Source organism: Ostrea edulis, chromosome 2, assembly GCF_947568905.1.
Source record: "Ostrea edulis chromosome 2, xbOstEdul1.1, whole genome shotgun sequence".
NCBI lineage: Eukaryota > Metazoa > Mollusca > Bivalvia > Ostreida > Ostreidae > Ostrea > Ostrea edulis.
Window position 1 is genome coordinate 74,397,674 of NC_079165.1, and position 72,089 is coordinate 74,469,762.

The window sequence follows — 72,089 nt, forward strand, 5'->3', positions numbered from 1 at the left end:
AAATAAATGGCGGAGCCCATATGGATCACGAAAATTTCAGTGAACGTATATAGAGATTGTCTCTTTTTCTTTTGCTGATTTTGACTTTTTTCTTTTACATACGTGTTACCTTTAGAGCCTTGCTTCGCGGACGGGCCTTTGGCCCGTCCGAGCTTCGCTCGGTATTACCCATAATGCTTCTGAAAAAATGTCGCCGTCACTGCGGTATACTTCATGGACAAACCCGTAATTAAAATAATTAGACTGTTTAGAAAGTACCATAAACGTTTTTAAATTCCAGACAAGCTTTCTTATAGCTTCAAACGTTTTGTTTTTGCTTGGTTTGAGAGAAGAAGAAAAAACATTGCAGCTTATATGACGTCACACTATAACTGTTTACATCCACCGCGTTATATTTCCCGCGTTAAAGGGACTGGTTCACGATTTTTGATAAAAATATTTTTCATTTCTGATGTTAAACATTAAAAAAAATAACTCATTTAATATGGAGAGCCAAAATTTTGACTTTCTGAATGCAGGAATAAAAGCAATATTTTAGCCTTAAATCTGTGTTATGTAAACAAAGACTCGAGTCTTTTTATGTATACAAACAAACATAAATTCAGATCGATATCCATTTCTTTTAAAAATTTCGTAAACAATAACATACCACAATATCTGTTTACAAAACAAATAATAAACTCTTTAAAATGAGCTTCTGTGATAATGTATAACCTTAATTTTTATGTGAACTCTTTTAAACACATTAAACAATATATTTTGATCATTAAAAGTGAAAAAAAAAATTTGGGGGAAAATCGTGAATCAGTCCCTTTAAATGAAGAGGCGGATAAAATGTCTATAAGTCGTGTTGCAAGATGTTAATGGGCTTCGCTCGTCTCAACGGTCACATCGTACAACATATTATACGGTACTAAATACCAGAAATAATCTTGTTTGTTATAGGGAAACATAATTTCAATTTAGTCTGTCATACTGGATGATTATGTGAATATGGTGTGTAGTCACAAGACTGGGGTTTATAACATGACCTCAAATGCAATCTCCAGTGTAACTGTTAAAGGTGATCTCATTTTAATTAGATTGAGATTGGTATTCAAGTTTATAAAACTATACTGACGGCACATTAAGCACATATGTGAAACTCAAACAAAACTGATTATGAGAATTATTTATCAGTAGTCAGAAATTTGAAGGAAATCCCTGAAAGATGTTAGAGTTTATCGCGGAGCAGACATCAACTCAGATTCTTACCTTGTAGTGCCTAGCAGCCATGAAAATCAAAGCTGAGAAAGAACCTTACAAGCCAACACACTAAGAAACTGGAGATCTATAAACTAAGATCCGCTTTAGCAATTCCAGCTGGAACTAAGGAACAGGCTTAAAGCCCCCCCCCCCCCCCCCGCTCCCCCCCCCCCCCGTTGGATAATGCAAATGCTTTAAAATGCTGAATGGGAAAACACCAAGACGGTGTATGTTAAAACAGCAGAAAAAGTACTTGGCTTCAAAAAGAATAGATGCAAAAAGTACTTGGCTTCAAAAAGAATAGATGCAAAGAAGGATAACTCCTGGAACTCTGAAAAATATCTATCAAGGAAAAATTGATGGATAGTGAAGTGGATACCAAACAGGGGTGGATCCAGGAATAGCTGTTAGAGTGGGGGGGGGGCAAAATTCCGCCATAGGTCGTTTGCACACAAGACGCAGAGGACTATGGGTAGTATGTGGGGGGGGGGGGCAACTTTATGAGGCAGTGTGTCCTGAGGAGGGGGGGGCGAAGATTTTATAGGGCTTGAAATATATTTCGGAGACATATTTCATTAAGCCCTATAGAAGGCTCCTATGTAGTCATTTTTAAACGGGGTCACGTTAGTTTACTGTCAGTCGAGGCCTCAAAACGGAAGCCGTGCCGAGAACATATGAATTGAATCTACGTGTGTACACAGCAATCGGCAATACTCGGCTGATTCCGCTACGCTCCATACAAACGTGTGCGCGAGACATCCGAGCTTTAAGATCAATATTTTGAAGAAAAAAACAATCTTTTTATTTTGCATTGATTTATTAGATGAATTTGAATTATCTTTCAAACACAAACGATTGTTGTTTCCATGAGCAAATATTCTTGCTTTGTTTACATCCGGCCTTTTTTACGGAAGAAACCGAAAATATGCGAATGTATCCGGAGTTTGTCGTGTTTCCAACAAGGCGAGTTTTTGTGTGTGGACGTTTTTCTTATTCATTTTCAGGTTAAATGCAAGGTGAAGATAACGAACAGTGATCAATCTCATAACTCCTATAAGCAATACAAAATAGATAGTTGGGCAAACACGGACCCCTGGACACACCAGAGGTGGGATCAGGTGCCTAGGAGTAGTAAGCATCCCCTGTCGACCGGTCACACCCGCCGTGAGCCCTATATCCTGATCAGGTAAACGGAGTTATCCGCAGTCAACATTAGTGTGCCAAGAACGGCTTAACAATCGATATGAAACACGTCAGACAGCATTTGAATCAATGATAGGTTGTATTGATGAACTAGATCGTTATAACAACCATAGAATTTGCGAAATGCTGACTTCAATCGAGACTGTTGAAATCCCTGTACCATCAACTTGTTTGTCAGTAGCTTACTATTCGTAGAACAAGCTCTTGCATATCGAATCAGTTGAGATATATAAACACCATATGCAGGTGATAATGAAATATTGCTACATAAATGTGGGAAGTTGACGATGGAGAAGCTGAAATCATCCCGTTTGTCATACAGTTGAGTTGTCATTTTGCCGTTAATGTCTACTTTCAATAAAATATCTAAGTCTGAAGCAGAAGTGGACGACTCTGTGGTGTCCTTTATTTCGAGCTCACAGGGATATGATAGGTTGACGTACGACAGTTTATGTTTAATAGCTTATTTTTTATGGACCAACATAATGAAACCAAATGTTAAAGATAAAATTGATAATGGCATACTTTCGAATTGCACAATACAACCTGTCAATAATGCATGAAAGGTTAAAATCAAGTGGATATGTAAACACTCAAATTCTTTCTTTAGTAAAGAAAATTTTCTAAACTACTAAAACTGTAAACAAGAATATGTAAATTGTAAACATTGTAACAAAATTGGTAACACAGTAATTTCAAATTTGTTGACACACATTTGGGCTAGAAGTTTCCTATGCAATGAAAAATATTTACATGTTACAGTCCAACATAAATAAACAAGTCCACAAGCCAGACAACTGTCTTCTCAAGTGAAACAATATGATACGAAGTGCTGTAAATTCAGCCATTTTAGAATATTATACCGTACCTATACTGGATTCCTAAACTACATAAAACGCCTGACAAATAAAGATACATTGCTGGATCCAGTAAGTGCTGTACCAAGCCCCTATCTTTGCTCCTCACGAAAATATTAACAGCTGTGAAGGAGAAACTTCAAACTTATTGTGCGACTATATATGCCAGAAGTGGTGTTAATCAAACGTGGATTCTAAAAAACTTTTAGTAAACTTGAAATCGCAGAATTTTTCCCAAATCAATAACATTAAAACCTATGACTTTTCAACACTATACATGACCATTACTCACGATAAATTAAAGACTAGACTTTTTCATATCATAGACAGTTGCTTCTTCAACAAAAATGGAAAACGGAAATATTCATAGACATTAATGGCAAACTGACAACTCAACTGTATGACAAACGGGATGCTTTCAGCTTCTCCATCGTCAACTTCCCACATTTATGTAGCAATATTCCATTATCACCTGCATATGGTGTTTATATATCTCAACTGATTCGATATGCAAGAGCTTGTTCTGGGTATAGTCAGTTTTTAAATCGAGGTAAGCTACTGACAAACAAGTTGATGGTACAGGGATTTCAACAGTCTCGATTGAAGTCAGCATTTCGCAAATTCTATGGTTGTTATAACGATCTAGTTCATCAATACAACCTAGCATTGGGTCAAATGCTGACTGACGTGTTTCATACCGATTGTTAAGCCGTTCTTGGCACACTGATTTTGACTGCGGATAACTCCGTTTACCTGATTGGGATATGGGGCTCACGACGGGTGTGACCGGTAGACAGGGGATGCTTACTCCTCCTAGGCACCTGATCCCACCTCTGGTGTGTCCCGGGGTCCGTGTTTGCCCAACTATCTATTTTGTATTGCTTGTAGGAGTAATAAGATTGATCACTGTTCGTTGTCTTCACCTTGCATCTAGTGATCAGTCAGTACTTTCAGGACTTTTATTACTATTTTCTGTCATATTTGATAAAATGACGCAAATCTTAAGGGTTTTTGGAGAAAAAAAGAAAGTTTTCCCAAAAAATGTGATTAAATAGATATCAAGATTTTGTCATTTATTTCTCTGAGAGTTGAAGAAATTATGGCTTCTTTTATCGTTTACATTTTTCTAAACAAGAGATCACAATTTACCTTATATTCGAAAACTTTAGGGGCGGGGGGGGGTGGGGGGGGCGGTTGCATCCCCCTTAAATCCGCCACTGCCAAATCCAACAGAGTCAACAAGAAACTGCAATATGAATACTAAGGGGCCGATGAGGAGGTGCAAAAGAGTGCACAAGTGACAACTGGACAAAAAACTTCCTTGATGAACAATCAATCGAGGCCGAAACAGCTGCTACCAAAGGGCAAATGAGAGACATCTTTATAAGATCATTATAAAACCCTATACAGAAACAACAACACGACCATTTCCAATATTAAATACAAGCAGGGAAGTATCCTCACAAGTGAAAATAAGCAAGCTAACAGATGGGTTCAGCATTTCAAAGTACTTAGTTTTAAACCACCCATATCCTGGGCTGCGTTAGGGGCTAGGTATGACGGCTGCTTTGTGCTATATTGATAAAATTTCTGATTGCCCCCTACCTCCAGATTATTCACCTGATTCTACGTTACCACGCAATAACACTGATAAGCATACCAATCTACATGGTGAACGCTTAACTACTCTTTGTAAAACCTTAAACCTTAGAATTCTTAATGGAAGATTTCTGGGTGATTCTCTTGGTTATTGTACATTTTATAATTTTAATGGTTCTAGTTGTATAGACTATATGTTGGCCACCAGTCATGTTTTATATAATGTGATGTATTTTAGTGTTTTACCCCCTACAGAATTGTCAGATCATAGTATTATATGTACTAGACTCAAATGTTGTCTCCTTTGATTATCCACTCATATTTGAACCAAAGATTATATGCAAATCTAGTCCTTTGAGAGGACAATATATTTGGTCTGATCAATTTAAACTTGCTTATCAAACAGCTTTAGTTGATGTAGAGAGCACTAACTGCCTAGTTGGATTTGAAAACAGCCTTAGTAATGAAAACATCAGTATTAATGACATTAACAATATATTAACTCATATATATGTAACAGCTGCATCTAAAACTCTTCTTTTTAAACCACCAATAAATAAGCATAAGAAAAACAAACCTAAACCAAAACCATGGATGTCTAATGATATAACTCAATTAAGGAGGGAGGTCCAAAGACTTGGAAGAAGAGTGCAGAGCAAACCAAAAGACTGTAATCTTCTACATGCTTTCAAAAATGCCAAACGACAATTTAACATTATGAGAAGGAAATCAAAACATGAATTTTATAAAACAATCACTGACAAAATTGATAACTTGAATCGGAATAACTCAAAAGATTTCTGGAAAATTTTAAAGAAAAATAAAATGCACTTAAACTCCAATTCTTCTTCCCCAAGTCTTCACATGTTTGTGGATCACTATAAAAACTTATTATGCTCTAAGGGAAATAATACCTATGAAGATGTAGTTGACTCTGAAATACAAAACCTTAATCCCCTTGATTATCCTTTTACATACAAGTTAAACTTGGTATTAAAAAATCTAGAATGTGGCAAATCGCCAGGACAAGACTTGATACTCAATGAATTTATTAAAAGTAGTTCAAGTATACCTTTATCTGTAATAACAAAACATTTTAATAAAATTCTTCTTTCTGGGGAAATACTCGAAGACTGGAATTGAGTACAAATATCTTCCATTTATAAATCTGGGGACCCATGTAACCCAACCAACTATAGAGGATTAAGTGTTACTAGCTCTATGGGTAAACTTTTTAATGGGCGTCTACAGTACCGCCTAAACTCATACTTAGAAACAAATAAACTACTTAGTAACTACCAATTTGGTTTCAGGAGGAATCATCGCACTACAGATAACATATTTATCTTAAAAACTCTTATTTAAAACACAAGAAACAAAACACATATGCATGTTTTGTTGATTTCACCAAAGCTTTTGATACAATTGATAGAACTTCTTTGTTAACCAAACTATACAAAAAAAGGTGTAGGTGGGAAATTTTACAATCTCATAAAACACATGTATTCAAACACTAAATATTGCTGCAAAGACGAATCTAGATATAGTGAACCATTTGTGGAAACGCGTGGGGTTAAGCAAGGCGATAACCTTTCCACTACTCTCTTTAATATATTTATTGATGATTTCTACTCACAACTTATGAATTTTAACACAAACCCACCTAGACTTCAAAATGTTGAAGTTGGTCATTTATTCTTTGCAGGTGACTTAATTCTCCTCTCAACTACAAAAGAAGGCCTTCAAACTTCGATAGACTGTCTTTCAGAATATTGCATGAAGGAAAAATTAACTGTTAACCTTAAGAAAACTAATGCAATGATTTTCTCAAATAAGAAAATTGACACAGCCCAACACTATTTTTATTATAATCACTCAATAATTCATCTTACACATGAATATAAATATTTGGGAATTATTTTCAGCTGTAATGGTAAACTTAAATACGCAGCTGAACAGCTAGCTGACCGTGCACGGAAAGCTTTTTATGCAATTAAACATTACTTGCCCTTTTATGATAAATTATCTGTAAAAACTCTTTTAAAAACTTTATTCTGCTCTTATTGAACCTATACTTTTTTATGATTCTGAAATTTGCATTTCATACTTAAATATTAACATTAACAATTGTGACCAACTACCCTTTGAAAAAATACAGCACTTAATATTTAAAGACAATTTGGGTGTACAGAAAAAAGCCTCAAATTTAGCCATCGAATATGAACTTGGAACATTCCCCATCTGCTTTAAAGCTCTCCTCTCTATGTTCAAATTTTACAAAAGACTAAAAAGCTATGATGATAAAAATGGTATTAAAAATCCAATACTTATGGCTGCTAAACTGGAGGATGATAACCTTTATAATATTGGCATACAGGAAAATTGGCAAGGACAAATAATAAAGTTAAGAAATAAGCTAAATCTTCCATCATTGGATATTGATAATAGTACATTTTACAATTACTTGAAGAATTACTATATTGATAATATTAACACGCAACTGCAAAATACTGAATTATCTAAACGTGGAAAGTTGCTATTTTACAGTAATGAATTACAAGACTATTTGAAATTTCCAGTTGCGAAAGTAGTACGCTCTAGATTAACAAAACTAAGAATATCTGCCCACCCTTTAGAAATTGAAACTGGTAGATATTCAAAACCATGTATTCCAAAAGAATGTCGTTTTTGTCAGTTTTGTAAAACTACTGTTGAAGATGAGTTACATTTTTTATATGACTGCTTCATGTATAAAGATATAAGAAAGAAATATTACCCTTTGAACATCTACAATTCAGATGATGATATATCAAAGGAAAACCATTGTAAAGTACTATGCAACCTTGCCAATGTAGTTCATACTAAAAGGTTTTGTGAATTTTTACATGAATGTTTTGAATTGCGCACCAAAAGTAGAGTGCTATAACTACATTTAATTTATGTAATATGCAATACTAAATTGCATATATAGTCTAATATCACAGGTACACATCAATTATATACTTGTACTTACATATATTTAAATGAACTGTTAGCAATTAGTTTATTGTCATTATATATCTCATATTGTGTAACATGATTATATGCCAACATGCTTGGTGAATCAATAAATAATAATTGAAATTGAATATTATACTTTATTGTCTTTCTGTTATTTCGAGGCAAAAAGACAACAAAACTATATTTAGCGACTTTTCGTCACGAACTAACGAAAAACCGACAAAATGATAATATTCGCTACTTTTCTCCTCAAAATAATGAAAAGACATCAAAGTGTAAAATGGCACAAATCAGCCACCATGCTTAGCCCCTAGGCTTGCCGCTACGATCTTGAACGCAGCCTGGACGAAAAAGCTGACATTGAACCAGTAGAAATGCATTTAGATTTAAATGTACACCCTCCAACATAATTTGAAGTGAGGAAAGCCATTGTATTGCTAAAAAATGGAAAAATCCCAGGAATATACCCGATCCATTCAGAAATGTTAAAAACAGACATAGCAACATCAACATCAGTGCTAACAAGTCTACTCAAGAATTAACGAATGGAACAATGACACCATCCCAAATGACTGGACAAAATGACTAATTGTCAAATTTGCCAATTGCCCCCAAAAGGAGACACCAAGTTTGTGATAATTGGCGGGGTATTACCCTACTGTCAAAACCTAGTAAAATATTTTTGCAAAATACCTCTATCCGGAGTAGAAGCAAATATCGATATGAAATTCGGAAAAGAGAGAACAAGGGTTTGGAAAAGGAAGAGGCTGTGCTGACCAAATCTTTACTTTAGGAACGTCATCGAACAGTGTATAGAGTGGAACTGTCCTCTTTATATCAATTTCATTTATTTCAAAAAGGCATTTGATAGTGTCAACAGAGAAATGCTATGGAAGATACCTTTATGGACTACCAGTAAAGTATGTCACAACCATCATGAAATTTTATAAAAATTAGGAATGCAATGTAATACTAAATACATGTAACATCAGATTGGTTCCAGGTAGAATCTGGAGTGAGACAGGGATGTGCCATCTCACCTATCATCTTCCTCGTAACAATTGACGGGATAATGAGGAAAGCAATATCAGACAAACCAATGTTCTTGATGAGGGATACAATGGGATCTGTTGTCACGCCTACAAGATCTGGACTTTATGACAGATTACCTAGTCATACTATCCACTAGCTACTCTCCACCAACTTTAACAACATACAAGACAAATCAGATAGTCTAAAAAAAAAAAATCAAATCAGACAGATCTCCACATCTGCACAACAAAAACAAAAGCCACGAGAGTTAGTTTACATTAGTTCTACAACACAAGCTAACATATATATAGGAGCCGCAACAATTGAGTATATCGAGAAATTTACTTACCTCGGAAGCCTTATCAGTAGTGTACAGACAACGCAACCCATAAAAAGACATCAAAGCTAGACTAGGGAAGGTGAGGACCTCTTTTACAACCTCACATCCATTCTGGAAATCCAACCTTTATTCTTTTAAAACAAAGTGCAAGTTATCTAACAGTTATAGATATGAGTATTGAAGAATTATACAATATGACATGAAGAATATTGAAAGTTTCTATCACGGATGCCCAAGGAAAATCTGTGAAATATTTAGGCTTAACAAATTTTCAGATAATGGTCTACCAAAGAAAACAAACTGCAGGAACATCAGCATTGAAATAAAGGAAAGACTGTCGAAGCCATCTTTTCGAATGGACCAGCAGCGACTGCAAAACGTTGCTCTAAGATAGATCCCACCTGGAAATAGAAAACATGGCAGGCCAAAAACAACGAGACGAAGAATGGTAGAGACTGAACTAAAAGATGGTAGGCTCACATGAGGAGAAGCACAGAAAGATGGTGGGATCACATGAGGAGAAGCACAGAAGCTGGCAAAAGGAGGACCCAAATGGCGAGAAAAGATTACCAGCCTTATGTCTCACTACAGACGAAGACCTAGATCAGTGTGTGAATTAAGAATTTCTTCTCACAGGTTAAACATTGAAGTGGATAGGTTTACCAACACCCCTCTAAAGGGCCGACTGTGCGCCCAATGCAAATCTAATTCTATAGAAGATGAAATCCATTTTGATATTGTGAAAAATATGATAACCCGGCAAAGAAAAGAAATATTTCAATTTATTAAAAACGAATAATAATAATAATAATTAAAATCCAAATATTTCTCTACGTTAGTCAATGAACAAAACATATTTATATACTCAACTCGGAAGAGAAAGAGATTCTTAATCATCCTGTGCAGAGATAAGATATTATGATGTAGTAAGATATTATCATATGTGTAAAATATCCTCATAAAACTCTATGCTTTAAATTGTTATTAGATATCGACTGGCATTTCTTCGCTTGATTATTGTAATAATCTTCTATTTGTTTATTTTTTACTCTAAATTAGAAAAATAAATTCTGTTCTTTCATTGCATCAAAATCAAGGGAGAATCATAATTCACCAACATCATTACTATGAGGAGGTACTCAGAGTGGAAAACACCAGTTATCCCCCTTTACATGCTCTTCTGTTTTGAAAATCTAAAATGTCAACTCAATTCACGTCATTTTGGTCGCTGTAGTAAATTGACATTCACAGTCGGTGGTTATATATGTAGTTTGTTTGTTTTTTCATTGCATAGTTGAAGAAAAGATGAATTTGCTAAGATAATTTGTGTCGAACAGAGCAAGAAAAGAAAATCAAAAGGGAAAGGATCGGTGTTACTTTGTTTGGTCTCGAGCTTACTGTGAGTGTGACTCTCACAACACCAGTATAGTCAGGTATATAAATTATATGCATTTGATTTATTGGTCACTATTCAAGTAGTATTTTGTGTTAATACAGGTGTCAGACAATAGACGTACTATTAATTGTTACTGAAATGGATATGTTTCCTAAAATCGCTGTAATTAAAAACACGAATCCTATGCCTTCCCATATGCATATATGGCAAGGAATAAGGACTCTGTTTTAAGGTGATACTTTTGTACCCTAGGTTACATGCTATAAATGTCTATACTAGAAAGTTACAGAAAGGGTACAGTACAACTCATATGGAAAATGAAAGTACACATTATGATAGGTGACTGTATTATGTAACCTGGGGTACAGTGGTTACATTCAGTAGGATGCAGCCGATTGGTCAGTGGTCCCATGCCCACACCTCCATAGCTCTATATATACCCAGGGGTACAGTGGATACATTGAGTGTCAATTGGATCCGATTACCAGTAGTTATTTATCTCCTGCTACCTGTGATTATTACCTTAATTGCTACCTGAACAATCAAGTACATGTAACAGCTGTGTTCTTCATCTGCATCCATCTATCTGCATTGTGAATCAACTGTGGAGTTAATTCCAACATGGGTCAGTTCTTACACTCTATTTGCAGTAATTAAATATGTATGTAAAAAAAAAATAATATATAATATTTAGTTTGAGTTAATTCACTTAATTAATTATATATATCCATACAGCCATCGCTGTAAAAAAAAATCCCAAATCAAGCATAATCACCTAGATTTAAATATGTTATTGATATTTTTTGTACCCTATATAACATTTTTCATGAGTCTTGAGTGAATTCTGCATATATTTTGAAAAATTCATAATGATGAAAATTACTTGTCAAAAGTTTGTGAAGTTTTTAAAATATGAAAGTTTTACATGTAATGTATATATAGTGATATATAAAAGTGAGGAAATGTGATGATCCTTGAGTGTAGATGTATATTTTATTACAACTTCCAGTCAAGAAATAGCATTGTATATAGGCTATCTAAGCAAATAACAAATTATTGGAGTGCAATTAATGATTAATAATTAATAATTTTCATTCATTTCTCTGTAAATGACACAGACAATTATAAAGCCAGCATATTTTAGATATACAGTAGTAGGATTTCTTCTTTCACATCTGTTGTACTTCAAAGGGTACACCTGTCTTTGAAGGGAGCAAGATATTAAAGCAGAAAATCCTTGCAATATGCAATACAATATACAGAGTCCTAACTGAAGCCAGGTGTGTGTATATATGTAAAAAGATCAAAGGAATGGTGAATGACAGTAACCAAAAAAAAGAAAATGGGGGGGTGTTCTTGGTGAAAAAATGTGAATATCAGTTTATCGTTTTTTAGACAGAGAACTACATTTTGACTTTTAGCAAAGTAATAATGGTAAAAGTGTTGACAGAAAAAAAGTAACAATGTGTGTGCACTTTGTACCATTATATATTTTTTTATGTCCATGTAATTTTAAAGGAATAGTGCTCTCCATCCTTGAAAAGGTTATCAGTTCTAACTTTCTGAAAAGAGAACTTTTTAATCTAATTCTATTCCTTGCTAAAGTTTAGAAAGGAATTGTGATGGGGCAAAAAGTTTTGGGGCTTGTTTACAAAAATTCAAAGTTACCAAGTTATTTATACTACATGTTTTAGACTCCTTAATGTTTACTTTGTATCTGCATGTGATTTAAAAAGAATATAGTTACATGGACTTAGCATATTTAAAATATGATGCTGAATGTTCATCACAATAGATTGTGGGACAAGAGAAATGAATTATGACACAGAAATATCTTCTCTTTTTTTTTTCTTTTTTTTTAAATATATTCATAGTTAGCTAAGTTCACTAGAATCTACCACAGATGAAAAAATGCAGAAATATTTTAATAGGATATGACAGAATCCAATGGACAACAATTCTGACAATTTTTTAAAAGTATATTAATATAATATTTTGCTGGTAACAATGATTAATAGTTATAATCAAAATATATTTCTCTGTAAATGACACAGACAATTATAAAGCCAGCATATTTTAGATATACAGTAGTAGGATTTCTTCTTCACACCTGTTGTATTTCAAAGGGTACACCTGTCTTTGAAGAGAGCAAGGTATTAAGGCAGAAAATCCTTGCAATATGCAATACAACATACAGAGTCCTAACTGAAGCCAGGTGTGTGTATATATGTAAAAAGATGAAAGGAAAGGTGAGGGTTTAACATGATTATAGGGTTTGGGAGAACTTTATAGACAAAAAAATGAAGTTTGAAATTTGCATCTTGGTTTGATCATGATCCAATATAACATTACGAAATGACTTCATCACTAAAGTCTTGCAATGAAAAGGTTTGAAATGGGGAAAACCATTATTGACTGAACAATTACAAATGATTTCTGTGACTGCATCTTATAGTCGTATTCCCTTTTCTCAGGCAAGGTCTATCAGTCTGCATTCTCTCTGTGATATGTGTTATATATAACAAAGAGAGCTTAGAGCAAGATTACAATGACAGAACAAAATACAATGTGTAGTTCAGTTTCAGTTGGATAAGGTGCATTGACTGATCATGATCAAATTTTCTTTAGGGAGGAAATACCCAATTGCTGATAGAAATTGTATCATTACACTAAAAATGTGGAATTTTTTCTACCAATTTGTGTCCGCCCCCCTCACGACAGATAGAAAGATACGAATTTAAATCCAAGGTGAATGCTAAACAAAAAAGACTAGTGGAATGTCCTTCTTGCATACTTTCATTGAATGGGCTGATCTCTCTCTCTCCCTCTTGCTCTTACCAATTATTGATATAAGTAGTAAATAACTTAATTTCTTTTACTTTCTTTCCTTTTCATTATTTATTGACTCATGAATGTAATATGCCAATATATCATATCATAAAATATTATTTGATATATGATATATATGTAGCATTACCTTGATATTGTAAGGAGAAGGTAATTATAAGATACATGTATGATACCTGTTACCTAACCCTATGCAACATTATTTAATGAATCTGAAAATTTTGTTTAAACTAAATGACACAGAAGATTATAAAACCAACATATTGTAGATATACAGTAATAAGATTTCTTCGTTCACACCTGTTGTACTTCAAAAGGTACACCTGTCTTTGAAGGGAGCAAGGTATTAAAGCAGAAAATCCTTGCAATATGCAATACAATATACAGAGTCCTAAGTGAAGCCAGGTGTGTGTATATATGTAAAAAGATCAAAGGAAAGGTTATAAGGATAATACAAAAAGAACCCCCCCCCCCCAGAAAAAAAACAACAATGAAACAAACTAACTAAATGTTTACAATATACTAAAATTGATTTGTAGAAAACAATGTAGCAATCAAAAGACAACGGTGCCTGGTGAAATGTCACATTTGAACTTACGTCTTCAATAAATCTGTATGAAAATGTGGTTTTCAAATAGACTTTTGAGTGACAATGTTAGTGGTTACCCTGTGTGGTTTCTTTTACCGACTTTTGTTAACAGTCTTTTACACTGATCATACATGTATGCCTTCTTTTTATAAATGACACAAAATATTCTTTCACAGAATATTCTTTTCAGGGTTGTATCTATAAAAAGCCTAACATCGATATGAGTATTCAATGCAGGGCATCATTAACATTAACATTTCAGTCCTATGCTAGTACAATTATCTGCGAGTACAATATTACAATGACTGTATGAATTCCTCATTTTAACCCGATTTACTGTGTAGACTAGCTAATAGTATGAATATACTCATTATAGGTACTGCGCATGTATATTCATATTCCTATTCATCACTTATTTTCAATGAATTTTCAGAAACTCCACAGAAGAGACGGACACTGAGGGATGTGAAGAAAAGAGACCGGACACCAAAAGCAAAAAGGTCACTGTCCAAAGCATGTGAAGGGACACCATCCAAGAAGATAGAGTCACTGGTTAGCACAATGTGGAAAAAAGAAGTCATTACCTCTGAAATTTCAGAACTCAGACGAAAAATTTGTGAGCAGATTCACCTACTACCACTGAATTCCAATGAAGACACAATAAGAGTGCTTTCCCTATACTTCACCCCACCCCAATTGGCCATCCTTTCAAGTGCCATAAACCATGTGCCTGTTAACTTCTTAAACAGCACAATGTTGATTTTAAATATATGCATGGCATCTCCCTTTTTTAAGGATATTCCTCCTGCGACCTTAAATCATGTAATACCAGTTCTGAAGAATTGCGAGAACTACATCCAGTTTTGGAGGGAGAACCCACAAGACATTTCCGGAATTTTATGGCAGGCTTCTAAAGACTGGAAGGAACCTTATTTAAAATTTGTAAACCCACCTGTTCAACAGTGTGTTGAATGTGGTGAAACTTTATATCCATATTCCCGAATTTGTGTGACATTTTACAGTCTTGGTGGACCTATTCCCGGCCAGCGAGGCATTTCAAAATGTAAAAAATGCAGAATTTATTACCATTTAACTGGTTATGTAGTTCCTAATCGAGGGAAAATGTTTTATGCTGAGCCCATAACATGTGACTGGAAATGTGCCAGTAATAAAGTCTTCTTCCATAAAGATCTGCATGAATTTATGTGCGAGTCCAGGTATATAGCATCATGCATGAGTCCATTACTTAAATACCATATTTATGTTTCCCAAACTTGTTTTACTCTGTTCCTTAGTATTAGGGACAATTGGAAAATTTTAAAATCACAGTCATTTTCTTATAAATGATGCAAACATTATGGAATTCAAGCTGTAGGTATGTCTTGCAAATGAGGTTTCAGTGGCATAATCATATGCCCAGTAATAGTCATGTGTGGATTTTCTTTCTGTTCCCAACTGCGTAGTAAATCAATATTTGTTGAAATTATATATACCGTGTATATATATATATATATATATATATATATATATATATATATATATATATATATATATCATGGATAATTGATTGCGCCAATCATATCAATTTGTCTTGGAACAAAATCTTTTGAAGCCAACAGAGTATCATTTGATAAGTGGGTGCAGAGTTGATAAAAAGTTCCTATTTTTTCATTCACAACAATCATGCCTTTGTATCACACCAAGCTTTTGCAGAAATATACAATTGTGTATACTCAGACAGTCACCCGGACACAGCACAATTCTATGCGTGGAAGGACCAAATGATGTCAGCAGGAGTTGGGTCAGAATACAAGGGTATGTATGAAAATCATTCCCAGTGCAACTTTATTAGTTAAGAAGCAGGTTACCTTATTCTGTGGGGATCTGGGTTACATTATTGATCATTACCCCTTGCTTGCTTACCGGGGCAGTCCTTTGTATAAGGCAGCAGGTGTGACACAATAAAGATCCCTTCCTGCTCAAAGACTAGCTGTTAGCATTGATCATAATAAGGCCTGAATTAATTTGCAGCCCTTTATGATTTACGAATTCTCGAGTGGGACGTTCAACAAGATACAATCAATCGATCAACAATTTGAAATGCAGAAAAAGAATTTATTATAGTTATTTTATTCTTAAAAATAAAGGTAGATCAATAAATAAAAATACCCTCAATGGTGGCATTATTAAATATACCTGTTTATTGTATTGATAAATATCAATTTATTTTTACTGTTACGTTACGTAGAGATTGCAGAACTCATTCCTTGCACACAGGAAGACAATGTCAATGATACCCTGAACAGCGATGAGGGTGATATTACAATTGAAGAAACACAGTCACTTCAAGGTAACATACTGTACAAATAATAAAAAATCAATATATGCACCCAGGGGTGCATGAGCCGAGTTGCATGGGATACATTGTAAAGTCAGGAATGATGTGGCATATTTATATAATTGTGAAGAACTAATTGTTGGATATAATGTAATAAATTCTTGTGAATACATCTTTAAAAGGAGTTTGGAAATGGGCATCCTTCATTGTTGTATATTACCTCTTCTAATACTCCTATATGAATGCCAATTAAGTCATCATTGGATCTTAAATACAAGTAAATGAATTGGTGTTGTATCTCCAGGAGTTTAAAATCCTCTTGATTAGAAAACAATAGGAACTGTTGCAGAAGAAAATTTTATAACCGCTAATCAAAGCTGAAAACTCGTACACCCTGATTATATTACAATAGGAATTGTTTGAAGTTCTAGTTATGAATACAAGTTTTAATATCTTTCGAGTTATCCTCCTGAAACCAATTTTTTTTTTAATTCTAAACCTATTTTCTAAAAACAAAAAAATAAATAGGGGTCTTCCTTACCTGATACATAACAATATCTTTAAGTATCATTTGATTCGGATTTAAACTTTCTTAGTTATCACCCGGAAACCAAATTTTTCTGAAATTTTCATTCTATTTTCGGTCACTGTGACCTTGACCTATGACCATTTTTCTCCTAAATTAATAGGGGTCTTCCTTACCTGGTACCCAACAATATATCAAAGTTTCATTTGATTGCATTGTAAACTTTTCGAGTTATCATCCGGAAACCAATTGTTGACGCCCAGCCCCCCCCCCCCCCCCTCCTTCTACTCACCAAACCAATAGCCGAGTTCTACTTCGTTGCAACTCGGCTAAAAATGTGCTTCATACTTCAATCATGTAGTATTAATGCAGATATGGAGTGACCCTTACTACAAATTCATTACATGTTTTGCATTAGTAGCTTCTGTGGCTGAGGACCACTCAACTGGACTAAGTCTCCAGGTAACCATGACAAGGAAAAATGCTGCTGCTGCATATTTTAATGGAGAGATAGCAAATGAAGTCAGAGAAAGAGGGCTGTTTGATATCTATATCACAAAGAATAAGACAAGAGAAGGTACCTATTGGTAGTGGTGTTTCAATCATCGATTATAATCGAAAATCAATCGATTGTTGGCAATTTGTAATTTAAGCGCTTGATTATGAAATTTTTTATTCCAATTAATCAGCTTTTAGATTTTGTTTTCTCAACGACTGTAGTTTTTGAAGAATATTCCTACCGTGACCTATCTAGTACACCAAAAGTTTTGTTTATCGTAATAGGGCGGCGCACTCGAAAACGAAAGTATCCATACCTGTACGGGGAGTAACTTGGTCCGATACTGAAATAGACGTACTTTGATTCAGGCATGTAAACGAAGCACAATTATCAAAGAGAATCTTGATACTAGCAAAGCCAAGTGTGAATTACACAGATAAAAACCGCTTTCAAAGGCCACTGTTACTCCGCACGTGTGTATCGTGTTTTCAGTTGGTGACAATAAAAATTAATCTCTTATAATTTATCTGTTTTAATTTTTGTTTTTAAGAAAATGAATTTCTTTCCTCATTTTGCTTTGCTGAACGTTAGGCCCTAATTATATTTTAATTAAGCCGGGTCATCGTCAGTTAATGACATTTAACTTTGATATACGGCCGTAACTGAAGCAAACGATTTCTGTTTTTTGGCGACTTTTATATATGTAATTAAAAGAATAAAAAAAATACACACAAAATATTCACTTACACTCTCTCAGCTATAGAAACAACAAATTTAAACGTAGAAAATATTTCTTTACACTTTTTCAGTACATATGTACAATTAATATATAATTTTTCTATGTCCAATTATAATCGATAATTAGTTAAAGTAAACCAATCATCGATTATGAAATTCTCAACGATTCCCATCACTACCTATTGGTGAAATCAATGTCATTCATTGCCTTTATCTTTAATGTGAATGATCTTAAAATACTTTTCAAATATTTGAAATTTTAATAGACTTGGGATTTCTTGTGTAATTCCCAAATTCTAACTTACAAAGAAATATAAATCATACTTGCAGTACATCTAAGAATTACAACATCAACGAAACATTGAATGAAATGTAACCTTTTAGGTTTAATGCAAAAGTTCAAACTCTACATTTCTGTACGGTACGGTTGCATTACAACTAAACATATCTGAATATAATATGTATTGTTGTAGATATTAGTACACATGTGAATTATTTGTTCTAGCCTTGCACCAGTGTTAGAAAATTAGAATTTGCAAAAACAATACAGGCATATGCTGTTGGATTATTTTGGGCATTTTCATTGCATTTTGACCTTAAACTTACAATCACCTGTACCGTAAATCCTTTTGCGTAAAGATTGTTCTTCCAAAAAAGGTATGCCAAGTGCAATGCAAGTTCAGTTTGCTTGGTAATTATAATTTAACAAGGTTGAGAGTGAAAAATTGTCAAGGAAATGCTAAATAATTGCTATTAAAATTAAAACAGCAGCCTCACATGTTATTTTCATTGCAGATTTGATGAAGCAGATAGACAGCATTCGAAAAGAGGAATTATATGAACACAGGGAGGAAGATTGTTCACCTCTATGCAAAAGCAAGGGATGCAGCAATCTCCGTGTGATTGACAGTTGCTGGAAGGTACATTTATCTGAATAGCCTAATGTCAACAAGTTTACAATTAAAAATCAGGCATCTTAATAAAAATTGAAAGATGAACATTGATCACCTGTGCTGGCTTTTCATTCAAATTTTAATAAAATTATATAGTTTTCTATCATAAAAACTAGCTGCAATAATTATTCTGACGTTTTTGGCCTCTCCCTAAAAAAAAAATCAAAGGGCTACATTATTGCAGCTAATAACTTATTTTAACGTAAATCATATCGATGTTCTGACTAATAGCGTGTGCGACGTCAACGGAAAACAGTGTCGCTACTAACACAATGGTATGTTATAGAAGTAATTACTAAAAAAAAAACTGCTGTTGAATGAAAAACAATTTTCACAGAGTAGACTAGTATATACATTGTCAAGATACATCGGTCAAATTTTCAGATGGGTTTTTCTAGTGAGAAAAAGTGTTTGTAAACCCGCGACCCACGTAAAAACCACAGGGTAATGGTCTGAACATATTTGATTTCACTGAGGATGCTTACATGTGCATTGGAAAACTTGTGACTGTATCTATTTGAATTTTAAAATTGCAGAGAGTAACTTGATTGAAAAAGGATAGAAATTTTCTAGAAGCCATTGCCAATACATTGCTATATTTGTTGTCCAGGTATGCATGTGCCACTGCATGTTTGCTGTTCCCATGGAAGTTGGGGGCTATCCATTGCTAACCTTTCCCAATGTGTGCACATTGGAACCGAAACACGGGTCTGTGTTTTGCAAAGAACATTTCAACCTGCTAGAAAGACACAACATTCCAACAAAAAAAGAAGATTTCCTCAAGTTCTTAGGATGTACAGGTATTATAGTATTTTCATATCGCTAATTAAGAGGGTGTCCATTATGATATCAGGCAGAGCTCGGCACATGCTATCTCTCAGATTTTCATTAAACTTTGTGCACAGGTTCCTACTGACCCCAATATGAAATTTGCCAAATAAAAAGTTTCTATCATGTTTAGTTTGGGTTCAACATGGAAAAACAACTTTGAGATAATTTTCGGTGCAAAAAGGTCACGAAATATTGGAAAAAAGTGCTATGTTTGAACAGCTCTAAAATGTCATATAACTAAAAAATAGAGAAAAGCAATATTTTATATGTTAGATATACACTATATGCAATAACTGAGAGGGTTTTTGTGTGTATATTCATCCAATGAATGAATTTATTAATTGTTAAAATTGCACATATTTCACACCAATATATTTTACAAAATAATGATCAAAATATAAGATCTCACAAAACCCAATACAATGTCTCAAAAGAAATAGATTATGTATAACCAGAAACTTGAAGAGGTGTATTTCAAGTTACAAAAATAAATTCAGTGGGAAAAGCAAGGTTTGATGGTGAAAAGTTGAACTGAAATCTCAAAATTTTCAATAAGTGCAAAAAGGTCAACTACTTAAATGATGATTGTTGAACTACATAAATAGAAATAAATATGAAGTAGATATAACAAATCAATGATTAAATGATTAAAATTCATGAAAAATTACTAGAACATATGAACATTCAGAAATAAATTTCATGTCTTTGTATACATTCTATATAATAAAGGCAAAAAAAAAAAAAAAAAAAAATGCCTATGTAATTCATTGTATAAAATTTTACAATGTTGATTTTTAGAGGTCATTTCTGACACAGGATTTGAGATAATAGTCAATTAATTAACACGCATATATGAAGTTAAAATTATCAGTATATCAAATTTTAATAAATTGCCTATCATGAAGAATCTAAATTCATTCACTCACATTACAAACTTGACATTGGCAGATCCCGAGGGGGTTGGGGCGGAGGGGTAGAAAACACCCTCTCCTTTTCTCTGGGACATCTAGATAGTTATTTAGCATTAACCAGAAATTTTTTTACTCTCTTGTAAAGCATTTCCCTTTGCATTCATGAAATAACATGCCATATTCCATTTTCTGCCTACATCAGATTGGCAGACTTGCTTTAATGCATGTTTACTCTGATGCTGAAATATATATTGACCACTTCCAGATACACAAAATGTTTGTTGAATTTTACCCAGTGACAGAAAATGTTCATAAAGTATCTTCAACTGATGCATAAAAGGTTACATGTAACTAGCAATCAATAACAAACATATTTACTTGATCAATTCATCGGATATGACCTAATGCAGATTTTAGATCATTTTTCTGGAACCCCCCCCCCCCTTCAAATCACTGTCTATGTCTCTGTTTAACAAATGACAATAAACAAATCATGTCTTAATGCCTGGTACTTAGTAGCATGGTTTGCAAAGTAAGAGCTAGTGCATATTTCTGACATTTGTTACAAACAACCTTTTCCCCTAGAAATTATGAAAATTGGCACTGAATTTATATTGATACATGTATATTAACAATTGATACATTTCACAGTATGGAATCTTATTTTGCCACCCCACCACTCTGTTCTAATTTATGTCTAATGCCATAGCAGTGTTTCTTTTGAATATTGGTTCACAAACAGGAATAAAATTTGTCACTTCAAAAATTGAAATGTGCTGCAACCATAGAGTTAAAGTAGTGGTCATCATTTGATTATCTTTGTCAGCTGCAAAGTGTTTCTGTGAAATAACTGTCAACATATCTAGATTGAAGTGGAGCTATGAGTTCTGCAATTCCCCTTATAACTTCACAAGTCTTTTGTCTGTAGTAATTCTGTGTTCTCTCCAAAGCCTCTTCCTATCTTGGACTCAGCTGAGATCTAAATAACAACAGTTGTGTAAATTAATGGAAATAAAATGATGAACATGTTTAAATAGCACTGTAAGCAATGCACTAAGAAAGTCAAGATCATATGTTTGATATAGTCACAAGGTCAAAGGTCATGATATAAAATAAATTCTGGTCATTAGGCATTTCATGTGAAACAAACTAACCCAATAACTTATCCCTCAAGATATAACAGATCTGGTAATAATGAATGTTTTTCAAAAGTAGGTCAACATGGTCAAAGTCAGAAGTTCAAAAGTAAAGCTCTTTCATTAGTAATCTATAATATGTGAAATATATATCAAAGCCCAATCCAAAGTGGCTGAGAAACTATATATCAATTTAAAGTTTTTGAAAATCATGCTATTTTAAAGACTAAGGTCAGGTACTAAATTAAAAGTCTGGTAATAAAGAATATACATATTTTGTATATCTTTATGTAAAATATCAATATAATAAAATCTGGGTTAAACTTCAAAACCAAGGTCACAATATCAAACAGTATGGTATCAAATGAAAGTTCTTGCCATAAGATATCTAAATACTAAACATAAAAGGCTAGACTACCTTATATATAGTTCAGGAGAATTGCCTACTGTAGGTTATATTTTGTTAAAAGTAGGCCAAGCACAAAAGTGAAAAAAAAAATTGATATCAAAAGAAATGTTTTATTATGCAAGGTGAAGATAACGAACAGTCATCAATCTCATAACTCCTACAATCAATTCAAAATAGATAGTTGGGCAAACACGGACCCCTGGACACACCAGAGGTGGGATCAGGTGCCTAGGAGGAGTAAGCATCCCCTGTTGACCGGTCACACCCGCCGTGAGCCCCATATCCTGATCAGGTAAACGGAGTTATCCGCAATCAAAATCAGTGTGCCAAAATAATAAGGAATAAAAATATGAGAGCCTTATTACTAACATGAGCAAGTTCCAGACAGATATTGCCCCCTGTTCCCCCCCCCCCCCCGACTTTAGTCATGGGTGCATAGAAATGAAAAATGAATCAACACAAATTAGGAACATTTGCAGTTTGAAAGGATTTAGTGTGACCCTGCTAACCTTAAAAAAAATTTGTTTTAATTTCCTGTATATTCCCACATCATACTTTGATCTCCTCCGTACCCTAATTCTTTAGCCTCTTTAGCCTTCAGCTCAGGTGAGCTAAAAAAACAACCAAAAAACTATATATTCATTGATTCAAAAATTAAACCACATTCTGATTTCAAAGCATCACCTCTGACTTATATATATATATATATATATATATATATATATATATATATATATATATATCCAAATTGTGTTTTTAAAAAAAATCACAGTGTCCGGTATAAAATATTAAAAGAAATAGAATAAACAGTACACAAAGTTAAAAATTTAACGCAAGCGCTTTCATTTTATAATCCTCAGGATTTTTAATATTTAATTTTTAATATTTTAATATTTAATATTTAATAATTTTTAAGGTTAATTTGAATAAATTTAAGAACATTCTAAACGAATTGGATATCAATTTAAAATTCACAATGGATTACAGTACATCTTGTATACCATTCCTGGATGTTTCTGTTATCAAAAAGGAGGATAAAATAATTACAGATATTTTTTTTACAAACACACGGACACTCACCAGTATTTACACTTTTCGTCCTCGCATCCAAGACACACAAAACGTGCCATACCTTACAACCTCGCCAGAAGAATATGTACCATCGTTAGCGAAGAACCTACCAGAGAACAACGTTTAGGGGAATTAAATAGTTATTTACAAAAACAGAATTATCCAATCAAACTTATAAACGACGGAATCAAGAAAGCCAGAGAACTCAATAGAGAAAATCTTATCAATAAATCCAAAATCAATCCCACAACAAATTCACACATTTTACCGTTTGTTACAACATACAACCCAAGGAACTCTAATGTTACACCTATCGTTCGGCAACTCAACGACCTACTAAAAACAGATGAAAAAATGGGGAAAATTATGAAGAAATATACTTTTATCAACAGCAAGAGACAACCGAAAAATCTTAGGAGACTGTTATGTAAATCTAATTTTCGGGAAAAGTCCAACAAAAATTTTTTCACCGTTACCAAATGTGACGATCGGCGATGCGGAACGTGCCCATACTTAAGGGAAGGAAGTTCGTTCGAATTTAACAACAAGGAATTTACGGTAAATTCAGATATGACGTGCTCCACCAAAAATTTAATTTATGTTATAACATGTGCTGGCTGTGGAAAACATTATATCGGTGAAACTGGAACTACTCTGCGAACTCGTATACGAGTTCATAAACAACACATTTCAGCACCCGAATACAGAAAAATTAAAGTTAGTGAACATATAGATGTGTGTGGCCACGGACAATTCAGTGTATATCCGTTTTATAAACTGTATACAGAAAATACTATTTCCCGACGAGAAAAAGAAAGACACTTTATTAAGACTTTAAAACCGGCTCTCAATAGCTTACTGTAAAATATGTTTACTGTTATTATCTATGACGTCATAATATGCTTAACGTAAAATCCTTTTCCCTTCATTCGTTTATGACGTCGTTATGTACGTGAAATGTTAGGACGCCTTTATGACGTCAAACCATTTCAAAACTATTTTAAAATGTAACGCCTGAGGATTATAAAATGAAAGCGCTTGCGTTAAATTTTTAACTTTGTGTACTGTTTATTCTATTTCTTTTAATATATATATATATATATATATATATATATATATATATATATATACGAGCTAGTATTTGAAATTATCTAAACAAGAATTGTCTGAAGAGAGTTTAAAACTTGTCGAGTGGGTTAAAATCTTTTATAACAGTCATGAATTAAAAATGCATGTATGTGTTGTGTGTGGCATGGTGACATCACATAAAACTTCAATATGAAGGGTCAAGGTCGTAAGGTAAAAATGTTACTATCATATGACATGAAGGAACACACGTTTCTGAAATATCCAACCCCCATCTCTAACCATTCTTATGTTATTGTCAAAGTTAAAGTTTTTATATTCTACATGTATGTCTGTCAAGTGAGTTAAAACAAAAGGATTGTGACATCATAACATTGGATGCCTTTGGTCAGGAATTGTCTCAAGAAATATACATGTCAAATGTGGAATTAAGCTCATATCTGTAATAGTTCTAAACTTACATAATTTATGAATTATGACAATATGACAAGGTCAGATGTACCATGTTCTGAATTTAAAATCTTTTGATTGAAATAAATAAATATACTCACTGATACAGTCTGATAATTGGCTTGCAGTAGGGGTGATTTGACTATAATTATTTTCCAAATCTGTAATGAAATGGGCGTTGTATTCATTATCGAGCTTTGGTAATTTTATTATATACATGTATGTCACACTAATACACTTTAGTACCTGTGTGCATGCAAATAAATCATCAGATTTTGTGTCATATTAAACCATCTGAATTTTATAATCCATTCAGCTTAAATTTAGAGAAATTAATGATATACATCAACCTGTAACACACACCCCACCCCCACCCCCACAATGGTTCTTATAGTTGCATAATTACATTATTTTTTTATATTTATTATTCGGTTTTTGTCATATACATACATGTACATATACTACCCTCTCACACTGATTCATTCATCCTTTAATAGTGATTAAATCTAGGAACCCAAAAAAACAAACACATGTGAAAAGTAGCTAGTAAAAAAAAATCAGTCAAAAATAATCTGATATAATTTTAATATATATTATTTTTTATGCATGCATGCTGATATGTACATAGCTTGCAGGACAATAAACACTTTTCACCACTTTCATCTTGTTTTTGTGTGATTCTATTGTTTCTTAATTCAATGATTTGTGGATAAACATTGTGTTGTAGTACAGATTTTAAAAATCCCTACATTAACACCCCCCCCCCCCCCCGATTGATTTAATGGGTTTTTTACTGTGGGGATTTATCATTTTAATCATTATTATTTTAAAAAGAATCATTTCATCAAATGAATTGTTTGCATTGACACATCATGAGAACTTGCATCAAAATTGTCTAGCAATCAAAGACAGTTTTCAAAGAAAAATAACAGAGAAAATTCGACATTTATACTTACCACTTCCAACGGGAACAAATATTTCCCTTGAAACATTGAAGTTTACTGCTCTGTCTACTTTACACTTTCCTTTGTGTAGTAGATAACAATATTTGGTGGTGGTTGCCTCCAGTAAATCCCCAAAGAATCGCAATGACCTCGGCATACTAGTAAGCATCTGCACCGTGCACGATAGTTTAAACAGTTAAACTTTTACGTCGAATTCGAAGTACCCCGATCTGTACAGCAGGGGGTCAATCTCGGTTGAATATTACACGCAGTTCCAACTTTAAAAAATCTTGAATATCCACTTATGTCTTTTGAACAATTATTAAGGATTGACAAGTCCCTAAAATAAGGACCACTCCTAGAAAAACTTCACGTTTCTATCACTTGTCAGCCATATCTGTTTACCCACGAAACTTTGATAAGGTCCGGGCTGAATAATTATTTTTCACCATCAAATTAAAAAAAAAATTAATTCCACGTTTACACTTGATAAAAAAAATCGAGATAAGTGAAAAATGTTCTAAATAAATACTGTTTTCTTCGAAAATTACAATTTATGCAAGTTTCGGATCATTTTACATTTTTTACGCCAAGGGAGGTAACTCAAATTACTGGCTTTTTGGCTACTTCTGTCAGTAAATGCTCAACAACAGCATTGTTTCCCAGCAATTTTATTGTTTCATCTTAATTATTAAGGAATTTCCTTCAAATATTGTTTATACTTTCTGGACAAATTTTATTGTATTGGGTATTATTTAACTTTACAAAATGATCATTTTCTATAGATTATATAGTGTCCTCGAATTTATGAAATAGGCCAAGTTTTGGCATCTAACAATGTTTCTTGTGAAATTCACTTTACATACGATAAAATTGGCGTATGACCTTAACTTTTATTGCGTATGAATAAAATTTTGAGGAATTGCATGTGCCAGCCGTATTATATCTACTGCCTGATATCTCCGTGGACGGCCTCTTAATAATATAGACACTTATTATATACTTTCAATTTCATCTCTTCTTTTTTCTTTAAAAGTTTGCGGGCATATATCACACGATATATGCCCGGAAACATTTTTGCCCGCACACATTACGTCACAATCAAATTTCTACGCCATTAAATTTCAAATTTTTCGTGTTTTTCATCTTTTACTCAGTTAAACCGATAAAGTTATTGTTAAAAATAAAATTATTGTTAGTTCCTAAATGAAATTGAAAGTATATAATAAAAAGGTTATAGACTTTGTATGGGAAATATGACGACCTCGTTTTTTGTCGCGAACGGACCTCGCAAGCTTGGTCCGTCTACGCGCCAAAAAACTCGGTCGTCATATTTTCCCATACAAAGTCTATAACCTATAAATATGTTATACGACCCGAGTTTAATACTACCCAACGTGGGAAGACCGTAATACATGTCATATTTCTGCAAGCGGACCATCTAGGCATTTAAAAAAAATCTATCTTTGTTAGCCAAAACCATTCACCTACGTAGAGCACAGTGGGCCCAAAACCTATGGCTAGTGGAGATGAATTTAATTCCCGTATTCGGGTATTATAGCTGACCAAAAACTAGTAGCTTTCATTCAGACGACGGATAAGATTGCGAGTCACTGGTTATTCTGTTTACTTCGTGATATTTCCATGCGTTATAAAATCTTGGGTTGCACTATATGTGCAGTTTTACAAATTGTCGTACCCCCCCCCCCCCCTGCTTTACACGGTACACTGCTATATATCAAATTGCCATTACAGGAAATGCATACCTTGTGATAGTTCATGATCATTCTCTTATTTGGTGAATTTGTGCTGCACGTGCTGTGAAACAATGTACCGACGAGTGGTGGGAATAACGCAGGTGTTTGTGTTGTACGGGATGTTTAAAATTTGGGCATGTCTGTTGTGCTCTCTCTCTCTCTCTCTCTCTCTCTCTCTCTCTCTCTCTCTGCTATTTTTTTTTCGAAAAGATTATCCTTCAAATGAAATCTTTGAATGTAATTTTGGAAGAAATCCTATAAACTATTCATGGAATTCTAATAAATGTTTCACAGGAAGTATCAATGCACTATTTGCATTTATGTGTAGATTTCCTAACTTGCGATGCATTCTTGCGAAGACCAGGGAACATAAAGTGGCAAGAAATGAAATATACAGCACTCGTGATGTTCATCACTGGGTGTTTAAGAAGCTTTTCGCCGCGCACGAATGTACGGAAGCCGATAGGTGCCAGGGTAAATAGAATTAATATATATTTAACTGGCGGCCGCCACTTAAAATAATACATTGCCAATTGCAAAAACAGTGTAATTCGTATCGCTGAGTGATTATTTTTGGAAAGATTTAGTACGCAAACACGCATCATCGTTTTTTAAAGTGTATAGGGACAGTCGGGAATTGTCTTCTACAATTATTGTTGACAAGCAGAAAAGGAACCTAAAATGTCTCTTTTGTCCAAACTTCGTACTCATAATTTGGAGGAAGGGAGCTCCGTTCATCCTTCAATTGATCAGTTCATTCATTATTACATTTTTACCATCCATTACTACCACCAGAAGAGTGGAGTGGGGGCCAATCCGCCAATTAATCTTATTTCACATGTGAAAATAATTCAGTTTGCATGAGAAAATAATAGAAATAGAACGTTGTCAAAAAATGGAGGGTCAGCCCCGTGGTTTTACGTATTTAACAGTACAAGCAAAAAACAATAATTTAATGCTCATAATTGTATATATATATATATATATATATATATATATATATATATAGAAAGCACAGATAATTTCACTTGTTTGGGATACCCACTTCCGCCCCTACCCGGAGTTGAACTCACGACCTGCGGAACCAAATCTCCTAACAGCATGCAACCAGCGCGCTAGACCGCTCGACCATCTAGGCAAGTCAATAAACTTGCTTTCGATGTCGATGGAATTCTCGCCACGCTGTCACACGCTACACGGTCATTGAGAATGGAAATGGGATACAGTTATTTAACGTACACTTAAGAGGATCATACATGATACACATTTAAATTGAGTGGCGGCCGCCATATAAATTAAGCCGCCAGTTACTATACCCTGGCACCTATCGGCTTCCGTACGAATGGATATATTTTTCAGCACGTACAATTTAAAGCGCATGTGTTGAAATTTATTTTAATTAATGTATATTATATATATGATATACATTATACACATATAGTTTAACAGTCTTCTTCATAACTTAGAGCGCTGCTAGTTCTTGCAATTTTTTTTTTTGCGATAGTAATACACATGATACATGCATAAGAAATGGGGACAGTTTTTTGGTGTTTTCTTTTTTGTAAATCGGCTTCCATATACACATGTACAGCGTTTTCTTGAAATGTTAACGGTACAAATATGCTTTAATGAGTATATGGGTCACATGCGTGGTTGAATTGAATTTTACATTTTAAAAAAATTCTGGCCGAGATGTACTCAGCTAGATGGATTATAAAGTTGGACTAATAATTATGTTTCTCTTCATTCATGCGTTGCTTGAAAAAGGGGAGGCGTTATCGGATAGACTGTGTACTTTATGTTCTTCAGATAGTGTAGTTCAAGATGAATTTCCTCTTTTTAAAATCTTAGAGCAATCTTGTTTACCAGTATCAGATTTAACCCCACTGTGGTCAATATGCCAGATTTAGACAAAACGAAATTTCTATTATTAAATTTTCCAAGACAAACTGCAAAATTCCTGTTCTCAGCATACACCTACAGGCAGTCTAGCATATACCATAATAGTAAAAGTCATACGTAATATATGTACCACTGTATTTATTATTTAATGGGAGGGTTTCTGTTAAAAGTGACATATAGGCCCGATGGGCCGGGCGTTTAAATTTCTATTATTCTGTTTAATATATATTTCAATTCTGTAATGTATAAAACACATGTCACTATAATAAATCATTTACTTACTTACTTTATTCCTCCTTGAAAGAGTACATTAGAAGTGCATATACTGCAATAATGACGAATACAAATATGAAGATGTACATGTACACGAATAAAAAAAGAAAGAAAATATGATGTACAAGGAACTTTGTGTAGTGCTAACTTTAACTTCAGATTGCATGCTTCTGTTATATATGGCCAATAACTTTTATTAAATAATTCCCACACATGTGGTTGTTGTTTTTCATCCTGTTCTGATAATGGATAGATTCAATGGGGCTTTAGCTAACATATAAAGTGGATTGGAAATCAACTTTGAAATTGGAATTTCAAGCCAACGTTTTCTAGAGAGTCCGTGCGGAAAATGTTCTCACTCCTGCATGCGCTTCGATAAGCTCAAATCTTTTCAATCAATGCCATGCATGGTTGAATTAAATTTTAAAAAGTTGATCTTGCATAAATATTTTGCGCCTAAAGTGGAAGCTAAATATTGATTGAAATCAGAAAATGTAGTTTTCGCGGGCCTATTGTCCGATCATTTAGCGGCAAAACATCTGACATTTCACAATAAACCAAACTGTATGTATTTGTCTTCATTTTCATGGTCTACAGTTCACCCAAAATCTGCTGCTGACATCCGACATGTGGATGATAAGCTACTAGAATTTGCAACACATTTATATAACTGTGATTCTTCTGGAAGAAGACTTGGATTATCAGCTTTGCATTACCAAGGTATGTATTTCAAGACAAGATATTTAATTTCATAATAAGGCTTAAGACAGCTTTAAAGTTGCTAGTCTCCTAACAGAAACTGTTACAAAAGAATTTCTTTTATAATCATACTTCTCAATATCTGAGGAGTAATTCCTGTGAATGTCTCATTTGTTCCACCCATCTATATACATGTATATGCTAGCTATACAATCATCCTAGAAATGTTTCAATATTGCTGAATGATTTCTTTTTGGTGTTTGAGATATTCAGAAAGAACTTGTGACCCCTCTCTGCCCATACTTAAGAACCTTTAAAACCCAAATCCCATATGTTACTTATAGGAACAGATGAAATAGTATCCAATATGAACATTAACATGTGGGAGGAGAACTCTGTGGCAGCTGAACTATGCAACAAGGATACTGGTGAAAAAGCACGATTACGCAGATGTCCAGGGGGGGCATTTCGTGTGTGTTACTGGAGGAGGACACATATCATATTTTGATCCCATTTTCAAGTGAGTATTTCTCCCTTATGATATTGTGGAATTAAATCATGAACAAGACTGATTAATTGGGTTATTACAATGTGAAATACAGAATAGTGTCAATTTTATACTGTTCCATGGAGTTTGAACCAATTATTGAATTGATAAATTAAATTTTCTTCTACTTTAGATCTGAGAGTCCCTCACAGATCTTCATGCAAGTTGTACGACTCATGTATCTTGAATTAAAAGATGTTCCTGAGGAGGACTTGGGGGAAGCCATAAAGAACTACGTTCTCTGTTATGACAACATGTGTCAGCTTGATTCTTTGAAAGTTTCCAAAGAAGATTTGCCTTTGCCTCCACCATTTCATTCCATGTGGAAAACAATAACCAAAGTCATAGACAGGCTCCACCTTCAAAACCACAAAAACCCCAAATGCAAGAAACACTACAATCCAGATGATGTGCTGCCACCTGGCTACAACACTATGGTGGCTGAGCAGACCTTCTCTTGGTTTTCACGATTTAAGAAAATTGCAAACTCCATGTCCCAAACACATCATCTCTTCTTTATCCACAGAAACATCAAAAGGCGAAATTCATATACAGCCAAGTGTAGGAAGAAGGGAAAGGAGCCGCTTTTACCAGGCATCAACATCAAGGCTGTATTTAAATCAACTTAAAGTATTGTGATTGCTAAAGTGCATTGAAATGAAAATAATACATAACTTAGAATTAGTCTTGAATTATTGCTATGTGTATATGTAGATATATTCTACCTTGTAACTTGGTTAGAAAACTTTTGAATTTTAAGGAAGTTAATGTTTTGATCTAAGAAACTGAAGAAAAACAATTTCCTTCTAGGTCATTCTCATTAAAGGAATTTTCAATGTAACACCTATTATTCCATTTATGTATGCCTGGTGGTCTTGCTCTGGTATGCATATTTATTTGAGCAATCTGCATTCCTAGGATAAGTGTATGATATGAGTATAGGGACAGAAAGGCACAGGACAAAACGTCACAAAAATGCTCACTAAAGCTGTTGTTCAGACACCAGACATTTCTTACAGTGGATGGGAGGTAGAAGGGAATACATGTCATCATTCTTATTGGTGTTTGTTTTGCCACATTTAGCACTTTCAGTTCATTGTTAGATGTTCATTATTAGATGATAAAAAAAAATCATTGTCTTGTTTATATAGCAATTATCATATGACAGTTCACTTCTTGTTTTGACAATAATCTGGAGTGAAAGGAAGCCAACCATATGCATATAATTCTGCCATCAGATTTTGTTTTGACGATCATTAATATGTAGTATACTAAACCAAATGATCATAAAACTTATTCTTATTTTATCTCAATACAAAATATTTCTTTTTAAAAATCAAAATATTTTACAATAAATATGATAAAAGGAATAACAATTTTATAATTATTATCAAAATCTCATAGAAAATATAAATTTTGCATATATATTTTCTTAAACTTTACAAAAAGAACAGATATGTTTTTAAAATATATAAAAAATCAAAACTTTTTATTTTCTTATAAACTGTGGCTTTTTGTGCTGTGACATTTTGTCCTACTTTCATAAATTTCTTATTGTGACTTTTTGTCCATGGTCATTTTGTCCGTGACTTTTTGTCTGTGACTTTCTGTCCTGTGACTTTCTGTCCTACATTCATTTTAGAAATGTGCCATTACAATAGTTTGTAACTTTAACTATAGTCACTGATAAAATCAAGTTTAAATGTTATCACTCAATACCTACACTTAGCTGTATATATCTGTGATACCTACACTTAATTACCTGTATAAGAATTACTTATAATGTATTTATCAAAATAAAGATTTTGGTTCAATTGAATATAATACATTATATAGAAATCAATTTCTGAACGGGAAGACAATAATTAATTTTACTTCATTCAAAGCCTCTGGATAGGTTTTCTAACTTGAAAATATTAATCACAAAAGTTTATAAACCATATTTTTTCTCTCCTTGGAATAATAAATCACAATTTCTAACAAGAATTGTCTACACAAAAAAGAGAGTTAGTATTTCACACCCCTCCCAACCCCACTTGACACCTTTGTATACCTTTTAGTCCATGCACCCACAGGAAGGAAGCCATGTTTTATAGTTGTTTTCACTGTGATCAAGTGGAGGGGTTCTACCCCAGCTGAAACACTGTCTCATGATGCCTCCAGAGACCCATAACCATACCCATTTGTTTTTACTACAATCAAGTGGAGGGGTTCTACCTCAGCTGAAACACTGTCTCATGATACCTCCAGAGACCCATAGCCAGACCTGTTGTTTTTACTACAATCAAGTGGAGGGGTGCTACCCCAGCTAAAACACCATCTCATGGTACCTCCAGATACCCATAGCCAGACCTGTTGTTTTTACTACAATAAAGTATATTGGTTATTCAGTCTACAAAATCAGAGTGTCAAGGGGGTCCCAAACCCTAAGTGCCAGTCCTGCCATACACACTGGTAAAGCATAAAAACCAAACAACTTTAGCATTTCTCATCACTTTTATGAAGACACCGAATACAGTAAGTCACCAATTTCAATAGCTTATAATTTTTGTAACCTTTGATATGAATTGTTGTGCAACTATACCAAATGACCTAATAGTTTTCATCTTACTTTACTGCCTGTTACTGTTCAAGATAACTTGTAATTCCAGTTGTAATCATTTCTGCAAATTAATCGGGAGATTAATTGTTGTGAAATAATTTCAATTAATTTATATTTATCAAAACAGTACGAACCAAGTGAGATAGTAGTGGTGATTAGTTTAAATTCTGGGTCTAGGGAATAAAAAATTATTCATGGTATGTGTGTATCAGATCAAACAATGTTTTTCTGCTATTATATTTTAAATTATTATTACATGTATGTATGTCCAGTTGCACTGTTTCTCCTCCATTCTGAATTTCTTATGTGCACTAGGTTTGGATTTCATGGCCAAAACTGTCAGTTATTACATGTGTAAAAAAAAATAGAAATTTTTAACTTTTTGATAACTGGTAAGCGGTAAATGTATTATGGCCGAAAGCCGTAAGTCCCGGAGATTTCGAGATTTCACAATTTGCAGAGGTTACTCTTTGTAACCTAGGTACATACAAAAAATAAACTTTTTCTGAGAATTCTTCTACAAAAGTACCAAACCAGAGTTTTCATCTGCTAAAAAGCGGTAAATCTAGTAGTATAACTCAGCCTGTACGTTTTATAAATGTCGGAATCCAAACAAGGTCGAAGACACTGACCGATTTCCACAGTCCCTTTGTAAAAACTGGGTTCTAAGTAATCCTATTGTTTAATATATTTTTTTTCTTAATTCATTTAAAGAGGGAATCTTAGAATGAAGTGGAATTAGTCTTCAATATGATTAAATTACAGTATTTACCAATCCTCATATTTCTGGGAATATTATTATGTCTACCGGTTTCTATGCATAATGAATGTGACAATGTTCTATAACGAGTAATAAGCTGCTTACTATACGAGTCTATTGGTTTTGTTAGATAATATTGTACACAAACATTGTCAACTAGGTGCCGGTATAGCATACACTTTGATGAACTTTCAAAACTACACATTATCTTTTGTCTGTATATATCTAACATTTTGTGTTCGATAATTTTATAAATATTTTGGTTCCTAATGTGGTCCCACAAGAATTAGACCATTCTTTTCTTTTTATATTAGCTAACCAGTTATCATTATAAATCTTTAATTTTCTCTTAATACATAAAGGTAATCTTCCTAATTCGCAGTAAACCATATTGTCACATGTCTTAATTTCTATTTACACCCAGGACATTCTTGCAAACATCAATGTGTACTTTCTCAACACCTGGGGCTTTATGGAATCCCCATTATTTCAGATCCATAGGATAATACGCTACTAACATATATGTCAAAAACGGAACATTTAGTTTCTACATTAAGACAATGATTTTTAAGACTATTATTGATTGCAAACAATGTTTTTCTACCTTGCTCAGCAGCATACCTAATGCGTTTTCAAAAATGTCCCGTGTGGTCGTCAACTTTACTACCATTTCTAAGTATCATTATTTTTGTTTTCTGCACATTAACACTCAAATCCCATTCTTTCGTGTAATGGCAAATAAAACTTCAAATTACTCGCCCTTGATTACAGGTGGCGCACGATCCGTTAACGTCCAAGGCATTTCTAACCTCAAGTTAAGGTAGCTCCATCCTCATGTGACTTATCAATATTAATGGTTAAAAGTGGAAAAACTTTATTAATTTCCACTCTATATAGTTTAATTTAATTAATAACCAAAGAAAATGTATATGTTGCGACCTTTACATCACTTAACAAATGTAGTACACTTTTCAATTTGAAGGTCATTGTTCATACTTCAGATTGAAATCGAAGTTACAAGTGAATATTGAAAAACGCTTTTATTATATACACAACATTGTCTATATGATAGTGAAATTTGTAATTTACTTCACTTGGATAAATTTATAGCTTTATGAATTTGCATTTAATTTTGATAAAAGTAGATATGATTCAAATTTTATTTCTAAAAAATTCAGAATCTTGAGATGCATTTTTCTTCTGGTTTGCGTCAACAGTTAAAATAGGCTAGGACTGGTATTCGTTTCTTTGACGTATTGGACTGTACTTCCGTGGGTCAGTTGATAAACATGACATAACAACATAACTATGATAATGCAAACTTTGATAAGAGATGAAAGTTTGACAATTTCATCTCATATTTTGATTAATTTCATACGTATTGACTATTGAAGAATCCAGACTCGTTTTCCCTGAAATTCAAACAATATTTTACAACACTTTTTGAATTATAACAAAATTAACAATGAAAGTAAAGTGTTGAAATTAATTTACAATGCAGTCATCAAAAACGAAAACAAGACCTAAGAATATTCACTGCCTTATAGTTACAGTCTGATTATAGCCACCCCTCCATTACAGTCGTGTCGTCGTACCGAGTGACGACGGAGGGGGGTGGGGAGTGGGGTGCTATTAGCAATCGCGTTCATTCATATTTTGACGACCTTGGTTAACTCTAAAATTAATTTTTAAATGACATATGAAATATATTTTTGTACCATACTTGGTTTATATATTGAGGACTCAAATTTCCCCTGTTCTATTATAGATCTAGTCTAAAATGAGGGGGGGGGGGGTTCATAGAATTATAAGATCATTGATGACTGTATCACGAAGGAAAAATAAAATTTCAGCATAAAACATTCATGAAGAATATTACGATCTACAGAGCAAATGTTTAATCCCCCGTAAATACTATCTGCAACGAAGTCGTCATCTGATATCATATCTGTGAAGTTGGACTGAACTGAAGACTGAAGTTTATAGCGCACGGCGCTGAGTGGAACTTAAAACGATCGTTGTCGCTGTCACATTTGATGACAATGAACCAATTGATTTTTTTTAAAAGCTTCATATCTTGGGAATTCTACCCCCGCTCCTTGTTTACACAACAAAAACCTTACACTCTCTTATAAATCTTATGTACACTGGAAGTCAACAAGGACGTAAACGAGTCTTGCGCCACCTATGTTTGAAATAGGGCAAACAACTGACACATATTCGCAATTAGATAAAGTATTTAACATCCTTTGTAAGCCAGCAGCGCTCTCAGACAACAAAACCATATCATCAGCGTACATCAATACTCGGGCAATCTTCTCGTATAAAGCTATTTTCAATATCGTTAAAGGGATTGATTCACGATTTTCCCCAAAATTTTGTTTTTCACTTTTAATGATCAAAAACTACTGTCTAATAAGTTTAAAAGTTTTCGCATAAAAATTAAGGTTATACATTATCACAGAAGCTCATTTTAGAGAGTTTATTATTTGTTTTGTAAACAAAGATTGTGGTATATCATTGTTTACGAAATTTTCAAAAGAAATGGATATTGATCAAAGTTTATCATATCTTTCACATTTCAACCATTCTTTGGGTAAAATGTGTCATCTAAAAGTTAAAATTTGATGTGACTCTGCAGATGCTTTATATTACAAAATTATTGTTTCACTGGTTTGTTTGTATACATTAAAAGACTCCAGTCTTTGTTTACATAACACAGATTTAAGGCTAAAATATTGCTTTTATTCTTGCATTCAGAAAGTCAAAATTTTGGCTCTCAACATTAAATGAGTCATATTTTTAATGTTTTAACATCAAAAATGAAAATTATTTTTCTCAAAAATCGTGAACCAGTCAATGAGAAAAGTATTGGTGATAGAACTTCACCTTGCATAAGGCCCACTTCATTACAAAAGTATTCACTTAAAAAGTTACTTTACACAAGACTTTACATTCTTATAAAGAGACTGTATAATATTTACATGAATTTTCCTTGTATTCCTAAATGTAACAATTTGTACCAAAGTTTCTATCTATAGAGGCAACCGCTTTTTGGTAGTCTACAAAAAGACAATATAATTTTTTCATGTTACACAAATGTAAAACGATAGTTGAGGATAGCTGTCGGTAATTAGTCATGATTACAACATTAACCATGGATTCCGTTACCCAGCTATGGCCACGCGAATATTCCCCATTCACCCAGTCATGTTATTTTGAATAAAAATCTCTAAAAGTAAAAAAAAAAACTATACTCCCTAAAATAAATAATGTAACCCAAAAAGTGTGCTTTTACATATATAGTTGCATGTAAAACCTTAGTCCCTATTATGACCCCAACTACCCCTGGAGGCCACGATTTTTGCAAACTTGAATCTACACTACGTCACATCAGAAAGCTTTCATGTAAATGTCAACTTCTTTGGCCAAACGGTTCTTGAGAAGATTTTTCCTATATATTTGTATGTAAAACTTTGATCCCCTATTGTGGCCCCATCCAACCCCCGGGGCCCATGATTTTTAACCAACTTGAATCTGCATTATGTCAGGAAGCTTTCATGTAAATCTCAGCTTTTATGGCTTAGTGGTTCTTGAGAAGAAGAGCTAAAAATGTGGTTATACAGCCAATATATAGATACTGCTAAAATGCTAAGCTGTAAACAAATATTAACAGTGACTTAAGAGTGTTGTGTTTACATAAACAATAGTGCAAATTTCAGGTTCAATATACTGATCGAGCCATCACGCCCTTATTTTCAAAAAAAGTTGGATTTAAAACTTGGAAGGGCTTGGTACTCTGGTCGAAATATCATTTTCTACTTTCATATTCAAAACATGACTTTAACAATTGCACTGAATTTTTACTGTACTTATTTATTTGAAAATCAAAATACATTCTGTACTAAGAATTGTCAAAACTAGGGTGATCCCTACCATTTCTAAAGGTATATATCAGAGTATATACCATAGGTGGATCCAGGAATTTTTTTACTTAACCTTTGAAAAGCTTATCATTTGTAAATTGCAGTAATTGTAATTTAATTGAAGAATTTGACAAAGTAATTGTAATTTCATTAATTACGGTTGTATGTATTTGAACTTATATCCCAAGGATTCAAAACACTGCCGCCAGGATCATTACACGTACAAAGAAATATGACCACATAACACCCGTGTTAGTAAATTTACATTGGATCCCTGTAGAACAGCGAATCCAGTACAAGCTGCTGCTACAGACTTTTAACGCTTTCAATGGAACATCGCAATTATATATTTACATTAGTTCAAGAAAGACTAGGCAATAATTATCTAATAAGTACAATAACTAATTCAGGTAAAGTTAAGCAACATAGTGTGTGCGGAAACATATGGAGATGAGCTGGGTATAATCCTGGCCGCTCATTTGCTTTGCTTGCAAATATGTTCCATACCACTAATTAGGTGCATCCCCCAACTGGGGTATAATTTAGTTGGTAAAATATATGCAGTGTAGAACACCTGTTTTTCAATGCAAAAAATTTCTTATTTTTGCGCAAGGTGAATACCAATAGCATAAATAATAGTTCCTTGAATAACCTTTCAGGTTTCAGCATGGACAACATAAAAATTTTGGATGGACAGTGGCATGTGCGAAATGGGAAAAGATGGAACATGAGATCAAATTTCATATTCGATATTTTATATGAAGTGGCTCATCCACAAGACTCCATTTATGTGGTAGAGGTGACAACGGACAGTGGCCAGAAGGGGTAAGGAGCTAGCTTCATATTCATTCAAGATAATGTATTTTGTTATATGGTAATGAAGAGTGTTTTTCCTTCCCATCCAAACTAAGAAATGAAAGGCTATGAAGGATATTAATCAAAAGTTATTCATGTTCATATATATGCAAGCCATATATTTTCTTTAAACTTCATCAGTTCAAGCTCATGGTCAATACACATAGAAGATTATGAACATGAATTACTGACTGAAAGACAATCATTTATGAATTTAAATTGTCTGTGTACTGGTTCATTGCTTCTGATCCACTTTGATTTAATGACATTACATATTCAATCACAAATATGTCATTCTATATGTTCTTTTATTTTTCAATTTCTTTATAACTTGCCATTGACTGAGAAATAGGTGAATTAATTGTCTGAAATTAATGACATAATCCTTCTATTAGCATTGCATTGCAATGACCAGCTCCCTCTTAAAAACATTTGTATGTTTTTAAAACATACTAGCAAACTTCGCTGAACACCACATGACATGAGAATAATCCAAACATTTTATTCCACTCAGAGAGGCTTTCTTCAAAGCTGGAGACTTGCATAATCCAAAAGATTTCCAAACCTCCCTTAACCGCACTTTTAAAGTTGGAACCCTGCTGTGCCATTTTAAGCAAGTGGAGTTACTGCAGTTGGTGGCACAAATGGCATCAGAGGCCAGAAGACGAGCAGAGGCAGTGACATATAGGAGAAGAATGGTGCTAAATGCGGGGAAACAAGAAGGAACATCCATCATATTCCTTAGTCCAATCAGATTATGGACATTTCAACTGGTGCCATGGTAATTACTGAGCAAAGAAAGGCTAAAATTAGTATGTTGCGGTATCAATAAAAAAAAATGTATCAATTAGAACACAAATACTGTTGTCAACGTCAAAAATTGCAATTTTCTTTAAATAGCATTATCAATATTTCACAAAAACTGGTTAAAACGATATAATAGTATTCATAACAATTTCATGAAACTGTTTCTTTAAAAAAATATACAAAATATTTGTGAAAAACATAGGGAGTATATTGCATAATGGACTTTTTATGAAGGATTCTATGAAAACAGAGTTATTGCCCTTGGATTCAATATTTTCAAACATATAATTAATTATTTATATATAACTTAGACATTTGAAATAATTTATGGTTAACAAGATATGTTACAATAGCTATGGGGAAAAACTCCAACACAATTGATGCAAAAATCATTGAGTTTGAAATGAATTACTTTTAGATCCATCCCATGGATTGCCCATTCATGTGGCCGAAGGGCGAAATTGTGAACCTGAGAGGACCCAAGATGGATCTAGTGCATGAGATAAGGACACCAATAGGTCTCACGACACTGACCGCCTTTTTAGGAAAAGCAGAAGTTATCTTAAAGGAGAATATCGGTCCAGCCATCCTAGCATGGAGTAGTATGTACAGCTTAAATCTTTACCAGAAATGGATGGACACCATTCGGCATTTCAATTTGCCAATGTTGTATGGGCCACCAACGGCAGGGAAAACATTGATTGCTCAATGTGCCGCATGGATGAATGGCTGCAGTGAGCTGCACATAGCCTCAAGGTAATTGGATCATTTTGCATCTATATATATTATTATGGTCTACAGTCATTTTATTCTTTTAGTCTTAAGATACAATACATGTACAGTGCTCCCTCTTTAAACCTTTGTTTAAGATGAATTTGGGCAATAAAGCGGGGGGTGGCATTATAAAGAATTCACCATTACTGACATTTCACAGAGCAATAAAAAGAAATCCAATACCACCTAAATACCTTGTCCAAACTGGACACTTCACAGCACCAGTATCAAAATACAGTTGTGATTGATTACCTATGTGTGTTAGGTAATTGTCATTATTATCAAGGGTAACCCCTATAAAATTTGACCATTTGTTGGTGAAAGTCAGTGGCATATGGCATTATGCTGGGGTGGCATTATAACGGGAGTGTTAACAAGGGAGAAAATTGGTCTTTAGGAATTTCAGGCAATAAGCGGGGGTGGTGTTATGAAGGGGGGGGGGGTGCAATATACCTAGCACTGTATAACAATTGTACGGATTGCAAATCTATATGATATATGCCTATATACCAATGCTATTCTCAGTATGATTTCATAATACATTGGTAACTTAATTGTGAATATGGAATGATTCTGGGCGTGGCATTAGCCTTAAAAGTGGTGTGAGCTCTTATTCTTTTAAGTTAATTTTGCACGGGTGAATTTTGCCCAGTGGTTCTGGAGAAGATTTTCCTATGAATACATGAATTTACGACTTTCACCCCTACTGTGGTTACACTATACCACCGGGGCCATTATTTTAAGAATCTAGAATCTGCTCTATATCTGGATGCGTTTCTGTCTCATTTTTCATCTCCACTCTTCTGGTTCTTCAGAGAAGAGTTAAAGCATCACATGTACAACTTGTATCCCCTATATAGTATCTGCATTATGTCAGGAAGCTTTTTTGTAAATTCTAACTTTGTTTTGTGACATGCATATTATAAATTTTTATTATGACATATTATGCAACTTTTACTCCCCTCTCAGGTGTACCCTAGCTTTTGTCACGTCATGGTTGACTACAAGTAGTCTGCCATTTGTGTGTGACGACCCAACATCAAGCGAAGAGGTAGCCCAGCTAGCTATAAATCTTGGAAACGGGACAGTATGTACACATTTATATTGTTTGTATCTTTGGAACAACGTCAAACGATACCATTAACAGGAGGCCCATGGGCCACATTGCTCACCTGAGTCACCTTGCCCTTATCTGAAGACTTCTATTGTGGCCCCAACCTATCCCGTAGGCCAATGTTTTACTGTTTCTAACATCTCACGCCAACAAATTGGAAAGGGAAGAGGAATACCTTAGTAATGATGATAAGAAGAAACTGAGTGATAAAACTGTTCCCAAACTTTAATAACAATACCCTGTCTCTGGTCAACTACATTTTACATTGAATGGATACAGCCTGAATTGCCTAGGTTGCATAGCATATTGTGTCAATACCACTGAAAACTAATAATGAAAACCTATAACTTCAAGCGTAGTAATTGTAATAATGTATGAAATTCTACCAATTTTATTCATATATTTTAGGTGAGAGGAAGGGCGAATGAAGACACCAAGAAACCTTTAACCGGTTGTCTTGTGACGGCAAATTTCGACCTCAGCGCAGCTTACAAGTAAGCATTTAGCAACTTTATAGGAGCATGAATACAATTTAAAATGAAAACTTTTATTTTTATAATTTTCTCATTTCTCATTTGACTGCCAATTGTTGAGTTGCAAGTGAAAGAAAGCACTCACAATTCTTTGTTATGAAAAGAAGGCTTGCGACATGTTTTTTTCTCTCAATTTTTTCCCCACTCAATATATATATAAAATATCACTATAATACATATAATACAAGATTTCATATATGAGTCATTATCAAAATCCGCCTTCTAATAATCTCATAATTTTAATTCAAACATTTCTGTATTTAATTATTCATTTTTTCCATGATACATCTGTAATAGATATAGATAATAAAATTTATTGATAGATTATAGATTTATGAAAAGTCACTAATTTGTCTGTCCTGTTACGATGACTGTCTTTCTTGTTATAAGCAGGTCTCTCCTGTTACAGGTAACATAATCACTAGAATTTCTTTCATTTAATATCATTTTGTGCACCAAAATCTTTTGAAATATTTCCAAGTTGTTAATATCTACTATAAAAGAGTTTTTTAAAACTGTTTTGCAAAAATTTAATAAGTTAATCATTTTAATAATGTACAGATTATCTTGCTGCTTAGAAATTGTCACATTTTGCAATGTTCATAGGTATAAATTGTTGTCATTGGTTGTTGTGAGAAGTGTTTTTTAATTTATTTTTATGGAAGACCTTTCCACCATCATGTCAATGCAGTTTGCAAAAGTTTCTATAATGATTTTTTTTTTTTATTGGCATTTTAAAATTTGTAACAGGAAGGACATATTATGATGAGTGGTGTCTTTTATATATTATCATATTCCAAAATTATGCTGTTTCTTGATCGGAGTTGTATCTTCTTAGGTTCATTATTATGTGTTTTATTTCATCCAATTTAAAAAATAAGATTTCAGAAACTTTAAAATTCTCATTTTTCAGAAGGTTAAATGTCTGCCGATTTTGATAATGACTCATATGTGATTTGTAAATGAGGCCACAAAACATTAAAATTGAAGTCAGAGGCAATTGCTCTATAATATATATTTGAGTAATAGCACCTGAGTATATCGTGCATATTAGGGAAATCATTGTATAATTAGACTTAGGTCTACACTAGTGGAAATACCAGCATAGGACCTATTGTCCTTGACAGCAATTATAAAAAAAAATATTAAGTAATTGATTGTCTGTCATGTAAACCTTATCACTATCAATAGTTTACCAAAGATTTTATTTTGTCTAGTTCATAAAATTCCTCAGAAAGATATATTTTTATTATATGACAAGGTTATTTTCATTTAGATTTAATCAAATGCATTATTATACAGATACTTCAGTCGACTCTTTGTCCTGAAAATTTATCCACTCAAGGACAAAAAGACTGGTGATGCCAGAATATTGGAAGAGGCTGCTAAGGCAGCATCCTCAGCACTTCCATTAATACTCAACATCATGTCAGGGCTGAGCCATGATGATATCCACAAGGAGGTGGAGAAAATCCAGACAGTGGAGATGGATATCCGTATTTTGGAGGGAATAGCCCTGCCAACAATCCTGGCGCGACAGGTGATTATCTTCAGAAGTTACAGCTACATGTATGGTCTGATGTTTAGTATTATTTGTACAAAGTTACTTTAAAAGGACTGGTTCACATTTTTAACCAAACAAATTATTTTTGATGTTTTAACATTTACAAGAGGCTCATGGGCTACACAGTACAAAAGCCCTAACAGTTCTAGTTTTCAACATCTTTATTCCCACACTGTGGCCCAATTTAACTAGCCCCAAAGGATCACGGCATAACAGAATCCATTTTAAAAATCTTTAATTTTGACCTTGAGGTCAAGGTCATATGGAGGTCATGAAAGTACATGATACATCGTCTCATGGTGATACACTCATGTGTCAAATATGGTATGCCTATGTCAAAGAACAAAGAAGTTATGGCCCGGACACGAATCCATTGTAAAACAAACCCTTCAATTTTGACCTTCAGGTCAAGGGTTAAGGTCATATAGAGGTCATGAGGGTACTCGCAACATCGTCTCATGGTGATCCACCTGTGTGCCAAATATGGTATGCTAATATGTTAATATGGTATGTTAATAAATATGACATATGAAGTTATGGCCCGGACACAAATCTGCACAGACAGACAGACCGACGGATGGACAGACAGACAGAGTGATTCCTATATACCCCCGATGTTCGGGGGGGGGTATAAAAATGTAGCACAACGACGACAATGACAGATAGCAAATTTTGATCAGAAAAGCTCACATGAGCCAGCTCAGATAAGCTTATATATAAATCATTTAAAGTTGATAACCAAAAATGGGATTTGTTTTAATAAAAGGATAACAGCAATTTAATATTTGAGCCTTAATTTTGTGTTATGTAAACAATACACATTGTATTATTTATGTTTGGAAAAAACAGCATTTCAATTTTGCACAGTCACAATTATTAATTGTACTTAAGTATCCTTGAATGTGATATATAATAAACTTTGATTGCAATTCATACATGGTCAACAGTTAGGAAACAATAACATACCTCAATTATTGCTTACATAACATACATGTATACTAAACTCATAAATTTGGAGTGTGTTGTTCAAATACAGCTGTTACAAAATACAGTGAAACTATGGGCATGATTTGTCAAGGCATGTTCTAAGAATCTATTGCATGGATTATTATGAAATATGAGATTACACAACTTCTGTATTTATATAAGGATGTCTGTTTTATCCATTATATAGCGTGCCCGCGGGGGTAATAGTCCCAAAAGGACAGTTCTAGTTCTATATTAGATTATTATTATACTAGATTATTTTTATTGTAGTTTCTAAATGCTGCAGGGCGTTACGATTTAATGGAGACAGTCCTCAACTACATTAAAGATGCCCTTATTTCATATTATAAGGAAAGTATAAACCCCAGCATCAGGGATGTTGCAGATACATCAACATCTACTTTGATGAAGACTCTTTTGAACATCTGCACATCACAGGTATATACCTACAACAGTAATGCTTTCAAAAGACTTGTACAAGCACTATAACCCTGTAATTCGATCACTACCATCTAGTGTACCAAATGACATTAGAATGTGGTGTGTATATAATGAAGAACTGGAGGGGGTCAAGTTGTAATATACGTTCATTTTATACCACAGCAAGGGAATTGTGTTACCACCATCGTTAATTCGACACTGGCTGTCAAGAGTGACAGCATTAAAGACCCCAGCCTTCGTAAGGAAATTCAGGCTCTGGGAGGCAAACTGAATCATTCGGTGCGACTAAATGGAAAACCGAAAAACTGTGTCACCATTCCAAAGACTTCCATGACCGAAGGGCAATGGAAGTCAATGACATCGGCTTTGTTAAAAGGTCAGTTATTCTAAGTCAGATATTTGCCTAATGCTATTGATTTGCCTAATGCTATTGAGCCATTGAAGACCTGTCAAAATTTATTTCCAATCCCTTTGATTTAAAATCAATGAAAATTGTCAATAAAAAGGCAAACATACTATCTTCAATTCAGTCATCTGTCAGTCACTCAAAAAGATCTGCCTGAGATGTCACTAGGCATTGGTACCAGTTCAAATCATTGATCATTGAAATGTTTCAGCAGCTGTACCACCTCCAACTACAACTGACCGGGCAGCTGTACCACCTCCAACTACAACTGACCGGGCAGCTGTACCTCCTCCAACTACAACTGACGAGGCAGCTGTACCTCCTTCAACTACAACTGACGAGGCAGCTGTACCTCCTCCAACTACAACTGACGAGGCAGCTGTACCTCCTCCAACTACAACTGACGAGGCAGCTGTACCTCCTCCAACTACAACTGACGAGGCAGCTGTACCTCCTCCAACTACAACTGACGAGGCAGCTGTACCTCCTCCAACTACAACTGACGAGGCAGCTGTAACTCCTCCAACTGCAACTGACGAGGCAGCTTTACCTGCCCAGGCAACACATAGAACTGTCCCGCAGTTGCCTTTTCCTATTCAGAAGTTACAGAAAAAGGTAGGCTGTACATAAAATTGTATTAAGCTGTCTTTTGAAATTAAGATCTATCTTCAAATTAATAAACATACATACCCTAAATCAATTATAGATACAAGTATAATGGATAGGTTTACTTTAATAAGTATATAAATGTAAATTGATTCAATTCAGCACAGGAATAATGTTACCACCATCATTAATTCAACCTTAGTTGTGAAGTCTGATCAAATAAAAGACCTGGAACCCCACCCCCACCCCAATGACAAAAAAACCATTCTATTTTCCTGCACATTTATTCCCGAGAAGATATCTCATCTGTGAGGGGGGTGGGGGTGGGGTCACTTTATGTGGACAAATTCCTAAACCCATATACATGTGTATTCTTTCTGGCAATTTTGACTGATATTAGCCCATTTTTGGCTGAGAAGAGAAATTGCATATATGAGCACTTCCCCCAGCATCTTCATGCAAACATCCACAGTCTTAGATTTTATATAGTGATGAGAGTAATGATTTATTATCGTTTAGCACATTTTCTTTAATCTCAAAAAAGAATGCAAAGTTAGTGGACTTGCGCAAAATATGAAATCATTGAGTTGTTAATTAATTTTATATACTATGATTTCCTTTCAGACAATCACCACATGCTTTAAATACAAGAAAGTTGGCTCGAAGTTTTTACACTGGGTTGCATGTGATGCCTGTCGAAAATGGTACCACCGAAAATGCACCACCTTATCCTGCAAGGACTATCTAAAGTTAACGGAGGATTCTGTGTGGAATTGTGACATTTGCATTGTGTAGGATAACTGTAGTGTTTACATGTATTAAAGCTGAAATGAATTAATAAATATAGTATAATTCTATATGTCCGCCATATTTCTCTGCTAATCCGCCATATTAGTTGGTAGGAATGGTTAAAAATCAATTACCATTCAGGTACAAAGAAAAAACCAGGCAAAAGACTAATTAATGATTAACCTAATTATGAGATATGAGAGAGATAACTCAATACACACGCTATGACAATTCAAGATGAAAACCTCCCTGTACAAATTCATCGATTAATAGAACCGGAAGTACTGAAGATATTCAATTGAAACTTGGAAGACAGATTGTATTTATCATTATCAACAGTAATATTTGTCTGTAATAAATCAGGATTCTTATTTCTAGTTTTTGTAAACGTCATCCCCTTTAATTTTAAGGGCCTTGTATCTCGGAAATGACTGGGAACGAAAGTAGGTCACCAACTTTTTTGTTTTTCAAGACAAAATGAATCTTAACTGAAAAGTTTCATTGATTTTTATTGACCAATAGAAAGGTTTTAGGACTTTTTCTAAAATTAAGTCTAATTCACCGTCGTGCTTTCGACACCGGCAGTGAAGAAAATGGAAGTACTTTAATGACGAACAAAACTTAATATGCCTTCCATGGACAAAGCATATCTTTTTGAAATAGCAAGAGAGATAACTCTTAAGAACTTTTATTTGAAAGTACCAATTTTTAACGTTTTTAAAGTCTTAAAAGGTTTAACGAAAATGTGTGATGTTCTGATGTTGATGTATACTTCTGTTTTTGTATGTCTGACATCTTTAAAAAGGTGGCAACATATACATTTTCTTTGGTTATCTATTAAATTAAACTATATTGAATGGAAATTTCAAACCAAAAAATGCTACAATTCGTTGAAGTTGTGCCGTAATATTTCAATTTCGAATTTGACGTGTGCTATGAAGAAACTACATGTACTAATAGCCCTAATTTACATTTTATGATATTGTATCTAGATGTCAAAGGGGGGAGTACAAATAACGTTGTGCAGACTAAAAAAAATTTTTCAAAAAGGCATTTTTTCAATGAAAGATATATAATTAAACACTTATAACCAAGTACAGGTATGTTAGGTGTCTGGTGTTGGTTTTCACAATCTAATTACATGTATATAAAATTAGATCTGTTAATCCGCTCATGCACCCACGGTCGCTACACGTAGATTACGGTTTATTTCCTTGTAAAATACAAAGGTTATCTTTTGATAGAACATTTTTTCTCCCAATATCATTCAATTTCTATGGACTGGCCCGATAAATAATTTGTAGCTGAGATTCTGATGAGATATTTGTCGAACATTTAAGGAATGACTTTAATTCTGGGGTAAGTTCACTGGCACTATGGACAGTGTACATGTAGTAAGCAGCTGATATATAATACGGAAAATCAAGCTGTAGACCCATGTTTTGTTGCAATTTTCGGCGATAATAGGCAATAAATTCAGTCAAACCATACATGGTTTTTCAGTTGAATGATTGTACAAGAGAACGGTAGTAAGTAAATTTAGATAGCATATTCCTCGGAAGCTCAAAAGGCCGACATTCTCAGGGGGTGCCATTCTGTGTCACTTCACCGGTACCTTGTGTTATTATTAGTACATGTATACAGGGGTCGTAAGTTATTTACAGAAACAAGTGCCTGTGGGTAAATTATACGAATATAAGCGGATTATAAAAAAGCGTAAACTGACCCAAACCAGATTATACTCGTATAGTTTGCCCCAGAATTAAAGTAATTCCTTATAATTTAATGCAAGAGACAAAGATACTAACCTTCGTTTGTCAAAATGTACATAAACTTGGGAATATACAAGTCAACTGAGCCGAGCAATGATTCACTTAGGAACAACGACGAAGCGTCTAGATGTGAAAGTCGCCATCTTTAATCTATGTTCTACAGAGTTTAGCCTATTTATCAAAATATTGTATCGAAAGGAAAATTCGTCTTGATAGAAAATATTTGTAGACCTTGCATGCAATGCGTATTTCGCTGCCCTTCAGAGATAGAGATTGACTTTGAAGTCACTCATCTGCGACCAGGGGCGTAGCTAGGGTAGTTTTGATGTGCCCGAGTAGGCAGGGGCTTTAAGGGCCGCCTTAAGGCCCCCAATGGGTCCAGGGCAAAGCCCTGGTGGGGACCCATGGGGCGAAGCTCCCGTAAGCTTGTAATTCTTTATTTGATGCATGTATCAAACGAAAAATTGGACGGAGCGCATTGATGAAAAAGTTTTCCGTCCAATTTTTCGTTTCATACATGCATCAAATAAAGAATTATAGGTTTTATGTCTTATCATTTCATCATGTTTATATAATAGAAAAACAAATAGTTTCTCTCATCAAAAAGCTTGAAATAACGTTTTTGAAATGGCGTGTAGGAATACCTATACGCAACAATAAACTGGCTGTGCGTTCAAGTCAGGTAGAGTAACTGTACAGAATTAAAGAGGTTCGCACCTGACATTTGGAGTAATGACACTTTTTTGGGAAGTGTATTTTTGATTTCTACAGTCTTTCTTTCTTTATTTATTTCCTCCAGATGGAGATTCTTACAAGTACAATAGTAGTGCATTAATCAAGACATGTGCAAAAGTGCGAAATAATATAAGGAATACAAGTGATTACAATGGAAGAGAGGAAGAATACAAAAATTCTTAAAGAACATGTTAGAAGCATACAATATTTAGTTACAGTGTAACTCGAAGTTTGTTATAATACATTGCTGCTGCATCTCTTATAAAACGAAAGTTCAGAAGATGTAGTTCTGGAATGTTAAAATCAGGCAAGCTTGAGATTATGCTTCTTGCGCCGAGGATAAATAAATACAAGTCATATTGGGACAGCCCACATAGGTCGGCAGCCAGAGAAATATCAAAGTCTTCAATTAGAGTTTCCCACCAGGCGTCGCGATATAGGGTTGTTTCAGAACAAGTAGTTGATACGTGCTCAAACACATTCGTGAAAGGTCTCGCGCACAGTGAGCAAATTTCGGGTGGTGTATCCAGAAGAGTCCATAATTTTACAATAAACTTGCACAGAAGAATCTCGTAATTATTGTGCGGAATATTCCATAACAGAGTTGGTGATTTTCCATGGCAAAGAATGATAAATCGGGTAAAGTCAGGATCAGCACGCATGCATTGTCGTCTGGAATCGGAATGGTAAGTGATGACAGAGGATTTAACAGTTCTTTTCCACTCTGATTTTGAGGAAAAGGCACCACTTTCAAGATATCGAGTTAAATCGGGATACAAATTGTATTTGGTCAATAAAGGCATGATGTCCTGATGTTTGGCACAGGGGTTCATCATATACGAGAATAGACGAGTGAGGAATGTGCGCTTTGTGAGATAATTAGTGTCCAGTTCACAAAGACGTCCAAAAAATTGCAGTTTCTTGATGTCAATCTCTGCAGTAATAGGTAGCAGACCCAGAAGGCTTTCACACATATCCGATCTTGTTTGCTGATGAAGACCCATTGCGTGTTTTGCAATAAAATGTTGGAATGTATTGAGGGTTTCGACATCTTTTTGTCGTAGGTCGCACCAGAGTTCGCATCCATATAATACAGAGGGGAGAACTACCTTCTTATATAGCTTGGAGATCGTGATTGGGTTTAGCTGTTCGGATGCTTTTAGTGCAAAAAATGTTTGGCATCCTTTCATGCAAGCATTCGAAGTTCTGCTACTGGGATCAAATGTGGAATTCAGTAAAATTCCCAGGTGCGTGTATTTCTTGGAAGAGTGAATAACATTCTTGCCTAGGTGCCAGGATAATGTGTCCGTATGATTTGCCCTTTTTGGATGAAAATAGAGTACATTGGATTTGTTTGCATTGAATGTAAAACTCCATTTTGTTGAATACTCGTATATTTTGCGTAGAATTTTCTGTAATCCATGCGGGGTGAGCGCAACACAACAAATGTCATCCGCAAGCGTTGGATTAGAGCTTGTGATACTGAAAATACCGGTATTTGTACACAGATTTTGAATTTCGTGCAGAAAGTCGTCGATAAATACAAGGTAAGGAAAGGTTGACAAAACACCACCCTGTCTAACGCCTTGTGAAATTGGAAACCAAACTCTAATCGTTTCATACTTAAATTTTCGCAAGCATTCAGTATTACCATAAAGGGTGGTGGGGATAAATTAAAATTCGCATGTAAAATTTATGGAAAAACTACATTCTCAAAACAAAAGAATGTGTGAGCCAAATTCCCCTGTTGCTACGTCGCTGTAATAATTATTTGTTTATAAAATTGCCTTACATTTGTCGATAACTGACGCACGTGTTCTGTGATATAGTCTTATTTAAAAATACATGATAGCTAGTCATTGGTTACTATTTTCATCATTAAATCGTGGAACGCGATTTTCACACATAAGGAATACTTTCTTTTCCTGCATTTACACTTTAACCATCCCACTCACCGTCGGTCACTTAACATTTAGTGACATGTGCACAAAACACCGCTTAATGACTATATCCGAATCATGCGCGGATCTAGAGTGGAGGTCCGGACACCCCCTCCCCTCTGGAATTAAAGTTGCACGTAATTTGTGCACAAAGTAATGAGGACTAAACCAGAGCACAATATTACCATTTGTATAAAACTGGAACGATTGTTGATATCCTTTTCCCAATATACATAATTACCGGTGATTAATGTAAACATTCTAACCAAGCAGTATTCTTGGCTTTTTTCAATTTAAATTTTTACTAGAAATCTTTGTGGAAATAATGTAAGTTCTCAGCAAAGCACATGAATTTGAATACAGCGCGGTAATAATATATTAATTTTAGCAAAGCATGATATTATGTATTCTCTTTAGAGAAGTCGATAGGCATAGCCTTCATCGACTTCTCTTCGCAAACATTCATGTTTTGATTCTGGAAAACGTGTAAATGCCGGAGTCGGTGACGGTTTATGCTTCGACCGACGTTTCGACTAAGATGTGCCTGGATTTACGCAATAGACAAGTTGTTTTCAAACATTTAACAGCAATGCACAAAACCGTCGCAAGGAAATTAACACTTACTTGCTTGTAATCCATTTTCAACATGCCCCTGTCCCGGGTTTAAATCACAACTCTGATTACGTCAGCCTGCTTTTCTCTTAACTGGTCCCCTATTGTGACAGCTCCCAAGACCAGTTAACGTAAACCCGGGAAAGGAGACATGTTGAAAATGGATTAAAAGCAAGTACGTGTTGATTTCTTTGTGACAGTTTTGAGCAATACTGTTAAATGTTTGAAAACAACTTGTCTATTGCGTAAATCCAGGTACATCTGAGTCGAAATGTCGGTCGAAGCATAAACCGTCACCGACTCCGGCATTTACACGTTTTCCAGAATCAAAACATGAATGCTTGCGAAGAGAAGTCGATATAGGCTATGCCCCTCGACTTCTCTAAAGAGAATATATATTATGTAGCATTAAAGTTTGAACACTCGATGTTTTCTTTGTTGAAACTTCAAATAATTCAAATAGCCGACTTTATAGAAATAAAGTAAAAATATTGAACAATTGTTCAATGTGTTGTAATCGTACACTACCATTATTTGGAGACGGTAGTGAAATGAAGAATTCAAACAACTCTCCGAAATTTCGCTGCATTTAGATAGATGAAGTACGTCAGTCGCATGTCATTTACTACAAAAGAAAATCACATATTCCCAGATCCATGGAAATCGTGCAGCATGCAGAAAGTACCCTGAATAGGTGTCTGACAAAATCAAGTGACGAGGTCCTTGTACACAACGATGGCTTCGAAAAACGTGTGCATGTAAGATCGAATAAAACTTAATTGGCTGTTTTATAATAATTTAATTATTTACATATTGTTAAGTATAATATTTTCTACAATTTTACGTTCTGTAGTAATTTTCTTGAGATCGATTAGGTGAAAAACGTGAACAAGCATACGATATGTCTCCGAGTAAAACATTACTTAACCGCCGAGTTTCACCTGAAAAAAAAACTATTTGGTAAACAATGCGCATCCCTTTTTACACCAAAAATCCCTGAAAAATAGTGCATATCATATTCGACAAAATACGGTACTATGTTACACATCGACGTATTCTTCATGATATTCAAGCATAAATATGATGGTTTGATGAGAGACTCAGGAAAAAGAGGCTAGATTTGGTCATAAAATTTTCATTTATTTGTCTCAAATGAACAATTTGCATCTAGATTTTTTCCCCGGACTCCCACCCTCTTTAAGAGGGGACAAACCCCTCTCGCACTCTTCCCCTCGTCGCATCGCGACTCGGCCGTCCACTTTCAGCAGCCGGACTAGTCACAAATCAGCAGGACTAGTAAATTATAGATTCTAGTAGTCCTTTTCACTAGTATAGTGAAAAAACTTAGCGTCAAAAACTGATTAGATCTTACACCTTTCATTATTTTGACAATTGCTGGAAAATATAAATATCTTTGACTGACGGCATTATATACATGTATGCTGATGCATTGTCATAGTGATTGACTTTGGTACTGTTAATAGACAGTTTCTGCTTCATTCATCATTAGAAACTGGCAGAAAAGGAATTGTTGAATGATTTATTAGATAGGGAAACCAAAGTTGTTTTCATATCTCTGACTGAATCGGCATGTATTAAAAGGTAGAAGGGGAGTGGGGGGGGGTAAAAAATATACGATCCTCTCCCATGCGGACTTCGGACGTGGTTTGAGACAATGATATGATTTATGATTCAAACTTTTTTCCTTTGCGTAAATAATAATGCATTGAAAGATTTGTTATTTAAAGATAATTGTCAGGAGCCTGTACGTTTTCTTTTTTCAAATAAAGAGTGTAATTAATAGATGCAAGTGTATATGCTAAAACATTGAATATAATACCGACAAGATTATTTTTTGTTAGGTTATTCATTTAATTTAGAATAAAACAATGCAAATTGGATGCAAATGTAAATACAATGTTAAAATTGAATGAATATATATGGGTTGCTCTACAATTTTTAGATACAATTACACTAATCGTCCTTCAAATCACAGCATCCGCCGCATCGAATTATCTACAATTGATTAAAACTTTCGAAAATAGTCAATTAAACTTTTCAAATAAAAATCATAGTGCACATTTGTTTAATAAAACTTTGAGCATACGGCGACATAAATTGGATCATTTTCATATTGAGTTCATGACATAGTTTTCTTGTTCATGACGTCGCATAAAGTAACGTCAAAATGGCACAACGTTATCGTAAATTATACTGTATTTACATATGTATTATACATAAGTAAAGCTTTATACGAAGACATCATAACCATTTTATGGAAGTATACACCATATGAAAGAATTTTGAGGAATATCATTTAATTTGGACGCAACATTTGAACTAGTTCCAAGTCTCAACTACCTGTATCATAAATTATAAAACTGAAATACACGTAGATCTATAGAGGTATAAAATTAGACGATACATTGGATGAAACAGAAACTGTAATATCATGCAGAATTAGAACTTTTGATTAATGAATCCTTAAAATTCCGCCACAAAATATAATCCCTGTCAAAATTTGAATTGACACAAAAAAAATCAACAGGATAGGGTTCAGCAATAGATGTGTAATATATTTGCACCAATGGGATCAGTATTGAATCAGTAAATACTTAGTTGTAGCATCCTGCGCAGTTGTACTCAAAAGCTCAGGAACTAACATCCTTAAATGGATTATACACCAAAATTAAAGGTGCAATGGTTAAACGCTGAATTGGATATAAAGGAAAAGAACAAGTGATGACTGGATGTATGCTGCATTGCGTTCGAGGAGACGTTTAACACTGGTTGTGTCGTAGGGACGGTGGAATGCGACTCGGCTCCATTTTACCATGAAGTAAAAAGCTCAACACCTCTTCATCTAAATTGCCCTCGTTGACTGAGCCCCATATAACGCAGTTCATTAATATATCGCAGATCAAAAGTCGCTGCTTGATCTGTCATGTTATCAAACTCTTAAAGCAGACGATACATACCGGGAACTCGTGTTTACCACGGGCACTGGAAGTGAATGTAAATATATAGTATGTGCATGTATAAAAAAGGAAGGGTAGGACACTCTTTTTGAGGCAAATTCGGGTTTGGGTTATTGTGGGCGTTTCTCAAACGGCCTGACGCGATGAATCGTTCACATATACCTTACTTTCAATATATGTACGGTTTCTTTCCGTTCCAATGCCGTTCATTCGAAGAAAAAGATGTTTTTACACCTCCAAGTGCCTAAGAATTTCGCTTGACTGTCTTACTTCCGGTTTAATCGCACTGAATCGAAAGATAAGTTCTGATAGGTCAATAATAAAATTGAAGTCTGAATTGACACACGTTATCTAATCCATAAATACATATGTAGAGACAATAATTCTCATGACTATTACTTCATGATGGTATTAGAGATTAGTGGTTAAGTACATGAGCCATGTTTGTTTTTATAGTTCAAAAATTCTTATCATTATTTCAGAACCAATAACAATATGACAAAAACTTATAAATGTTTATCACATTGACCAATCAGAACTTACCTTTTGATTCAGTGCGATTAAACCGGCAGTAAGACAGTCTAGCGAAATTCTTAGGCACTTGGAGGTGTAAAAACATCTTTTTCTTCGAATGAACGGCATTGGAACGGAAAGAAACCGTACATATATTGAAAGTAAGGTATATGTGAACGATTCATCGCGTCAGGCCGTTTGAGAAACGCCCACAATAACCCAAACCCGAATTTGTCTCAAAAAGAGTGTCCTACCCTTCCTTTTTTATACATGCACATACTATATATTTACATTCACTTCCAGTGCCCGTGGTGTTTACAATATGTCTACTTCTACCAGTCAGTGTCCTGCTACGTCATCAAGTTGACTATTCTGCCACGTCATCACTAGGCCTATATATGTATGTGTGTTGTTAGTAATTTGTATTTTATTCATATCTTTGGTTGTGTTTATATTTGGTAGCATCAACCGAATACATTTCGTTTACAATGCTTGTTTGGAAATTCCCGTTCTATAAACAGCGCTAGAATTAGAACAGGGAAGACATTCCAGAGAAAAGTAGTCCCGCGTGCCTGAATATTCCGGACGAAAAGTCATCACTTTAAAAGTTATTAAATGATATAATTGAAAAGACCGCGTTTAACCTTAGACTTAAGAGTGGGAAAGTTGAATGTAAAGGTCACCAATTCATGTATTTATAAAATACTTTATAGTCTCATTTCAATTCTGTTCTAAAGCTGTATGGTCCGAATTACAATATTTTTTTCCATCTCGCAAATAAATCATCGCACGTATGTAGTTATGCATCTTCGCTAGCCAAGGGTGACGATACACGGTGTTCCTCTTTCACCGTGTATCGTCACCCTTGGCTAGCGAAGATGATATCCCTGATGATTAACTTTTTAAAGAATAATGAAATAATTTACAGGTAGCTATATCTGATTCTTATTTTGCAGGCTTATTATATAGTACAAGGGTTTCACGTATTGATATTATCACAAGTAGCCTAAAGATATCACTTAAATTTGTTTCACAAATTCAAATTCTTAAATGGCGCAACACATCAAACAAGTAATGGTTTATATTGCCCATATGTAAAACAAATAACAACAAGAGGTCCATGGGCCACATCGCTCACCTGAGCAGCAGTTCCTAGCAATAAACAAGCTTGATCAAAACTATTCTTATTCAAACAGCTTGTTTCATAAAAATCTTTTCAATTATAATGACTAAAAATTCAGTAATTATCAAACTTAATTTTTAAACTTGACAACAAATTCATTAGATACCATATGCCATTGTGGACGGGTATGGCCTTTCATATTAACAAATTTCATCTAAAGATTTTTTGTGCTTGGTTCCCATCACATGTAAAACTTTGATCCCCTATTGTGGCCCCACCCTAATCCCAGGGGTCATGTTTTTTACAGACTTAAATCTCCACTTTGTCTGGAAGCTTTCATGAAATTTCTGCCCCAGTGGTTCTTGAGAAGAAGATTTTTAAATGACCCACCCTATTTTTGCATTTTTGTGATTATCTCCCCTTTGAAGGGGCATGACCCTTCATTTGACCCAACTATTGTGGCCCCACCCTACCCCCGGGGCCATGATCTGAACAAACTTAAAACTACTATATACCAGGTAGCTTTTAGGTAAGTACCCACTCTTATGGCCCAGTGATTTTTGGGAAGACTTTTAAAGATTTTCTTTATATATTCGCATGCATAACTTTGATCACCTATTGTGGCCCCAACATACCTCCGGTGGTGATGCTCATGATTTGAGTAAACCTGAATATCCACTATTGTTAATTTCAGCTTTTATGGCCCAGTGGTTCTTGAGAAGAATTTGTTTTAATGAACTCGCCATATTTTTGCATTTTTGTGATTATCTCCCCTTTGAAAAGGATATGGTCTTTCTTTTATCCCCTTCACCCAATATCGACCAAGAAGTTATAACCGGAACTTTTTAGTCGGTGTTTAAAATTTAAAACCGGATACGTAAAAGCACGGCCTTTCCTTAAATATAGTACACAAATTCTCAGTGTCTGTACTGTGATGCAGGGTGCAGGCACAGCACTATAAAACTCAACGATCACACTGTATATTACAAAACTATATTCAATTTACGTCTGTTTTATGGAATTTCAAGGTCCTCTGGTAAAAGAAAATTGTGACCTAGAATTAACCTTAAGGTAGTACTCTACATCGTCATAATGGCTGACTTACTTTAAAAACATGGATGAAAAAATTGATATCAGGACTATTGGACTTTTCCTTTTCCATTCAAATACCTAGTCGAGTAGCTCAGTAGGTTAAAATACCGACTGCTGAACTGTAGATCGCAGGTTCGAGTCCAGCAGGGGTTTTAAAAAAATTTCAGATTACCTTGTACTAAAACTGTATTTTTTGACAAAATAAAGTAAATTTGAAAATTTGAAAATTCAAAATATTGTTGTACATATTCTCCACTTTTCATCTTCATCAAATTTCTCTGGTGTAGCGTACCTCCTTAACACAAATTTCTATATGTCATGAGATTTAATTAAAATATGTCCAACAGATATGAGAAAAATCCACCTTAAAATCCGCCTTATGATAAAACACTGCATGACCATTCAGTTCGATAAGATGTTTTACGTCAGTTGAATAATTACAGCTGAGAAAGTAGATTTCGATGAGCCAATCTCGTCCGCGCATCATCTTACCTGTTAGCGTAGCATATAAAACCCCTTTACTTCGAGAGCTGAAGCGGTAGTCCACATCGATGTATCTTTTACACAATTTAATGCCAATAACAACAGAGGTGGATCAGCGGGATTAGGTCGACGGGCCCTGAATCGGAGTGACACCAAAAGCGACGGCGATAGAGGAACGACTGTGATCCCCAGTAATTCCTCCTAACCCCTTTCACTTCAGTTTGAAATTTATCTGAATTGGGTGTGTTGGATACGAAAAATTTCTGTCATGGCCAAACTCTCTTTCCTGACTAACTTTACACTATTTCTACATTCTGTATTTGGTGCCACTGTAAAAGAACATTTTTCTGAGGATTTCTCCCCGCACGTTTCACTGTTGTCGTCTGCTAAGCCCTTTCCTTTGGATGAACACTTGGATGGAACCGCACAATTGTCGAGCACTTCCACCAAATTTATTTCCACTTTTTACCAGAATTTGCTGGATGGACATTCGCTGTCACAGGCTGCCCAGACGAGAAACAACTTAGGAGACGTCAACACCATACGAGCTATTGCACCCACAGGTTAGTTTCAGAAATTTTAAATATACTAGATAATATATCAGATAAATTTTATATCAATATTTTTTTAATGTTTATTTTCACATGAAAAAGACAAGATGGGTTAAGAGTCATATTTGGTCCCTATTCCACTTAAAAATCAAAATAGAATCAAAACTGAAACGTTTAGGAAAAACAAATAATGATAGTAAGTGAATGATTAAATAAATATTAAAATAGTGTATCTATTAAATACATTTCTAATTTTTCATAAGTATATCTGGTATATTATCCTAAACATCATATGTTTTGAATACTATGGAAAATAAGCTGCATGTTTGTATCACTTTTTTGCTATGATGTAGCTGTGAAAGACCTGCAATGCATCTGCATGTGTTCTTTATTTCCCGAGACAAATGCTCATATTAATGAAATATTCTAGAAAAATTAGAAAATTCGAATTTCCATTAAATCTGCTGTAAGATGCGTTTAGAATATTTAATCTGGTTTGTTTTTAAAACAATGAACTATGATATGTAGTATCATTTCATTTCAAATGGAAACCATCGGATGCTTTTATACGCACAACATAGTTTTTACGACAAAAAATCGACTAGTTATTTAAGCTACTACAACTAGACTTGTATTTTTATATAATTTTTCAAAAATAGGATAAAATATAAATTTTAAAAAAACAACAACATACAAAATAAAAAAAAACAACAACTGAAAAGTGTAACAAGCTGACCTAAATCCTGCTAAAACAAGGGTGGTCAACACGATTTATTTCCCGAGAAAAATGCTCATATTAATGAAATATTCTAGAAAAAATAGAAAATTCGAATTTCCATTAAATCTGTTGTAAGTTTGCGATCACTTGATCAGTTCATATTGAATGCACCGCGGAATGCAAGACACTTATACGGAAGAGCTCTAACTTCTATTTTGGAATACATTTAGCGATTTTGCAATATTTGCAATGAAACAAAATATGCTAAGGTGTTTGACCAAACAAAAAATTCATTTCTGTTGGAAGTTATAAGATAATTTGATTCCCGCCACACTACCCCTTTGTTTATTTATTTATTTTGCTCTTTGATTAGAAAACGGGGCGGAGGGGTTGGAGGACAGACTAGTATTAGCTCAACTGTTGTGTGGAAAAATTTTCATTCTAATATTCTGAGTTTGATTTTCTGAATGGATGGCAAGGCTTCATACCAATTTCACTGCCATGGACATTTCTTAAACCAAATTCCATGTTTCACTGGGTAAAAATAATAAGCAATATTTAGTAATCCTGTATATCTGAAGAGTTTACTAAAAGCGAAAAATAACATTAGGAATTTAAAAATAACTGAATAGTTATAATAGACATAGAATCCATGCATTTACAGGAAATACCCGTCATTAGTTTTATTTTACACATTAACAAAAAAGGGGGGGGTAAGCGTGTCGGTCCAAATGTCGGACTACTCCAACATAATCAAGAATGTAAGCTTTTTACATGCAGGATTAGAAGTGTGAATGAATGTCATATTTTGGAAGTAGAATGCACATCTTGGAAATACTGTCATAAAACACAAAATGATCACTGCGTTGAATAGTTATTGGTAGTTCCAATTTCCTCATATCCACACTCATGGATCCGCTCCATTAATTACGTTACTATTCCAGCTCAAGCGAAAGTGTATATATATGTGGAGAACTTGTCTTGTGATAATTTCATTATCATGTGTAATTAACATGTATGTTCTTGAGGATTTAAACAAGTCTAAATGATAGACATATAAAATATGAATATAAAATGTTCGTACCGTTTTCCATCATGTCGAAATGCATTGCATATTTGTAGGATTAGCAATATATACAGAAAAAATGATATTTAAGATTACATAAATGTCAAACACTTTAATGAGCTATTAATGAGTCTGCGATTTTGAAAATTTTCGCACGATTTCAGGGCGCGAGACAGCTCATTTTTCTTTCTAGTAATCCTCTTACTCCGTATCAATGTGCTCAGCGCAAGGTAATCAGACGCCCCTGTAATCTTTGATCTGTCCACTCGTCGCCTTATAGCTTTTATTGTCATCAATCCAGTCTTAATTCGGGCGATTGTATATACAATATAAATCTAATACCTCTACATTGTAATCTTATTAATCTGTGTCGCAGCCAACCTTCACAAACATCCAGCGACTTGCATCAAATACACTATCGTAGAAATGAAGAAAATTTTGCAAATTTTCATATAATTGTGTGCTATAATAAACTAATTGCCAAATGATAAAATCATTCAGCTGGTCTCAAGTCTAGACATTATGAGTCTACCCCCCCCCCACCCCAATTCTTTTGGTGAGTGCAATTTTTGGTACAGATTAATTAAACCATCGCTAAAGCTTTAGCGCTTTCATCACATCTTCAGAAGCTTTACACAAATGTATACATTTTTGTAAAGCTTCTGAAGTTGTAATGAAAAAGTTTTACGGAGGATTTCTGTGTTTTCTTTTCATATTTAAAAAAAAAAATTATTATCCGATTACGGAGACTCTATTTCAATTTTGGATATATATATATATATATATATATATATATATATATATATATATGTATATATATATATGTATATATATATATATATATATATATATATATGAAAAACTAGAAACGTCGGCACGACACAAATGCCCCTGCCTACAACAAAGTCAAATGCACGAATTCCATCGATGTATAGCATTGAATATGGTATTCAGATTGTATGTAACACGCATTTAGTATAATGAAGAACTCAACAACAATGTTTTAATAGCCACAAAATGTATACAACTCCATCAAATATCAATGAACTGGAACAAAACTCAAACTCGATCTGTATATATATATATATATATATATATATATATATATATATATATGTGTATATGCGTATTAAATTGAGGCAAGCTACTGAACAACACGTTGATGGTACAGGGTTTCAACAGTCTCGATTGAAGTCAGCATTTCGCAAATTTTATGGTCGTTATAACAATCTAGTTCTATCATTGGGTCAAATGCTGTCTAACATGTTTCATAACGATAGTTAGGCTGTTCTTGGCACATCGATTTTGACTGCGGATAACTCCGTTTACCTGATCAAAATATAGGGCTCACGGCGGATGTGACCGGTCGACAGTGGATGCTTACTCCCCCTAGGCACCTGATCCCACCTCTGGTGTGTCCAGGGGTCCGTGTTTGCCCAACTATCTATTTTGAATTCCTTTTTGGGGTTATGAGATTGATCACTGTTCGTTATCTTCACCTTTCATAAAATAAACACAAAATCAACAGAGTAATTCCTTAAATGTAAAACAGGACAAAATGAATTAATGAAGCTCTAAAAGACGTCTTTACTTCTATATGGCTCACATTAAATATACATGTATCTACAAAGTGAATGGCTACATACATGGAAAGATAAAACCAAATGAACATGACTATTATGAATAAATAATGTATAGATCAAATGGATCTCAAATTCTCCACGTGTAATTACGTAGTGGTTCAAGTATTAAATACCACACAACTACAGCCATGGTATATGATACATATATAAAGTCCAACTCCAAGGCACACTATTTGCCTTTACTTACCCGAATTCGTTTTACTAATATGGACCCATAGTAGAGTCAAAACCCTGGGTTGTGAAATTCACCACTTTTTCTGCTATTCCTAGCTATGCATTTCGATTTTATACAGTATCAGCAAACTTAGAAAAGTTCTTCAAATATTTATTATAATTTTGACAACACCCTGAAACCAAACCCCTACCCCCTAGGATAATGGAATTTACAATTTTGGTAAAGGACTACCTTTTCCTAAATATCCATTTCGTTTCAGTTTAGTATCAATAGCACTAAAGCCGATGTTATTTAAATGTTTTACACATACAACAACAATATACTTAGTTTGGACCCATCCTGGGGTCAAAACCCCTACCCGGGGATCATGAAATTTACAATTTTGGTAGAGGCCATCCTGCTCTACATCACAATGCATTTAGTTTTTCTAATACGTGCAGTTGTAGAGAAGAATACAGTTTTGGTCCCGTCCCCCAGAGTCCATAGGGTGCAGGAGTCCTGAAATTTACAATTTATGCCCCCCCCCCCCCTCCCAAAGATGTTTCATACCAAATTTGAAAATAATTGGAATAGTAGTTGTCAAGAAGAAGTTAACAATATTCAATTGTTAACGCACGATGGACGACAACAAAGATCCTGAAAACTTGATGTGGAAAGACGGACAAAGGTAAAAATACAAATGTATATGACCCGACCACTTTGTGGCGGGGGCATAAACTGTGTTAAGTTTATGAACCACCGATAGTTTAGGACGCCTTCAAATAGATTGATTAAATATTACACAGTTTTCTTTTTATTGCTTTTAATTTTTATGCTTAAATGCTTTGTACAAAGTAATTGTCAACCAGTAAGTACTGTATTTTCAATCATAGTACAAATTGTCATGAAGAAGTATATCGGAACTCTTCAGTGTTGAGAAGGTAAAATATGACATGGTGGCCGTTTGCAATGGCTTCGAAAATAGCCAACCTGAATTACTGTGAGATTTACACCTTGTAAAGGTAAGAAATGCATGTTTCATTCAAGGTGAAGATAACGAACAGTGATCAATCTCATAACTCCTAAAAGCAATACAAAATAGATAGTTGGGCAAACACGGACCCCTGGACACACCAGAGGTGGGATCAGGTGCCTAGGAGGAGTAAACATCCCCTGTTGACCGGTCACACCCGCTGTGAGCCCCATATCCTGATCAGGTAAACGGAGTTATCCGCAGTCAAAATCAGTGTGCCAAGAACGGCTTAACAATCGGTATGAAACACGTCAGACAGCATTTGACCCAATGCGAGGTTGTATTGACGAACTAGATCGTTATAACGACCATAGAATTTGCGAAATGCTGACTTCAATCGAGACTGTTGAAATTTCTGTACCATCAACTTGTTTGTCAGTAGCTTACTTCGATTTAAAAACTGACTATACCCAGAACAAGCTCTTGCATATCGAATCAGTTGAGATGTATAAACACCATATGCAGGTGATAATGGAATATTGCTACATAAATGTGGGAAGTTGACGATGGAGAAGCTGAAATCATCCCGTTTGTCATACAGTTGAGTTGTTAGTTTGCCGTTAATGTCTACTTTCAATAAAATATCTAAGTATGAAGCAGAAGTGGACGACTCTGTGGTGTCCTTTATTTCGAGCTCACAGGGATATATCAAATCGACATATGAATGAAAGCTATCATTGTTAATAGACAAAACGTCATCGATATATCTAAAAGTCGAATTGAAGGTCACAGCGAGAGATTTTTTCTTCTCACGTAGAAGTTTTTGAATAAATTCTGCTTCATATGAATATAAAAACAGGTCAGCTAACAAAGGAGCACTATTCGTGCCCATGGAAATTCCAACAGACTGTTGGAAGACCTGATCACCAAAGACCACGAAGATATTGTCAATGAGGAACTCTAGCATATTTTTTTTATTTCAACTTCAGAGTACTTGTGCGTGGAATCAGAGTGGTGTTTAACAAAGTAAGTTTTTGAATGACTGATCACTAGATATGAATATTTCCGTTTTCCGTTTTTGTTGAAGAAGCAACTGTCTATGATGTCAAAAAGTCTAGTCTTTAATTTATCGTGAGGAATGGTCGTGTATAGTGTTAAAAAGTCATAGGTTTTAATGCTATTGATTTTGGAAAAATTCTGTGATTTCAAGTTTACTAAAAGTTCTTTAGAATTTTTTAGAATCCACATTTGATTAACACCACTTCTGGCATATGTAGTCGCACAGTAAGTTTGAAGTTTCTCCTTCACAGCTGTTAACATTTTCGTGAGGAGCAAAGATAGGGGCTTGGTAGAGCACTTACTGGATCCAGCAATGTATCTTTGTTTGTAAGGGTTTTTATGTAGTTTAGGAATCCAGTATAGGTACGGTAACTCATATTCATTCGACCCATTGACTGGAATATGAAATGTGTCTAAAACTGAAGCATGGTTTTGAAGAATGTCGTCTTTTGAAAGGGCAGTTGGAGTATAAGTATGATTACCAAAAGTGGAATTAATGCCAAGTTTGTTTAAAATACAGTTGTAATAATGAGCCTTACAAACAAAGACAATGTTGTTACTAGCTTTGTCAGCTGGAACCAAAACATATTCCTCATGTAACCTATCTAATTCTTTTATCACTTCTGGTTTACTAAACACAGAAGGATAGATGGTACGTACTTTTGTTTTCATGTGTCTAATGCGGGATTTTAATATCCCTCTTATGCTTTTAACCCATTCTGACAATGTATCAAGTTCTTCTTTTTCATATTTAGCCCATCGTCTGGCATAATCTTCGACAGAACTCATAATAGAGATGAAGTTCTGTCGCCAATTAAAAGACCGAGGTTCTCTGTATTTATTGTGATAGAGAGTTATTAGAATGTCTGAGGCGAAAAGTTGAAGCGGACAAGAAATTCAATTTAACCCATTTTAATCGCAACAAGCGGCCGAAGTTCAGGCAAGATTTCCCGAATCACTTTATGTGACACTGGTCTGAGATTCGGAAGAGGCGTCAGTCCAAATATCCAGCCTCGACGAATCTCGCTAAGATTACCGCAGACATATTCGTCGAACTGGAGATGTACATGTTGAAAATTCCTCTGCCGTCACAGACCAACAAACTAATATCACCAAGAAAATTTCGGTCATCACCGGTACCTTTTTTCTTATTGCCACTCCATTCTATACCACACTCGCATTCCCAATACTCGATTACAGTACACCGTGGGGTAAAACCACTCACAATGTATATGGAATGTTGTTAGGCCTAAACAGCGCTATGAATCCGGTGTTTTATATTTGGAGGATGAATGAACCACGTTATCATTTGAAACTGTTAATCATGCAGTGGAATACGGCATATTGCGAGAAGCTAAAGCAAGAATACAACCAAACTGTTGCCTCATACAATATGACTGCCACATCGAATCCGACTGAAAACACTCATACTCGTAAACTGTAGTTATATCGTTCAGCTTCGCCGAGATTATTTTGATGTCGTTTGATATTTTGACATTTATTTTGTGACATAAACATTATTGCCGAAGTCATAAAATCTTCCTTCAGTTTGTTTGGTTTGTAATTAATATTAACATTTGGTTATGTACATCAATATACAGACCTACTCCTACAGGTAATCACACGGTTGGGGTGAAGTTGAGGTCATCCACGTAATTTCATAATCTCAGGTCTACGAGAAGTGACTTTGTGTGATGAAAGAAGATCTGCCGATAGGATTATGAATTTTTGTGACATGGTAAATTCTTTCGATGTAAATGTAGCTCGAATTCTCTCTGTCCTCATCGATAGCGCTGGCTGTGCTCACATTAAATATAACTAGATGCTGTCATAGGACAGTATTACTCATATGCAAGTGTTTGTCTTTAAATCTACTCTCCGCTGTATTTTTGTAATTAGCAAAGGAGTCGCAATAATTATTTTACAATTTACAATGTATTTGAATATATAGATTATCAGATGAAGCATAAAATGCTCGGGAGACTTGTGTCCTCTACGTTACCGCTATATAGCCAAGAATTTCATTTTTCATCTCGATTTCAGATGTTGTACTTTATACATACATTGCATAAGGCGCTGGCTAACGGTAGCAATAATGTATACTGTTTAGACGTGGTAATGAGCATGTGGCGGATTAATTCATAACTTAATAATTTAACATTATTTGTAACACGCAGTTTGATTGGCTAAACAAATTTAAAAATTAGTTTATTTAAGAAATGAACATCACATGTTAGCTGTTTAAGGTCAATATGAACGGATTTGAGGTAAATTCTGTGAATCGCGCTAGCGATTCACAGAGAATTTGCCTCAAATCCAAATCCGTTCATATTGACCATGAACAGCTCAAAAGTGCTGTTCATTTCTTATATTTATGTTCATTTACTAAAACATCGTTTGTTTACATTGCTTCTATTTTGTTGCATAAAACAAACTCCTAGCCTCTGTCACAGTCGTATTGTGACGTACGTCAACACATAGACATGACGTTACACTTCGTCTCACCCTGCCTTTTAGCAACATTGCAGGGTGCACTGTATTTTGGAGCTAGGAGACCGCAATGTTGGGATGATAATCCACGCAAGTTTACAATCTTAATTTGAGGTGTGACCTGCGACATCTTTGTAACACATGTATTTTTTTCAAATCATTACGCTTTCTCAGTTGAGTGTTTTAAGCTAGTTCATAATCCGTTCATGGTCAATATGAACGGATTTTTTTTCAGCATGCGACACAATCCGTTCATATTGACTATGAACTGGTTTAAAGCACGCGACTGAGGGAACGTAATGATTTGAAAAAATACAACATGCGTTACAAAGATCTTGCAAAGTCGCATCTTAGATAAAGATTGTGAACTTGCGTGAATTATCATCCCAATCTTGTGGTTTCCTTGCTCCAAATTACAGTGCACCTTGCAATGCTGATAAAAGGCAGGGTAAGATGAAGTGTGACGTCATGTCTATGTGTTGAAGTACGTCACAATGCGACTGTGACAAAGCCGGTCTTAGGAATTTGTTTTATGTAACAGAATTTTTGATGACTTATAAAAGCAACGTAAACAAACGGTGATTTATGAAATACTATTTGAGAAGTTGCATGTGTTTCTGTGGGACAGATGTTTGTTACCGCCGAGTTGCTCTAATGAAGAATGACGTCTTTTCTTTACTTTTTTTGGACAAGGGTTTATATATTATATTTTTTATGACAACGAAAGCATAACTCATGGTACAATATGTTAAACTTCTGACGTCAAGAAAATCAGCAAGAACATTTGCCCTGTAAATTTCGCATAACGATGCATTCTATACACAGGAAAATCAATAGATTGTTTGACAAGCGATCCATTCTTTAAAACATAACCCACTTTTTCAACCAATCAAACACCCCGAATTCTCGCCAAGAATTGATTCTTCGTGGTGAAGAATCGCTCTATTTTTCAGCTACTGAAGAGTGTTTGATTGGTTCATTTTGCAAGAAACTGTAAAATGGGCGTTACTTTTTTTTTGTTTTGCAGAATAAACTAAAACAAGCATTGATACACCGTATAAAAACAAATTTCCAATTAATGCAATCGTATTTCTAATTCACATTTTTTTAAATTCAATTTCCGACTGTAATTTTTTTTTTTGATCGCTTTTGTGAATAATATTCTTTTTAAAAACACTTTTCGGAACTGACAAACATTTTGTACTCCACAAGCAGATATCTCTGTATGGACCATGAAATGGGGGTTGGTGTATTGGACGGGTAAGTATCTCCACTTCATGTGATTTATTTCGCAAATGAAGCGTTGAAGCCAAAAAATCGAACATTTCGTGCATTTGATCCTTTGTATCTGCTGGAATAGGACCTCTCTCCAAATGGGTTAAAATGTGCAAGTTTCTGTTCTCCGCCAAATTTTTCCACAACTTGATAGCCATATTTCACTTAGCCTTGTTTGCAGAAGCACCGCGTTTAGCTTTTTCTCAGCGATTTCCTCTGAACTTAGGGGCGCAGAAAAATGACTGTTATTTGCCACATTATGATACAAACTTTGAGTAGGAATGTTCATCAATTGGTGATTTTAAAATATTCTCCATCCCAGTATCCTAGTATAGCAAAATCAATTTCCTTTACATCCAACAAAACCCGACTTCATTGATCATTGACTGTCCATTTTGAAAGTATGCGTGTTTGATTTTCACGGGAATTGTGCTCGATTTATACAGTAGCTCCCTAATAAAAACCGTCAACTCGGGCATGACACTATTGTGACACATTAATTGGCACGCTGTTTTTGGCTATAATAGCTCTAAAACTTCATTGTTATTTCGGATTTCAAACATTTCGGTTGAGCATCACGGAAGAGATATTATTTGTCGAAATGCGCATCTGGTGCATAAAAATTGGTACCGTATAAGTTTTACATTATGACCCTTGGGTCGAGGCCTCTACTGGTGGACTAATAGTCCCCGAGGGTCTCTATAGCCCAGTAGCTAAATAAATCGTTACCAGCTTGAAAATACGGATGTATATTTAATTGCTGTTATAAAATTTAGAAATTCATTTCAAAATTAAGGATTATCTCCCTCATGCATATCTCTTATCCTTAGACGAATTTGACTCCACTTTTTTGGCACGCTGTTTTTGGCTATAATAGCTCTAAAACTTCATTGTTATTTCGGATTTCAAACATTTCTGTTGGGCATCACTGAAGAGACACTATTTGTCGAGATGCGCATCTGGTGCATCAAAATTGGTACCGTATAAGTTTTACAATAATGGGTGGGGTTTATTTTGAAACATTGATTTCATTGGTTGGGTTCTGTTCTAAGTCAGTAAGATCATATGAAGAAAAGATCCGGTTTAAGATGGCGCTGGGACAGGTAGCAGCGAAGTGAGCTCCCATAAAAACGGGGATGACATCAATTTGACGATTTATTAATGATTTATTTTTACATCTGAAATTATACAGCAGCTTCAGAAGTGATGTGCATAATTTTCAACTACCTTTGGTGTTAGGATAGCGATTTTGTAACGAGAAATATTGAGTCAGTGAATAGCCGGTAAACAGTACTCACGATCGACAGTGTATAGTTTGGTTTTTATTTTCCATATGAATACGCTTGACAATTTCGTGAAGAAAATGTCCACCCCGGAAACCAGAGCCAACACCAACACCAAAAATAAAATTGGAGCGGAAAAGACTCCAGAGAAATCAAAAGACGCGATGACAGAGGTTAGTAAAACTTTATCGCTCATACAGAAAGACCTCGCTGACTTGAAAAAAGATCTGAAAAAGACAATTAAAGAATACAATTTAGAATCCTTAGTTTCAACAATAGTGAGAAAGATTCTGGATCAGAATAACAAAGAGTTGAAAGAAGAAAGTGATAAGAAATTTCAAGAATTAGAGAAACGTTATAAAAATAAGGTTGAAAAAATGGAGAAAGGAATTGAAATGCTAGAACAAAGAGTGGATGCTATCGCTGAAAAAATCGTCAATAACAACAAAGGCATACGCGAGATAAAACAAACTCTCCAGAAAACAGAATGCGCGTCCAGAGAAGCCTTGCGTTTGGGAAATTTAAATGAGCAATATTCCAGGAAACATAACTTCAAAATAATGGGCGTCCAAGAAAAAGACCACGAAAATACTTGGAAGGTAGTCCAAGACTTTCTGAAAGCGAACGCGAAAGTTGAGTTATAGAGGATCGAGAAATCGTTGCCGCACACCGAATTCCAGGCGTAAAAGGAAAACCTCGACCAATAATTGTTAAAGTGCAAAACACAAACATTAAGGCACGAGTCATGATGAAACGATCGGACGTCAAACGGAAAGGAAAGGGGCTGAAGCTGGTTGATGATGTGACCAAGAACTCTGAACTCATCACGGCTCTCCTTAACCATGCGAATATTGACTCCCCGTAGTATTTTAATGGATCATTTTTTGCAAAACTGAATGGTAACGGCCGTCGAGTCAAATTCAACATATTTGACGACATCGACAACAAAATCAAACTTTCCAGCAAGTGAAGTGAATATCCGGAATTTTCTTAAACCTTCAGTCTCAGGTCCCATATTACATTTCCCTCATGAACTTCCGGTGTCAGGTCTCAGTTTTGACGCGTTGTACTATTTACAAGACTAGATATCAAAACTCGTTTATCAATGCTAAGTTTTTCATTTTGTTTATTTTGTGCCGGTGAGTGTGAAAATGTGATTCAGTATGACCATGATGTATGTTTTCTTAGTTATTTTGCTTTGAGGTTACTTTATTTATCAACTACATTTTTGATTAATGAATAATGCTATAAGTATTGCTACGGTGAACTGTCAAGGACTAGCAAGAACTCAGAAACGGCAAGATGTCTTTAACTACTATAAGAAAAAAGGGTATTCTATTCTATGTTTACAGGATACACACTTCATATATGTAAAACTTATACGGTACCAATTTTTATGCACCAGATGCGCATTTCGACAAATTATGTCTCTTCAGTGATGCTCAACCGAAATGTTTGAAATCCGAAATAACAATGAAGTTTTAGAGCTATTATAGTCAAAAATAGCGAGCCAGTATATGAATTACAGCCATATATAGAAGCACAATGGGGCTTTAAATGTGTTTTCAGCTCTTTTAGATCCAATTCTCGTGGCGTAAGTATTCTTTTTAATAACGATTTTGAATTTAAAATTCATAAGGAAAAGGGAGATGGTGAAGGAAATCTAGTGGCTTTAAATTTGATTGTGGCGGACAATAGATTAACACTTATCAGTGTCTATGGGCCTAATAGCGACCGTCCTGACTTTTATGAAAGAGTTCGTGAAATCTTTCTGGAATTTGATAATGATTTCTTTATATTATGTGGTGATCTAAATATTGTGCTTAATCCCAAGATTGATACACACAACTATAAAAGTATTAACTAGAGCAAAGCTCGTTGCAAAGCAACGAGAGATCTTCCGTCGGAGCTGTGTGACATAAAAACCTTGAACTTGACAATATGTCCTTGGGTCAGGTCCTAATGCAGCCTCAGTTAACATGAAAATATACTAAATATAGATTTAGTATGAAATCTAAATGTTTCTTCATTATTTGATATGGCCAGGACAGGTTTTGTATTTTCTAAAAAGTGAACTTGACAATGTGACCATGGGTCAAGGCCAGGACATATTCTTTGATCATATGGAAACTTTTTATCAGTATTAATTTTTTTTTTTTAAATTGCCATTAGTAAGATATATTAAGACTCTAATCAATTTTTAATTTTTAGACCTTTAGAAATGGTGCAAATGACCTTACATCAAGAATATTCATGTTATGGTCAGAAATTGTGATTGATATTGTAA

At 34.5% G+C, this 72,089-nt stretch overlaps 2 long non-coding RNA genes and 1 pseudogene across 2 annotated transcripts; 2 read left to right on the forward strand and 1 right to left on the reverse strand.

Annotated features, from left to right (window-relative positions):
* The first annotated feature begins 15,893 nt into the window (after nucleotides 1-15,893).
* On the forward strand, nucleotides 15,894-31,807 carry LOC130051499 (uncharacterized; annotated as a pseudogene).
* On the reverse strand, nucleotides 21,660-26,276 carry LOC130051570 (uncharacterized). The gene is made up of 3 exons (XR_008799832.1): nucleotides 26,013-26,276; nucleotides 25,158-25,217; nucleotides 21,660-21,883 (listed from the first exon to the last, which is right to left on the reverse strand). It is a non-coding gene; the product is annotated as an uncharacterized LOC130051570 (long non-coding RNA).
* Nucleotides 31,808-46,480: 14,673 nt separating the features above from the next.
* Nucleotides 46,481-47,408, forward strand: LOC130051571 (uncharacterized). The gene is made up of 2 exons (XR_008799833.1): nucleotides 46,481-46,562; nucleotides 47,178-47,408. It is a non-coding gene; the product is annotated as an uncharacterized LOC130051571 (long non-coding RNA).
* Nucleotides 47,409-72,089: the final 24,681 nt, after the last annotated feature.